Source organism: Epinephelus lanceolatus, chromosome 1, assembly GCF_041903045.1.
Source record: "Epinephelus lanceolatus isolate andai-2023 chromosome 1, ASM4190304v1, whole genome shotgun sequence".
Taxonomy (NCBI): domain Eukaryota; kingdom Metazoa; phylum Chordata; class Actinopteri; order Perciformes; family Serranidae; genus Epinephelus; species Epinephelus lanceolatus.
Window position 1 is genome coordinate 1,424,539 of NC_135734.1, and position 72,089 is coordinate 1,496,627.

At 41.8% G+C, this 72,089-nt stretch overlaps 1 protein-coding gene, 1 long non-coding RNA gene and 1 pseudogene across 2 annotated transcripts; all 3 read right to left on the reverse strand.

Moving 5' to 3' along the window:
• Window positions 1-5,312: 5,312 nt before the first annotated feature.
• LOC144464524 (uncharacterized) lies at window positions 5,313-6,674 on the reverse strand. Its single transcript, XM_078172030.1, has 3 exons — window positions 6,465-6,674; window positions 6,099-6,366; window positions 5,313-5,966 (listed from the first exon to the last, which is right to left on the reverse strand). Exons 1-3 carry the CDS (start codon window positions 6,644-6,646, stop codon window positions 5,313-5,315), a joined length of 1,104 nt encoding a protein of 367 aa, XP_078028156.1. The 5' UTR covers window positions 6,647-6,674.
• Window positions 6,675-20,736: 14,062 nt separating this feature from the next.
• Window positions 20,737-22,877, reverse strand: LOC144462467 (uncharacterized). The gene is made up of 2 exons (XR_013490763.1): window positions 21,918-22,877; window positions 20,737-21,830 (listed from the first exon to the last, which is right to left on the reverse strand). It is a non-coding gene; the product is annotated as an uncharacterized LOC144462467 (long non-coding RNA).
• A 1,166-nt stretch (window positions 22,878-24,043) lies between these two features.
• LOC144464644 (G2/M phase-specific E3 ubiquitin-protein ligase-like) lies at window positions 24,044-28,505 on the reverse strand (annotated as a pseudogene).
• Window positions 28,506-72,089: the final 43,584 nt, after the last annotated feature.

The following is a 72,089-nucleotide window of genomic DNA, read 5'->3' on the forward strand; positions in this document are numbered from 1 at the left end:
GCAGTATGCTTAACGCCAACTCCAAAAAGTCAAAGTCCGTGTTCATTTATGGCTCTGGATGAAACTAACCTATAGTGCAGTTCAGTCGGGTTTCGGAGGTTTATCCACAGCGTCCCAGTAAGCCTCCGCTGTGAATCTCCGCGTCTTGTTTCCATGCGTAATGATTAGGGTGGCTGGGTGAATAATTCCATGCTTTACGCCCGCAGTCCTAAGTTTCTCCCGAATCTCACCAAACTTTGCCCCCCGCTTGGCCATATCTGACGTTAGGTCAGGGAAGAATTGAAGCTTCATCTCCCCATGTCTGAGTGTGCACTCCTTTTTAGACAGCACCAATATCTCCTCCTTCGCCATGTAACATTGCATCCTCATAATCATTGTCTTATTCCCGGGGCCTACACGGTGGGCAATTTCAACCACAGGCTCAGTCTTGATCTTGCTTTTAAACAGCTCCTTCATAAGATTGTTCGTGTAGACTGTAGGATTCCCTTTTTCAGCAGCTATCGGCAGGCCATGCACTCTTAAATTAAATTTCCGACTGTGCGCCTCTAGCCTTTCCAATTTATCACGGAGTTCAATGTTCTCTTTATGGAGTTGTTTTAAATCCACATCGCGTTTCTTCTTGTCCTCCTCCAGTGCAGCAACATGCTCTTCCATATTATTCGGTCCATTCTCAACACAATCTAATTTCCGACCACATTCTTCCATTTGTGCTTTGAGAGAGTTCAATTGTGGTTGAAGTGTGGTCAGTGCTACTGCAATTTCTTCTTTCATAATCGAGCGGATCAACTCCGACAGTTCTTGCTTGTCGATTCCAGCCATATCCTCTATAGGCATTACCTGCTCAGGTAGGTTTATAGTCGCTGTATTCGACCGCGTTGCTTGTTTGTTCTGTCAGCGTTTGTTCTGTCGGCATCCACCTTCAGCTCAGACATTCATTTCTCCTGGACAGACATTTATTTTGTTAGCTAGAACTTTACATTTACTGACTTAGGACTAACTGTCATTGACTGTGTTTTCAATTCATTTCTATTTTAGCCACTTTCAAACTTTTCACGGAGCTTGGCATTCACGCTGTCTCTCACTCCTCACGCATGCTGATGACGACAATGACAATGTTCTGTTGCCCCGTGTCCCTCCATTGCAGCTTGTTCTGTGGCTGCCGGCTCACTCAATACTGGACCATTTTCAAAAATTGTTGTTCATATGAGGTCCAGGTTAAAAATGCTTAAGTTAATCCTTTATTGAATCATGATTATGTTGTCTCAGATTCAGGTCATTCATCTTTGGAGGGAGTGTGTCTTGAAAGCCCTCATCATCTTCCTGGAAGAAAAATCTAATCAAGGAATGTGGGGCAGCCAGCTCAGCGACTAGGGTGTCCATGCCATGTAGGCTGAGTCCCCTGCAGTGGCCCTGGTTTGATTCCAACCTGTGGCCTTTTGCTGTGCATCATCCTCATTCTGTCTCCCCCTTTCCTGTGTGTGTGTGTGTGTGTGTGCCCGCGCGTGCATCCACGTGCCATGAGGTGGTTTCCCCAGTGACCTTTTTTTTTTATTCTCCCGTTCCTGCTCGGCTCATGTTTGAGGATTTTAAGTGCATCATTATGCTCTCTCGCAGCAGCAGGTGTATTATGTGAATGGAGTCTTTCAACCTGACTAGTGTGAGAGGGAGAGGAAGTGTTTTAATCCTTTAATCTAGCAAAAGTAATTAATACCACCCTGTAAAAATACTCTGTTACAAGTCAAATACCTACATTTAAAATGTTACTTCAAGTATGTGGGTACAATCAGCAAAATGTACTTAAAATATTACAAAACAGAGGTTTTAGTCATTGGTCCTGAAGGCCAAAACTACAAGATTTTAAACCTCCACAATGTGTAAAGAAGTTGGGCGTCATTTTCGACTCTGAGCTTAATTTTATTCCACACATCAAAACTGTAACAAAGATAGATGTTTATCATCTTAAGAATATAGTCAGAGTCCGCCCGTTTCTCTCTCAGGCTAACACAGAGGTGCTGATGCATGCTTTTATCTCTTGTCGTTTAGATTACTGTAATGCCCTGCTCTCTGGTCTTCCCAAAAAGACCATCTCTAACCTGCAGTTACTCCAAAACTCAGCCACGAGTGCTGACGAGGACCAGAGGGTGGGAGCACATTACACCAGTTTTAAAATCGCTACATTGGCTCCCCGTGTGTTTCAAGATTGATTTTAAGTTTTTTTTATTAGTTTTTTAAATGTCTTAACGGTCTTGGGCCATCTTATTTATCTGACCTGCTTTTATCATATCAACCCTCATGGATCCTGAGGTCCTCCGGCACAGGCCTTTTAATTGTTCCAAAAGTCAGAACAAAAACCCACGGGGAGGCTGCATTCAGCCATTATGGCCCACACTTATGGAATAGCCTGCCGGAGAGCATCAGGACTGCAGAAACTGTTGATGTTTTTAAAAGGAGGCTCAAGACTCACCTTTTTAGTTTGGCTTTTAACTGATTTCTTTTACTCTTTTAATTCTCCTATTATATGTTATTTTTAATTTCTAATGCTTTTAAATTATTTATTTTTAAATCTTTATGCATTTTATTATTAAGTTTCTAAATCTTTATGCATTTTATTATTATTAAGTTTCTAAATCTCCATTTATTTATTATTATTATTATAATTTATTTTATCTTGTCATATTGCCTTTTAGTATTTTACTCTTTTAGTTTTTAGCTCCAGCGTTTCCTCTTGGGGGGCCTCCACACTGAGAGGCGTGTCCGGTCTGCCCGCAGGGACGTCGTCTTGGAGATCCCTCAGGTCCAGAGGACTGGGAGGCTCTACACCATGTGTGGAGTCTACCCCGGTCTGTCTGGATGGGGGTGGTCTCTGTGGCAGCTCTTGCTGTGGCCGTAGGCTGTGGCGCCTCTCGGTGTGGATGGCTCCCCATAGGTGGTTCTTTCCCCACCTGGTTCCTCAGTGCCCATCCATGTTATTGACTATAATGACTGTGTGTGTGTGTGTGTGTGTGTGTGTGTGTGTGTGTGTGTTTATATGTGGGGGTGGGAGGGGCGGGTTTTCAATATATATGTAGCATTTTTGTTTGTTTTATTCTGTGAAGCACTTTGTGCTGCATTTTTAATGTATGAAAAGTGCTATACAAATTTTGTTTGATTGATTGAAGTAAAAGTACTGTAAAAAGTGTTGTAGTCTACGACTATATATGATCTCATTAGATGATTCTGACTCATCCATTAATGTAGTAGCAGGATTTTACTGTTATAGTTGGTTGTGGTGGAGCTCATTTTGAACTGTTAATTAATGATTCATTTCATTGGGTATATCTGCTGATTATTTTCTCCATTAATTGATGGATTGTTTGGTTTGTCAACATTCTGGAAATAGAGAGCGATAGCAAAACACTTACCCGGAGCCCAAAGTGACACCCTCATAATATTTGTTTTGTCCAGCCAACAGTTCAAACCTCAACATAATAATGAATTATGAAACAATAATAAGCAAAAGCAGCAAAAAAAAGACTAATAATAAAAATCTCCACATTTGTGAAGCTGGAACCATGAAATGTTTTTTACGGTGGCCCTGAAGTGCAAATCACAACAACAAATCAGAAAACACAACAACAAATCAAAAAACACAACAGCAAATTACTAAACACAACAACAAAACAGAAAACACAACAACAAATTACTTAACACAACAACAAAACAGAAAACACAACGACAAATTACTAAACACAACAACAAAACAGAAAACACAACAAATCAAAAAACACAACAACAAAACAGAAAACACAACAACAAAACACAAAACACAACAACAAATTATTAAACACAACAACAAAACAGAAAACACAACAAATCAAAAAACACAACAACAAAACAGAAAACACAACAACAAATTATTAAACACAACAACAAATCAAAAAACACAACAACAAAACACAACAACAAATTATTAAACACAACAACAAAACAGAAAACACAACAACAAATCAAAAAACACAACAACAAAACAGAAAACACAACAACAAAACAGAAACGACAATGACATTAACCAAACCGGAAAAGGTAGGTACCCTCGGGTGACATGAATCACTGATTGGACTGATCCGTCCCTTGAACCGGAAGGACATGGTTTACATGTTTTCAAAATATGAGCGCCGCCAGTGACAACGTACGTGCTGCTATTAAAGGATATTTTGATGCAGGACATGGATATGATGTGATACTGGATATGCTGTCGACAATTCACAACATAAATATGAGTCAGGATGTATAGATGGCTTCTCAAGAAAAATAATGTGGCTTGTTTGTGGACCAACAAACAATAATCCATCTGTCATCGCTCACAATTATATTAACTGTGCCAAGAATGTTGGTGTGGTTCCAATGAGATTAAGAACTGACCTCGGAACAGAAAATGGGAATATGGCAGCAATACAATGTACCCTCCGCCATGTGACTACTATGCCGGCTCGTCTAGCCACAGTTATGGCTCATCAACAGGGAATCAGCACATCAAGTCATGGTGGTCTTTTTTCAGAAGAGGGAGGTTGGTACATCTGTTTGGATTAAAAGTACAGTGGAACCTGTATAGTGATCACCTCTGTCTCTGTTAAACTGATCAGTGCTGATTATTACAGTTTTTTTCAGTCGCTAACAAGTGCTTACCCAAACTTCAGATACTTTTTCTAAACTCTTAACACAGACTCACACCTACAAAACACAATTGGCCAAATGGATAATTTTCTTCTCAAAAACACATTTTGTCAAATATATGCTAACTCTTCATTTCAAAATAGAACACATCTTTCTCTGCACACACTAACTTTACCAAAACACTGGAAATCTGACTCAAAATGAAATTATTCTGTCAAAGAATAACACTTGTTTTCACTTCACAAGGTACATGCAGTCAATCAAAGTACACCAGGTTTCAAAATACTGGCTATTGTTGACATTACAAAAACTGCATAGACTTTTATGTTTCAGTTTTACAGGTATTTGCATGCAAAACATGCAATCCACCGTTTTTACACTAAATTTCTTGGTTGGGAACTGTATGTCCACATGTAATGTTCACATTCAAAAGCATTCCAGTAAAAAGCAAATCAGTTTTTTTTTTCCTTTACTGTTTACTACAGGAGGTACAGTAGAAATACTGTTTACAATATGATAGAACAGAAAAAGTTTTACTGTATTGCTTACAGTGAACAAAATATCCATGAAACACACAAGAGCATTCTGAACAAAAAAACAACAGCAAAAATCCCAGATAAAAAGGGGGGAACTTAAAAAAAAGCACAAAATTACTGTATCTAATCTCTGCGATCTTCAGGGTTAGGCCACATGTTTTCATCAACATCGCATCTGATATTATCCAAGGCGATGCACCTGGGATAAAACCGCTTGGTATGTCGGATCCACCCTTGGCAATCATCAACTGTGATGTCCCTGCAGCCAGCATCCATGGCTTCAAGGAGGGACATCTGGTCATGTGGCTGATGGTCATAAACCTTCCACCTCCATGCAGAAAAGAACTCCTCTATGGGGTTGAGGAAAGGTGAATAGGGTGGAAGGAAGAGATGTACCAGTCTTGGGTGGACTTCAAACCATGTTGTTATTGTTTGCGAATGATGGAAAGCCACATTGTCCCAGGTGATCACAAAGGTCCTCATGTTTTCACCCTCCTGATCCTGCTCTGGAACCAGGCGCTGGTGGAGATCATTGAGAAAGGCAAGGAGGCGCTCGGTATTGTAGGGTCCAACCTGACATCTGTGAAAGAGTAATCCTGCATTTGCAATTGCTGCACACATGGTAATGTTTGCCCCTCTCTGTCCTGGCACATCAACTGTGGCCCTTTTTCCAATTACATTTCGTCCACGTCGACGCCTTTTGGCCAGATTGAATCCTGCCTCATCTATGTATATGAATTCATGAGGGGCCTGGTTGGCCTCCAATTCCATAACTCTCTGAAACAAAGTTCATGTAAATCTCATTACTGTATACCATACTGTACTGTAACCTATTACTGTGTAGGTTACCCACTTGCAAAGTGCAAAGCTTATAGAACTGGACATTGAATTGAATATACAGTACTATACCTGGATATATTGTCGTCGTAGCTCCTTGACTCTCTCACTGTTCCTCTCAAAGGGAACAGTGTAGAGATGCTTCATCCACACTCTGTGTTTAATGGTTGTGAGGCTGATGCTATCGATATAGTCAAATATCTCATGGTCCTCCACAATTCTAGTTTGAATTTCATGCAGTTTTATTGCATTATTTGCAACAACCATTTCTACAATGGCAAGCTCTTGATCATTATTGAGGAGCTTTCCTCTTCCCCCAGAGGGAGGAAGACGTTGCATTCTTTAGAGGGACAAAAAAATCAACATATGCATTACTGTATGGTCTTATTGACATGTCAAGTGAGAATAGAAACAATCCATGTAAAATGCAATACCTACCTGTTGGTTTGTTGAAAGATGCGTATAATGGAGGCAACCATTGACTGCCTCAAATTGGGCTGCACTCTTTCACCAGCCTCTGTTAGTGAAAGACCGTGGTTGATTACATGGTCAATGATAGTGGCACGAATTTCATCACTGACTACTGTTCTTGCAGCTCTTGGAATGCCACCAGCACGCATTCTTACACCTCTACCTTGTCCTCTCCTTGGGCCTGCTCTTCTCCCTGGCCCTGCTCCTCTCACTGCACCTCTCACTGCACCTGCTCCTCTCACTGCTCCTGCACCTCTCACTGCATCTCTCACTGGGCCTGCTCTTCTCCCTGGGCCCCTTGCTCTTACTCTTCCTCGTCCAGACATTACTGTGTTTGTCTTTTTCTGTTTCTGTTTCCAAAAACATCACTCCTCAAAGTCCTCCTTTTAACCCCTGCCACTGAGTCTAAGCCAGACTGGAATCAGCTGTGGTTGGCCCAATTTACCCAACATAAATCAGCTGTGTGTCAATTATTCAATTGTTTGTTTATTATCAGCTGAGATATATTGTTTTTGAACTGATATCATTGCAGAAGCAGAGGTTTTTATACTGTATCTAAGGTTTGGAATATTGTTTTTGCTATTGTGGGATGTTGTGTGTTAACATTCGTAAATAATACAAAAACAATCCATAATTTTGTTGGGAGGTATAGCTTGTCTGTTTAGAAAATGTAAGCATTGTGGAAATGTGTTCACTGACTGCATATTGTGTGAAAACGACATGAAATGTGTGAATGGTATGGCCACAAAAGACCGATGCTGTGCTAACTGTGTTTAGAGTTTTGAAAATGTGACAACTGGTTGGACAAACGCTTGTTAGCGACTGAAAAAAACTGTAAAATCCCCTTCCTTGTTTGTCATTGTGATTATTATTAGTGTTCTTCAACTGTTTAACTCTAAAGCGGACCACTTCAGCACTAAGTGATAATAATGAACATAGGAATCCATAGGAATTATTCTTTCCCAAAGTTATTGAATCACATCAGCAGTTGATTACTATTGTGATAATCATATGGTTTACATTCTGATTTCTCTGTGATGCTTTTGTTAAGATGTATCCACCAGTGCATTCTAAACGTGACTTGTGGTTATTAATTTTTTCCTCTTGTGTGAAATAAGCCACTTTGCATCTAATGTATCCCCAGGTCTCAGTTGCGTGAGACCTGGGGATACATTGTTGCCCCCCCCCCCCCCCCCCCCTCACACACGCCCCTCCCCCAATCCCCTCCCCCACAAACGTCATATGAAATCCTGCTCTCATTGGTTAAACATAGCGCCTCCTTCTGGGGGTGGTTCCGAATGAAACCGTAGCTATTGGCTAATCAAAAGCCCCTCCTTGCGTAATAATCCCCTCCCTCAGCCACCCCCCCCCCCAGACATGTCTGGGCAAAACATGTGAAGAAAGTACAGTAGCCAATCATACGGCAAGGCTAGACCAACATCCAATCAGGGTTTAGTGATGTGTGTCGTGCTTGCTTAATGTTTTACCCAAATGTATAAAAATCTCTGTGAAACAAGCAGAGGACATTTTCTTTAAAAAAAGGCTAGGTTGCGTGAAACACAGCGGACCCTTTTCTACTGCTTTACTGCGGACAATGGCTTCAATTAACGGTAAGCGTGCCTAAACTATATTGGATAACATTGCTCTCTAGATACTTAATTTTTCTCAGAAAAAACATTCTAAAAACTACAACTACAAAAAAAAAAAAAAAAGTGTTTTCTTATTAGGCGCAGTTGCTAACGATTCCGGAGTTGAAAACTGTGCCCCTGCACCCCGCCGCACCGGCCGTAAGTTAAAATAACATTTCGTTGTGTGTGTGTGTGTGTGTGTGTGTGTGTGTGATCGTGTGTGTGTGTGTGTTTACTTATTTTCATTATTACTGATATTAAATTCTAAACATAATGAATGTATTTTCGTTTTAAATCTTGACCTAATGAATGTATTTTATTATTATTATTTTAAAGAGTGTGTTACTAGGCTAAATAATGGTATTACTTTCCAGCTGCAACACAAAGACGCTCACTTTCGTTGAAAAGGCGCAGAACAGACCCTCCAGCCTCTGCTGCTAGAGATTTTATACCGTAAGACTGTTTTCTTTATATATTTTATTTATCATTAATGGGGGAATGCTTGCGGCATCATTGTAAACATCTGTTTTACCTCCTCTTTCTCCACAGTGCACAGCGCAGGCCGCTGAGACCCCTCCATCAGTTCTCTAGCGGGTTTAACACGTAAGACATAATGTTTTAATGCTACTTTATATGAATATTATGCTAATATGTGTCGGATACAGAATACTGCTAACATATCGTTTTTTTTGTTTTTCCATAACAGTGCCTGGGCGATTCACCAGGACTACCCATCTGAAAATTTCCAGAGGGTTACACCGTCAGGACAAGGATTTCTCACGTAAGACACGTCGTTATATATAATAATAATAATAATAATAATAATAATAATAATAGCAGCCTAATAATGATAATAATAATATTAATAATAATGATAACGTTAATGTTGTAATTTTTTTATTTTATTTTTTTTAATAAACAGTACTCAACCGCCTGAGCTGACGGCCACGCAAGAAACAAACACTGCGGTAGCTGCGTTACTGGTTGCCCAGGGATTATCTGCGGGTGGAGCGTGGAGCGCACAAGGATCAGGCGGTGTAGAACCGGCTCCAGCGAGTGTTGAGGAGTGCTTCAACGACACATTCGAGGAGGTCGGGGAGTCTGTGAACTCGTTTCCTAACGGCCGAGAGGAAGTCGGCGGAACAGCGGGCGCCCAGCAGCGTGAGAGGGCATCGATCAGTGAGGAACACGGACCATCTCCTCCTCCTCCTCCTCCGCACCGGCGGCTATTTCACGAGGGAATATCTGTAGAGGCTTTGTGGAGTCAGCAGGAGTCGCTCTTCCCACCACTGGACACCAGCCTACAGCATCAGCACGAAGTAAGCAAAGATCTGTTTTCTACAAGTACACCTGTGAAGGCTGGAGTTGCTGATACTGGTGCTGCTTCTGCTCCCGCAGCGGGGAGAGGTGTGTGTGTGGGGAATCTCCCCACAATCCCTACATTATTAAGAGGTGATGACTATATTCCAGATTTTGATGACCTGTTAGACAGTACTGGTGATTACAGACACAGTAACTTACCCAATTTACTGACATTATCACCTATACCCGCTTCATTTCCTCTCCCTCCCAGCTGTTTTTGCTGACGTTGTTGTTGAAAATGGTGAAGAGGAGAGCATAGTATTTGTTGACGTATATCCAGGCCAGGCCTCCACCCCGCCTCCAACTACCCCTCCTCAGCCTATCCCTCTTCCCAGGCCTCCCCCATCAGCTGTTGGTGTTGTTGTTGATGCTGTTGATGAGAGCGTGGTATTTGTTGACGCATATCCAGGCCAAGCCTCCACCCCGCCTCCAACTACCCCTCCTCAGCCTATCCCTCTCCCCCTGCCTCCTCCAGTAGGTGTGGTTGTTGATGCCGGTGTTGAGAGTGTCGTAAACCATACGCCCCCGCCCTCCAGCCCTCCTCAGCCTCCTGTTCCTCTCCCCCTGTCTCCTTCAGTAGGGGTGGTTGTTGATGCCGGTGTTGAGAGTGTCGTAAACCATACGTCCCCGCCGTCCACCCCGCCTCCACCTACCCCTCCTCAGCCTATTACCGACCCTGTCTCACCCTCTGATTCTCCCATACCAGAGGCTGCTCTAGCAAGAGAGAACGTTTTGCTCAAAATCAGGTGCAGGCAGCAGGCTAGGTTAATCAAGCGCGAACAGCGGCAGAAAAGAATTGCCGAGACGCGATACCTCCTCCTGGCAAGCGAGCGGCGAAACCTGATTAGGAACAGTAAAACTAACAAGCGACGCTACAGAGCCCTTAATACACAGGTACAGTTGATTAAACAGAGCGTCGGTACCTTAATTGAACTACAGCACACAACCACAACATCAATAAATAATCTAGTAGACGCATTGTGTAGAAAAACAGGAACACACTGTAAGTAGACGTAGATAATGGCACCACCAAGGAAACTGTTAAAAACGAATGAGCACTCAGGTCGGGATGGTCGTTATGACACCGATGACGAAAGCACACATTTTACTGATAATGTCGATTCGTCCCAGTGCACTACAGAGGGGAGGGGTGCTTTGACAGGTACAGTTAGGGAACGTTTTAACACACCCTCTGGACCAGATGTATTGGCTAGCCACAGCAGTGTTATGCGCTGGTCCAGATACATTTTAAAAAGAATGCGGGGGATAGAATTTTATCCTCATCATCATCGCCATCACCACCACACTCATGTGGTTCAGGTTCTGGTGTTGCTGCTACTCCCGCTACATCTAATGCTGCTGTTATTGTAGAATTCGGTGTTAATAATAATAACAACAGTGACAATGATAATAACAGTGATGATAATATAGCCTCACCATGCCGCTGCTGTCAGTTCTGGGACTGTGAGTGTCTCCGGTGTGAATGTGTGCGTGATAGTGGGGTCTCTGCTGAACATGCTGCTGTCGGTTCTGGGGCTGTGAGTGTCTCTGGTGTGAATGTGTGTGATCGTGGGGTCTCTGGTGTGAATGTGTGTGATCGTGGGGTCTCTGCTGAACATGTTGCTGTCGGTTCTGTGAGTAACTCTATGGTCTGTCAACACGGTGCAGGAAATCCGGTAGAAGGAACACCCGCTGTGCCGTCTACCAGTACAGGCGGTGCACAGTTGTGTGTCCGTGACATACCTAGATTCAACGCTGCCGAATTTCGCCAGAGGGTCGATTTCAGAGACGTTAGTCTTGATAATATCACCCAGGCAATTGACAGTGTTAGAGAGAGGTTGTCAGGCGTGATTGGTGCAGCCTTAGAGGACTCTCCTGCAGGTAGTGTATTAAATGTGGTTTTGAGAGGACCATCTCTAGCCAGCGATGTGCAAGCTGTTTTAAGCTCTGACAACGCATATAACGCTGACGAGTTTTTGGAGGTGATCTCTCAAGTTGTGCAGAGTAATGACACGTCGCTGACAGATGATGATCTGGAGTTTGTTGTGACCGTGGCACGTGGTAGTAGTGGTGCTGGCTCTAGACTGAGGCTAGGAAGCGTCCCTTATGATAAAATTTTATCTAAGAAGGGAAGGCACCTGTATAACCCTGAAAACGATGGGTCTCAGAACAGTCTTTGTTTCTCTCTTTGCCTCGCCCATTTTGTTAATGAAAGCTTGTCTGCCGCTGATAAAATGCAGTATGCTAAACAACTGCATAGCGCTGTAGGATTTGATGAAACCCACAAGGTGTCGCTCTCTGATATCACAAAATTTGAAAATCACTTAAACCTAAAAATCGTAGTATTCCACCATGGTTCAGGGCGTAAACACCTACAGTGTTACAAAACCCATGACGCAGTACACGCCAGCACTGTGTGGATGTACCTGCACAATGACCATTATTACCTGATTGTAAATAAATCCGGTTTCTTTGGCGGTACCTATGTGTGTGACTACTGTTACGGTTCATACACAGAACCGTTTAAGCACGTTTGTAAATACCTCTGCAATGTTTGTTATACACCGTGTCACATGCACACAGGGGCCACTGTAAAATGTACAGAGTGTAAACGAATCTGCAAGTCCAGACACTGCTATCATCAGCATAAACACCCTCACTCTAAACACGACGCAGCGCCGTGTGACAAAGTGAAATATTGTGAAGAGTGCGGTAAAACCTACAAGGCGGCAAGAACGCAGCATAAATGCACACCACCAAAGTGTACACACTGCGGTGAGGCCCTAAATGAGAGCGATGCGGTACACCAGTGTTTTATCCAGCTGCTGAAAAAACAAACCCCACACACAAAATACATATTTTTTTATTTTGAGACGCGTTATCACGAGGGCAAGCACGAAGCAAACTTTGTGTGCGCTATGGACACAGAGGGAAACAAATTTTGTTTCAACACCCTGAAATGCGTTGACACGTTTGTTAAACGGTACCGGCAGCCAAAATATAAGGGGTACACATTTATTGCACACAACGCCTCTGGGTTTGATAATTACATACTGCTGGAATATTTTGTGCAACAGGGGATCCCTCCCACAGTAACCATGCGTGGCAGTAGGGTCATCCTGATGTATGACAAGGCATTCCAGCAACGCTGGATCGATTCTTTCAGCTTTCTACCCATGCGTTTATCCAGGACACCGGCTGCCATGGGTTTTGAGGACATGGAGAAGGGGTATTTTCCGCACAAGTTCAACACCGAGGCCAACGAGTACTATGTGGGCAAATACCCCGACCCCTCTTATTACGGGTACAACACCATGTCTGACAGCGACAAGCATAGGTTCATGATGTGGTATGACACCGTCCGTGAGAAAACCTTTGATTTCCAGACAGAAATTCGCCTGTCTAATTTATCGTGAGACATTTATCAGGTGCACAGACCTCGACCCGTTCGCGTTTACGACACTGGCGTCGAGTTGCATGGGCGTTTTCAAAACGCGTTTTCTACCCAAAGACACCCTCGCCCTCACGTATGAAGGCGCATACACACGGCAGAATAAAACCTATTCTGAGGTGTCTATGCAGTGGCTGGAATACGTGGCCAAGGTAGAAGGCTCCGAGATTAGACACGCTTTGAACCGCGGTGAGCAACGGTTTGGGCAGTTTTTTGTGGACGGGTATAACACGGCCACAAACACCTGCTACGAGTTTGCGGGATGCTTTTTTCACGGATGTGTCAAGTGTTGCGTCCAGACCGAAGTGAATCCTGTCACCAAAAAACCCTATGGCAGTCTGTACCACTCATTCTGTGAAAAAATATCAGCGTTGAAAAGCGTGCATGGTCTGCGTGTGGTGGTGATGTGGGAATGTGAGTGGGAGGCGCTAAAACGTTCAGACCCATCTGTTCAGGCGCACCTCAACACTTACAGGCCCAAAGAACGCCTCGACCCACGACAAGCCCTTTTTGGAGGGCGTACAAACGCCATCAAAATGTACCACAAGGCTGATAACGCAGATGAGAAAATCAGATACTACGATTTCACAAGCCTGTATCCTACTGTACAGTCAAAAAAACAATACCCAGTTGGACACCCTCAAATTATCCACCAAGATTTTGGTCCGGTAGAAAATTATTTCGGGTTTGTAAAGTGTACCGTGCTTCCTCCCAGAGGTCTGTACCACCCCGTACTGCCCTACAGGTGTCACAAAAGGCTCATGTTTCCGTTGTGTGGCAGGTGTGCTGAGGAGTTAAACCAGACCAGTGTCTGTGCGCATACTGACGCCGAGCGACAGCTGTCAGGTGTGTGGGTCTCATTTGAACTTCAGAAAGCTGTCGAGAAGGGGTACCAGATTGTCTGCATTGATGAAGTGTGGCATTTCCCAAACAAGACAGACACATTGTTCAAGGAATATGTCAAGACGTTTTTGAAGTGTAAGCAGGAGGCGTCAGGCTACCCCGGGCATGTCACTACTCCTGCAGAAAAAGCCCAGTACATACGCGACTACCATGAAAAGGAGGGGATTTTACTTGATGCTGACAAAATCTGTGTCAACAAGGCGGTCAGGAATTGTAACAAGCTTCTCCTGAACTCATTGTGGGGCAGATTCAGCATGCGGAGTAACATGCCCTCCTGCGAGTTAATTACAGAACCGGAGAGATTCACACAGCTCATGTTCAGCGACCATTATGACGTGCGTCAGTTTGGGTTTATATCCGATGACGTGGCCATTGTCCAGTGGTGTCACGCAGATGGTAAGGCGTCCAGAGTGAATGATGTGAATGTGTTCATAGGGGCTATGACCACCGCCTATGCTAGGCTGATGCTGTATGACTTGTTGGACAGGCTACAGGAGCGTGTGCTGTACTGTGACACGGACAGCGTCATTTTCACGTCCAGCCCAGGTGATTGGGTTCCCCCTCTAGGCTCATACTTGGGTGACTTAACTGACGAGATCAATGACGGTGATGTGTGTGGGCTCCCAGAGGAAGATTATATCACAGAGTTTGTGTCTGGGGGTCCAAAGTGTTACGCCTACTGCACAAAACTTGGTAAAACGCAGGTCAAGTGCAAGGGTGTCACACTTAACGCCAAAAATGCAGCAGTGCTCACCCACGAGTCGCTTAAGGGGTTGGTCCAGTCCTTTGTGACCAATCAGAACACTCAGATGCATGTGATCACAGAGGCGGAAACCATCAGACGTGATAAAAAGAAGTTTCATCTTAAAAATGACATAGTACACAAAAAAGTCAAGGTGGTATATAACAAGCGCAGAGTCCTGTCAGACTACAGCACGCTGCCTTATGGCTACTAACATCTCTTTTGACTCAAGACTGCAGCATCCGTTTAGTTTGGTGGTGAGTGGTCCCTCAAATTGTGGAAAGACGTATTTTGTCAAGGGTCTTATTGAAAATGCATCTACAGTTATTTCACATAACATTGATAATTTGGTCTACGTATACTCATGCTGGCAGCCTTTATACGACCAACTCCTTAAATTAAGAGACATCAACTTTGTTAAAGGGTTACCCGATTCCCTGTGTGACGATGAGTTATTACCCCCGGACAAGACTAATCTACTCGTCATAGACGATTTAATGAATGACGCCAGTAACAATATAGAAGTTCAGAATGTATTCACCAAATATGTCCACCATAGAAATCTCAGCTGTATATATCTGGTTCAAAATTTGTTTATACAAGGCAAGGCTAGCAGAACCATTAGTTTAAACACAAACTACCTTGTCTTGTTCAAAAACCCTAGGGATAAATATCAGGTTACACTTCTGGGCAAACAGATGTTTCCTGGAAACACTAAATATTTTTTAGAGGCGTTTAATGACGCCACTAGTTCTGCATACGGGTATCTCCTCATAGATTATAAAGCTGCCACTCCAGACCACTTGAGGCTCAGAACCGCTTTGTTATCAAATCAGCACGTTGTTTATATGCCTAAAAAACAAAGGGCTAAATAATGTCGTCACGCGTGCAGAGGAATCTAGCCATGTTGGAGTTGTTATATAAAGCAACGCCGGGTATGAGAAGGGTCATTGTGTGTGGCGCTAGCGCAGACTTTATCGATGCACTCTGTGAAATAGCTTTAAATGTGTTGAGAGGTAACATCCCTTTGACAGAAAAACAGTACGCTCAGTTAAAAAAGAAGAGAGGCATCATCAGACTGGTTGCGGACAAAAATGTTAAACATTTAAAGAAGAAAAAGACGATTAACCAGAGCGGCGGGTTTTTACTACCACTACTTGGAGCAGCTATACCATTTATTACAAGCCTGATAAGCAGAGGTTAAGAAAGAAGAATATGGAGCATGCGCAGAAGATGTTTTTGGTTCCTCAGCATCAGCTTGACATGTTAAAACAGCAACAACAGCAGCAGCAGCAGCAGCAGCAGGACCAAAACACTGCAAGCATAAGACAGGTAGTACAAAACGATCTTGACCGAGCCATGTCTGACATTTTGAAACTACCGGACACAGACGTATATGAAAAGGCCAAAAAATACTCTCAAGTACTGCAGCGTTATTTGGCATTGGTGAGACAGGGTGAGCGTGAAAAAACTGTACTGACCCTGTCAATGCCTGATACCGAAATTAGACCCGAGGACCGCAGACCTGACGATGATGATGATGATGGGCATAAAAAGGACACGGTTTTAGAGGGTGTGTTAAAACACATTCCCAAAAGAAGTCAGAGAAATGCTGAATACATTCTAGATGCAATTACCCGCTCAAAGCATGTTTTATCCTGGACAGACAACGCTGAAATTGTTGTTAACGGTCGTCCCCTCCACGGTACTCATTTGTATGACCTGGTGAAAAGTGTCACTGCATCACACAACATTTCAGACATTTCTAGACCACTGGGGTGGGACGTGTTCCTAAAAACCCTAGCCATTTAAACATACCTTTAATGGCCATCCCTAACAAACAGGTGCGTGGCGATATAGCTGAGTATAAAAGAATCGGAGACGCCCCTAGTTTTTCAGCCCATAAAAGCAAGGGGAAAAAACGGTCGGTAATAGACTCACTGGGGTACTTTAGCACCCCACTAAGGACACCTGCTTCAACACGTTCACTACCTCACAGACTAAACACTTCACAGTGGGAGGATTTTTAATAATAAAAGGATGTGTGTAATTTTGTTACAGTTGTTCTGATTTCTTTATCTTTTTTTAATATTTACTTTTGAATGCCGTTTGAATGTATTTTTATTTTTCATTATTACTATTATTAAATTCTTAACCAATTTAATGTATTTTTGTTTTTAACTCTTGCCCAATTGAATGTATTTTTTATTTTTCATTATTACTATTATTAAATTCTTGAATGTATTTTCATTTTAAATTCTTGACCACTTGAATGTATTTTTTCATTTTAAATTCTTGACCAATTTAATGTATTTTTGTTTTAACTTTTGACCACTTGAATGTATTTTTTATTTTTTACATTATTACTATTATTAAATTCTTGACCAAATGAATGTATTCTACAAATGTGTTAAATAAATGGAATGTCTGAACTGCGGATCATGCTTTCTCTCTCTTTTATTTATTAGAATTATTCACAGTCACACTGCATGTTGCTGCACTGTACACATGTGAAATTATATCCACGGCATACAGAGGGCTGTATTTTGTTTACAAACTTGCACACCATAGCATCATTGCGTGCCAGATTAGCACTATACATGTTTAATATTCTTGTAAAAGGAATTCCTCTTTGTATATGACACAGAAAAAAGACACAATGCTGTCCACAGGTTGTAGAGTAGTTGTTCTGAACCTGCCTCTGGGAATAATACACGCCTGCACAGTTTTCAACGAGGTATCTGTATATCTCCGATGGAAATTTGTCGCTGTTGGGAGGGTTTCCAAAACTGTCGAAAAAATATCCATGCTTCTGTTTCGTAATATAAATAGCGAGCCAGTGTTCACCGGGCATGTTAGAGGGATGTGTATTCACAACCAGCATGGCTGGGAACGCTGTGCCTTTATGGTTTGACAGCTGGTCGCATGCCAGGACTCCTAAAAAATTTGTCCCGTTAATGATTCTTTTATTGAGGATGCCGGTCAGCTCTATAGTGTTCATGGCTGATACCGCTTCTTCTTCTTTTTAGTAATAATCCAAAAGTACTTGTCTCTTGTTTGATATTTCGATAACAGAATCGTAAACAGCATAACACACGAGGTTAACGGTGCGCTGTAGAGGTACTCTGAAACGGACTTCCAACCTCACATTACCACTTTTAATCAGTGATACGTTCCCTGCACGACCGTCGTCCGGTTCCAGATTGAAGCAGAATAACGTGTAACCATTCCCGAAATCATTACGTGATATGGCCAGAGACCTGTCTTTTAAATGACGTCCTGTAGTTTGTACCAGCTGGAAATACTCTCTCACATACTGGCCTCTCTGAAATAGTGGCTGAAAGGGCTTTGCAGGGTGAGACTGCCTGTCTGAGTACAGGCTAATAAACTCTGTATCGTAATGCTGAAAACAGAAGGGGTTCCGGTTATAGCTCCCCGAATATGCCTCATGGTCAACAAAGCCTATGATGACGAATTTGGGGATTTGTCCCATGTAAAGATTTTCCTGGTTGCACACTCTTGTTCCTGCAGGTATGGAAAATGTTTTCAGAGCCACTCTGTCAATAGCGTATTTAGCGTTAGTGTGCTGCAGTGCCCTGCTATGCGCCAATCTAACGGCAGGTGCCACGGCCACCTTTTTCACAAATAAGCTAGCCGATACGATCTTCACGGCGTATTGACATAACATGGCCGGTGCTGTTGTTTTCTCTTCTCAGACTAGAATATGTCTTTACGCAGAATCACCGAGCGTCTTTTGGAAGTTGCGCTTCTCTTGGCGGCCGACTTCTTTCTGATGCGTCGTGTCACTTTGACGGTCGTTTTACGCTTTTTGGACCTGCCGGAGCTGCGACCCCTCGACGAGGGGGGTCTTTTGGACAATCTTTTTCTGATCACCATCAACCCGTTTCCTTCCTGTCGTCTCGATACAGCGCTTCTGGCAATGTTGGACGCCATATCCCCTACAATGTTTACAGCTGCGTTTTTTAAATGTGGCTTGGCGATGCTGAATCCTTTTTTAAATAACGGTACAGCCATTCTAAGCAAGCCTCGAAATATGCCGCCTAAACCGTTACCGTATTGTGTACTTGAACCTATAAATCCGGGTAATTCGCCACCCGCTTGGTTCATGTAATATGTCATATATCGGGCATCGTCACGCGCATATGGTGTGTAGGCCATTTTCTCAGGTCTAGAAATACTGCTTCACAGGTCTAAAGTGTAGTTTAACAATCACTTTTCCGTACGTGAATGGTATATACTGGTTTTGATCGTTTTTTAACGATATCTCGATATCGTCAATGACAGATTTGGAGAGCGATGTATAGTGTGGCTTGTCATATGTCAGAGTGGGCATACGACCTACCTCCGGCGTTATATTTATACATCGGAGGAGCGGCGCGTGGCTGTCTCCCACTAGCTGATAATCAACGATATCGCTGTAAACGTATATATTATAAACTCCCCCAAAAATATCTGCGGGGTGAGGACTGGCGTAGATTTTCTTAAAAATAGGGGTCACCGGTATCTCAAACGGCTCACCGGGCTTAAAACCCAATATTTCGGCCAGTTTCCCGCGGAACGTCACCTTATATCCTTCTCCTCCCGAAAAATAAACATGATTTGTAATGTTGTTATATTGAAGACCTAAGCGCGATGTTATCGGGTTGCCGATGCATTTAGCATTAAATTCTTTTAGTATTCTGGGAATGGAGTCGTAAAACCCGGCAAACAGTGTTATAGTGGCTGTCTGGTTGGTTTTACTGTCGTATATTAACACGTCCGCGTCAGAAGCAGGGAACGTTGACCACACCCTAGGGTACTGAAGTTCAATAACCCCCACCTCGTACGGTTCGCTCAGAACGATCGGTTTTGCTAATTTTGTTCGGTAGCGCCATATCTTGTTATTAGGATACACGTGTAGCGATGCATTACTCGGTAACGTGACATAAAATCCGTTCTTGTTCTCCATCTTCTTGATGTTGTTGGGACGTGCGACAATTCCAAAGTGGCTGTGTAAACAGATAACGCCCCGTGATATATATATATATATATTACACGTCAACGATGTCCTTTTCAGAGACCCACGAGTTAAATTTCTCAGGCCACCCCAACCATTTTACAAGCGCCATCTTTTTCCGGCCTATAGTTTTTCTGGATATTATTTTCTCTATTTTAAACACCTTGTTTTTGTCAATGATTACCGGCTGTAGCTCAGGCTCGTAAAATGCGCCTTTTACCTCATCACCCGAGCAATCTGATATTCTATACACAGGCTGGTCACGGGCTATGCGCCTAGTTATTGTAAAAAACTCGTCTGTATATGTTTGTTCATAACCTTTTCTAAACACCCCTCGGAGTTTTGATATTCTCACAGTGTCCCCTACATTATATTTGAACGATACGATCCTCGGCGGTTTCTTCTTCTCCTTGTACAGCGTGTTAAAGACAAGCTTCTCGTTGTCTTTGTTTACATCGGATGGGGCCATCTTTATCGATCTGTGGCGAGACTTGTTGTAAGCGTTGACGAGGTCCTGGACGACATCAACATATCTACGCGAATTAACAGACGTTAGATATCTCCACATGCGGGTCTTAAATGTTCTGTTGAAACGTTCAACCGTGCTAGCCTTAGTCTCGTTTGAGGTAGAGAAATGTTTAATTTTATACACCTCCATTAGGTGTTGAAACTGTTTGTTATAAAACTCTGTCCCCTGATCGGTTTGGAGTTTTACAGGTATGCGGCCTTCGTTCAAAATGTCTTCAAACGCCTTTGCAACAGATGTACCGGTCTTGTTTTTAAGACACCTAACCCATGCATATTTAGAAAATACATCGATACATGTCAGCAGGTAGCGCACATTGTCATTTTCTGCTGAATATTCACTCATGTCCACCAGATCGGCCTGGAACTGTTTGTCAATAACCAACACCCTATTTCTAGGGAAGTGTACAGCTGCTCTAGCGTGGAGGGTATACACATCTTGCCCCTGCAAGTAACGCTTTACTTCAGGCATCCCCGGAGCCTCCCCAGTGCATTTTCTAACAGCGTCGCAAAGTTTTTGTACACCTCCAAGACCCCCTGGGTGTGCGGGGTCGTGGTAAATCTTGTCTAGCGTGCGCTCCATATTCAGTCAACAACACAAGTGGCCAAAATGAGGTCGACACACCGTCTTTTATTTATTTATTTATGGTTTTTCAACATGTTTAGGTATTTTACACACACCGTCACATCTCTGTCTATCATGTGTCGCACTAGGTGCTGAACTGCATCACAAACATCTAATGGCACACCATTTTTAATCATCAAAACACACGCATCACAAAGAAATGCACAAAGACAAATAACGTGGCCTGTTGCAAACGCCTCAGACTCATTACAGTTTGTGAAATATGCTGTTACCACATCTTTAACCGCTGATGAACTGTGTGCTGCCGCACACACGGTATCATTCCAATTTATAACATTTGTCCTTATATCGTTTAAATGGTTGTTGAATGTAACACAGTCGCGTGGGACACAGTCACCGGTAATTACCCCGTACAGAAGTGATGTCAGTCTGTTCATGGCATGGCGTCTTTTCCACGACAAAAGATACGTGGCTATTGTGATCCCAAACAACAACATCATTTTTTCTGTGGTAAATATTACAAATCTGTCGATATGCAGCAGCAGCAGCACTTGGTCCACACGGTGAAGGCGTTGCGTAAAGCGGTCTCGTGCTTGTGGTCCTCCATCGTCTCCATTTCCTCGTTGGCAGATATTCCGTCACATCCGGGTCTGAGATAGTGTCTCAGAGTCTCGGCCGCTCCTAAAAGCCTGTCTTGTGAGAAAGCCCCCGGTGATATCTGCGCAAACAGGTAATGTAGAGCTTTTCCTAGAGACTGCTTGAATACAGAGTCCAGAATCTGGTCAAAATACATACATCTGATCTGATCAAATTCAAACAAGCAAGAGTGATGACGCTGACTTGGGTGGCTGATTTTACACCCGCTGCAGAGAGCTTTTGTTTTTTCCCACCCTGCGTGATACTGGCAGCGTGATAGAAAGTCTTTGATCGTGTCCACGTCGTCTTTTGTCAGGGACAGTGTCGAGACATGTCCCTTCTCCTCCTTCTTCTTCTCCTTCTTCTTCACATACAGCGCCTCATGCGACTTCATATGAGGTGTGCAGGGTTCCACACCACCGCAATCGTTTTCCCAACACCCTCTAGTATCATCGTCGTCACAGGTGTTGATAAGGACACTACCTGTAAAAAAAAAAAAAAAAAACATTAAAATCTTATACACCGTTTATCATAATTTAAAATGACAAAAAATACAAAAGTTATGCTAACCTAGGCTTTATCAGTAGTCGACGTGTCTGATGATTTTCGGGCGGCACAGGGAAGGAAGGTGACTACCCCGCGCATTAGCCTGTGCATCATCGAAAAGAAGACGTTTTCTAACACTCTGATAAGAAGAGAGGATCCTGTCTCTTCTGATGCCCTTGTCAGCTTCGTCAAACAATTTCTGCAGAGATCTCCAGTCGCACCACTGAATAAAGAAAACAGTTTTAAACCACTCGTCACGCTCTTGAAGTGTAAGAGGGTAGGGTTGTTGTCCCCATGCGTCGCGGCCTCTGCTCGCGATCACAGATTCTCGATCTTTGCACACACTGAGAAAAATAAAGTCCTCCCGCCGTTTGTTAAAACGATCCGTCTTGACGCGGTACATCTCGGGGCCCGTTTTGCTGACCCACTGCGAGACATAAATACTCTCTGGGAAACCGGGTTGGTCTAGGTCAGGGCAGACCTCTGACCAAAACAATTTCCAATCTCTATGCATCAAACTGACCGTCCATGTTTCAACGCCTGGAACCACACTGCGACCGGTGGCCGCACTGAGTGTAACGACAGAGTCCTGATATTTAACATTGTAAACATACCCATTAACCCCCTCCAGCTCTAGCTCAAATTCACGATTCTCCGGAGTAACGAGACCACTTCCTACACGTCTCCTTTTCTTGTAAGGGGCCCGAGCATCCACAACCGTCGCCGGGTCATTAGACATACCTGGGCGGTCGCTTGACCCGATGCCACTGTTGCTGGTGCAGGAAGACATGGTTGCAGAAACGTCTTGCAGAATACAGGCGATCGTTGAAGAAAAAAAAAAAATCAGAGTTCCTCCCGCCGTAGCTTCGCCGTCCGAGAAGTTGAGGATGTCCTGCTGAGAAAATCCCTTGTATATATATGCACACCACATACATCCGGCCGCAAGGAGGGGCTTTTTGATTAGCCAATAGCTACGGTTTCATTCGGAACCACCCCCAGAAGGAGGCGCTATGTTTAACCAATGAGAGCAGGATTTCATATGACGTTTGTGGGGGAGGGGATTGGGGGAGGGGCGTGTGGGGGAGGGGATTGGGGGAGGGGCGTGTGTGGGGGGGGGGGGCAACGCACGCACGTTTCGCGTGCACGCGCAAAGCTGGTCCCTATATACTACTGACTTGCTTGGAGACCTGAGAGACTCTGGACTCTTCAATGGCAGCCATGAACACCAGTGCTTTCTGAGATTTAGCTTCAGTAATGTTCTGCAGCAAGACCTGGATGAATGTATGGACCTATGGAACAAGCACCAGATTCGACCAAGCAGACTTGCATCATGTCCAGGAGGGATTCCGAATGAACTGTCTTGCCTCACAGGTAGTAATTATCATACATTACAAAAAATGCAAGGTGTTATGGTATAGCCTAAACTGGGATATATTTGAACAATTGTACATGTTGGTATAATCCATTCTTGAATTAGAAGCTATCTGTCTCTATCATTGTTTATAAATTTCTGTATATCAACAAGCAAACAAATCTAACAATGACCATTTCAAACCTTGTCCTTTATATCATTGTATCATCTAATTTTGCAGATTTGGTTCAAGGGACTGTGGATTGGCTGTTGAAGACGGGGAACTGGATGTGTTTTCTGAGGCAAGACAAGTGATTGATTTTTGTGGTGATCCAGACATTGAGGAATACCTACAACAGGCTGTGCAACAAAACGGATTACAACAGCCACAAGACTGGAAGACAGCCTCAGAACTGTACATCACTCTGAAGGAAATGGCTGGGCTATAGACATGGACTATTGGAACCCGTTTTTACCTTTCTTATGTATCCCACATAAACATGGACTTAAGACAATATTTTCCCGATGATTGGTGGACTATACATGCCTGAGTTTTGGAAAACACTTCCCATTCACAAATGTGATCTGACATTTACAAATTGCTTCAAGGGATAAATTACAGGATATGATCCCAAGAGTCTCAAATGTGGTTCTTTTAAATTTTCAGGTTTGGCATCTTGAACTCTGGGACTGAAGTGGAGACATATTAAACTTAAATTTTATTCATTTTCTGATTCAGTGTTTATGTAAACATCAATTACTTGCAAAAAATATTTGTTCTGATTTTACGTTGGTTTTTTTTTAAAATATATATTAAGCTGTAAAAAACAGGAAACAGCAAAATAATAAATGAAAATCAGGGCAAAAAAAAATAAATAAAAGAGAGCCTAAATCAGGCCACAGCTCTTATTACATTTATGGGTAAGATCTGTAAGTAGCTAACTGCACAGATTTAAATGTATACAAGCCCTCACACAGGTGAACAGAATCACTTTTATGCATGTTCCTTTGACATCTAAAAACATCCAAATCCTGGAGCATTCTGGATCCCAAACTCCATGTTTGTCTTAAAGACACTGTAGGAATCCAAGAGCAGTAGCTTCAGTGTGTTTGCACATGTGCTTGCCATTGGAAAAGGTGAATCAGTTAAAAACTCAATGCTTTGAGGGGGTGCTATTCCTGCTGGTGGAAGTGCTGCTAAACCAGTGGCAAACATCAGCACATCCTCGAGGGACACAGCCGTCACTTTTTCTAAAAAGAGAAAGTCAACATTGTAGTGCATTGTTTGACTCTGCATTATCTAAAAACATAAAGTGAATCATTAGTCTTATAATTCATTAAATAAACTAAGATTACTAAGAAACTACACTACACAATTTATATATATCTAACAAAACAGCCTTGACAAACCTTCACAATTGAGAAGAAAATCAGCCCAAAATCCAATTATTTTGACCTCCTTCTGCCGCCTGTTGCTTCCTCTTGGGCTGAGGTCTGGACTGAACATGCTTTCCATTTCTGCAGCAGTCAGGGCCTTGGAAGAATGGTATAGGACAGGAGCCAGCACACCAGAATGCTGCTGCAGTGCAGTCAAAAACTGCAGACTTGCCAGTCCATCTTTGAATCTATCAAGGACAATTATTGTGTAAGACATAGGTGTGGTTTATCAGGTCTGACAGAAAAAAAACTACCAAACATATAGCAACAATGTATGCAAATATACTTACAGACCAGATTTTTAATTTAATATATTTTGACATAAATTCTGATTGTATAATCTCATGCCATAGGTAGATTGTTTATATAGGAGCATACAGAAAACATTTCATAGTGCACAGAAATTAATATTGATGTCAAAAAAGGAGAGATCATCATGATTTGGACTTCTCCCCTAAAAATCTTGCTTTCACACTGCAAGAAACAGAAGTGTGCTAAACAAAGCACAATAATTTCTTTTAGCACTAAGTACACCAAGGAAAAATAGACAGACAAGCCGGATGGTATTTGAGGGTCAAATGGAGCATAACCTGAGCTGCTAATTACTGAACCCTTATGAGAAAATGAGTTTTTGGTTTCAAACAGCTGATTAGTGTCAGTAGTACCAGCTGGTTACTCTGGGTAATTGTGTATAATTAATAGAAATAAACCAATGGAGCTCAGATATGGTTTGCCATGTCAAAAGGTACATAAGACAGAACTTTCAATTGAATCCAGTGGACATGCGTATGTAAAAGTTAAATATTTGTCTTTAACAAAGTTTACTCAGTGTCAGACTGTACTTCATGATTTACATACTTATATTTACTTTGTGGATCATAAAAGTGATGGAACCTAAAATTAGGCTAGTATTGTTCAATACATTAAAATTTTTTGTCCAGCATTTCCCTGAAGGGGACAAAAAGAGGAGATAGCAACTGAAGATTGCACTTTTACAGTCTGATCCAGTAAGGATGCTCCTCAATCCTGCTATTTCAGAAATACCTGATGGCACTGTCTCACAATGTGTCAGTGGCTGCAGTGATATGCAAATGGCAATACTGACTGAATGTTGGATTAGTGAAAAACTAAACTATTACATTTTTTGATGATTGTTGGCAAAAAAGTTTTAAATAATATCATTTTAAAACTTTAAAAATAATATTACCGTTGAATGGCAATGTGGTTGCAGTCTATAATGTACCATCTGAGGTACTCCTCCATGAGTGTATGCTTCTCACAAGCTTTGACACGTCGGAAGCATCCAGCTGTTTGGAACATTGGGCTGTTTTGCAAAATTAGATTTTGCAAAGACTCCTCCGATTCTGCTTCCTGGACCTGTTTAAAAGACATTTATTGTAAGACCAACCCAAAAATATCCATGCTTGACTACTCTTCTCCTTCATTAATACAAATCTAGGATAAAAAAAAAAGGATAAAATGACTTTTACTTCTCGTTGAAATAATTGGAAATCTGTCCCTTTAAATAAATAAAACTTATCATATCTTGAGTGTCGTCTTACTCTCAATTACTGAAATAATTTTTAGGTGTCCTCTTAGTAAATTCATTCCTTGAGTCAAGATAATTTTCTACCTGACGTAGAGCTTTCCCTATCTCCTCATCTGTTACATCTTCTACAGTGGCGCTGAAACTTGGCTTCCCTATTATGTGGTTGACGAGGTCCTTTGAGAGGAAATGTGGTGCTGGTCCCCCGTGTATGATAGACACAGCAATCATCTTGCCTGCAAGAAAGTACTCATCTTCCCTGACAGCTGTTACAGAGAGTACAGAATTATTATGGATAATTACCATCTACATCAGTGGAAGATAAAAAAAAATTAAATTATTTAAAACTTCAAATTTTAAAATGACGTCAAAAAACCCACCTGTGGAATTGTACACAAGATATCGTCTTTCTGAAGGTCCATCGAAGATGGGGCGATTTCTCAGGTGATTGATTAGAAGTGTGAGGAATTCTCGCCTCGGCCCACCTGTGTCCAACCCTTCTTCAAAGGACCCTGCATCGTCGATAAACTTAACGAAGATGTCGCTCTTTTCGGAGTATGAGCTGCGTCAAAATCCTCTGACAGCTCCATCCCATGCGTCAGATCTCGATATATTGAACCTGCTGACTTTCTTGTGGTCAATTGCAAGTGCCAAATATACAATTATTTCAGGTGCCTGCACACTTGTGGGTCTAGAGAAAAGTGAGAAACCTACTTTAGACTTTAAAAATATACTCAAAGCATAGTACCTACTTTACTAAACAAAAATCTTTCATTCCATATTCATAAACTATATCCTGACACTTCATTGAAACGAGAGACACTGATGAGTCAGCCTCTAAAACAATGAGCAACTTTTTATTCTTATTAGCTTAATTCCAATGGACTCTCTTCAAACACACATCTCAACAACTGGACCTGATCCAAGCAGTTAAAGACAGAGAAAGTCAGATTGGTGTTCATTTTAGTGACTTCTCACTTTTGTATAATTTAATTTTGGACAGAATAGAGAGCTGGTTAATTTTCTACTTATGTCTATATGCCTCACTCCGATTCTTCTGAGGGCTTGTCATTTGTTTCCTCAGGAATGAGAACTTCATCCTCATCATCATCAATGACGATAGGTGCAAAGAGATTGGTGTACTTTCTGCAAAATGAAGACATTATGTGCACACAATATAAATATAAACACAGATAAATGCATAAACATGCAGTAGATTAGCACATATTTGCCCAATCAAATGGTTGACCCACTGTTCCAGCTTAAACTCAGCAACATCTAATCTTTGTCAGGAGAGAAATGTGTTTACCCCTCAGTAATGTTGCGTTTCTGATATTTTGTCCACCGCTCTATATATAATTACACATAAGACAAAACACACCTGTAACAGGAGCTCTTGACATCAAGACATCTGGAGGTACCTGGATAAATATGATCCTCATCCAAGTGTATAGTCTGAAAATTAAGAAATGTAGAAATAGGTTAAATATTCAATCAAATGACAACATAATTATGTAACTAACTCTATGGATTACTTAAAAGGGATAGTTAAACATTTTGGCAAATTTTCCTATTGCAATAATCCCTATAGTCATATGATGTCATACACTAACTGTACAAGTTTCCTGTACAATTTACTCTACTGTGGGGGAAAAATCTTTAGGCTGCATTGTCCAAGCCCTATATTGTTTTTTTAAAGGACTGAGAGACGCAACCATGGTGGAGGAAGGGGCCAAATGTTCACCGGGGTACAGGAAGCTGCCATTGTAAACTTGGTTTTGGAAAATAATGAAATCAGATTATGAGAAATTCAAAGCCACATCATCCAAGACAACACCATATTCAACAACATTCAACGAGTCAGTCTGTCCACATTGGCTCGCATTCTCAAGCGAAACCAAATCAGAATGAAACAACTTTATGAGGTGCCTTTTCAGAGAAACTCTCAAAGAAACAAAGAGCTCAGACAAGCATATGTGGATGTAAGTACAATATTGACTGCAGTACACTACACGCAACATGTTTCCCAGTGTACTGGATAACACCATATTGACTGATTTTTGTTCTTTGTTTTCAGGGAGTACTGGAAATGGATGCTCATGCAATCCCACATGAGTTCATCTTCACAGATGAGGCTGGGTTCAACCTAGCAAGGACCAGAAGAAGGGGAAGAAACGTCATTGGCCACAGAGCCATTATAGATGTTCCTGGCCAACGTGGTGGGAACATCACAATGTGCGCTGCCATCTCCAATACGCATGGTGTCCTCCACCGTCATGCCATCCTTGGACCATACAACACAGCCCATATTCTCACATTTCTGGACAGACTCCACAACATTCTCATACCACCAGAGTGTATGAATGATGCAGACCATCAAAGAAACCGGTACGTTGTAGTATGGGACAACGTGAGCTTTCATCGTGCAGCCCCAGTCCAAAATTGGTTTGCTGACCAACCCACCGTTTCTCGTGCAATACCTCCCACCATACTCACCATTTCTGAACCCCATAGAAGAGTTCTTTTCGGCATGGCGGTGGAAGGTATACGACCAGCAGCCCTTTGTGCACATGCCTCTTGTGCAGGCTATGGAAGAGGCATGTGATGAAATTGATGTGGGTGCGATTCAGGGATGGATAAGGCACTCAAGGCGCTTCTTCCCTCGATGTCTGGCAAGGGAAGATATTGCCTGTGATGTGGACGAGGCATTGTGGCCAGACCCAGCTGTGCGGCAAGATGCTGCCTAATTATTTTTCTTGCCTCTTTTTTTTTCTATATATTTTTTCTGCAATTTTCTTTTCCAGTTTACTGTTTTTTGTGAGCATATTTTTGTTCACTCCAATGTAAATATCTGCTGTGCATATGTTGCACTGACTTGTTTGGTGAAAAATAAAAAAAGTAAATGTTTCAACAGCATGTGTGTGTATCTGCAAATATTTCTGTGCATGTGAACAATCTGAAGAATGTTCTACAATTTGAACTATTTTAGTATTATGGCAAAGCATACCAAAGATGAGAGTGCTTTTCATTATGCCCAACAGTGTGTAGTTGGTTAGACAAAAATCTGGTAATATGAATGACGTGTGTGCCATTTGGTGCAAAAGTTTGATTTTGATAATGCCATATGTAGTTTTGGTTGCAGTGCTTCATTTTGCAGGATATATGAGGTATTTTGCAGCGTAGGTGTGTGGTTTTGTGAATTGTGTTAAGTATTTTGATAAAACCAGCCTAGTTTGCAAAATTGTGTTTTAGCAATTGGAAAAAACTGTAACCATCCCTCGCTGTATCACTGACCACCGTTAGTCTGCTCTTACAGAATTTATAAATTAGCCCATCTGCCTCAAGGACTTTTACCAGTGGTGGATGCCTGAGGCCAGCTAAAGACTGCAGCGTTCTGACTCTGTCTGTAGGCCGCCAACACATTTCAGCAGGTAAACTCGTTTGAAAGCCATGAAGTAGCCAACACCACTGGAGCTAAAAATGAGAGTGGATCTCTCTGGTAAAGTCCTTTAAAGATGATGCTGCAAGTATGCAAAATATACTCTTCTGCTGTGATCAGAGTTGATGTTGAATATCATAGCAATCCTTAATTTGAACTCTATCCACCTTATTCCTAGCCCCCATGACCCTTGAGCGAATTATGTGCGCAACTTCTGGGGTGAAACTGAAACCGGCGATTTCCAATGCTAACAGTTTGTTTACAGTAGCCTACTCTATTCTTCTTTCCAAGAGCAACTGGGAAATAAAACGCACCACCTGTTATAGATCAAACGGGATTATGTGATCATACCTCTGCCATCTCTGACAGTCATCTCAGAGCATTATTTTTTTTCCTTTTCAACCAAGCATGCTATCAATTAGCTTGCCTTGCTCCGTTAAAATATTGTTAACTTTAACATGGCCCAAGCTAGCTTAAGGTAAACATCTGCTCCTCCTAAAGATGATTTCTGATTTCTGATGACTTATGAAGACATACTAACACATTCGGCAAACATTTAACATAATTCAGTATTTACTGTAGCTGTAGACTTCAGTAATAGTAATATAAAGTGGTAGTAAAAGAAATAACTTTTGGCATTCATTTTTAATATGATATAAAGGAAGTACGGTAAATCAGTAACACATTCTCAGCCCTAATGACTAAATACATATTTCAAGGTATGTTGACACAACATACCTTGTTTATTTTCTAATGTAGGTTGAGAATGAAGTCAGACGGGGAAAGACAGGGATATCATGTACTGATGTTGAGTGACGGACCAGTCAAGCTGTCATTCTGTTCTGCAAATTCTGATTTAACACTTTTTCGTTATGTCTCGTGAAACTCTTGTGGTTTTATTTCTCATATCAATGGTACCTTTGGCAACAGGAACAATCCCTTTTTGTTACAGGTTCAACACACAGTTGGACCATTTGTGTAAAATGTAGTTTAGACTGGTTGTTAGTCATTACAGACACAGACAGTGCAACAGGTACCAGAGCGCCGCAAAGACATTTTAGAAAATGCTAAGTTAACAGTAGTTAAATATTTGTTTAAAAATAAATCAGTATTTGCTAAACTGTGAAGGCAAATTACTTTCAAAAAGAACCAGCGTTGGCGGTTAGCCACCAAGAGTAGCCACTGGTGCTAACCACAGACAGTCTATGGGACTAACTAGCTTAATGCTACTTCTGTCTCACAGGAAGTTGCGCACATAATCATTTCTACAGTAGTGCCCTCAGGAATAAGGTGGATAGACTTTAGATTAACCTTGTAGCGTTTGTTCATTCTCTGGTAGAATGTAGGCCTACCAGCCTACTAGCTACATTTGTTTTGTAAAAACGAGGGCATGATTGATAATAACTTAATGTTAGCTGCTCAGGGTCTGTTGTGCTCTGTTTCATCAATGTCTGTGTGTAAACAGTGTTAATGTTGGTCAGAGACTATTACTGCCCTTGCTTGATGTGTTGGTTAACTTAGATGTGTAGTTTGTAGCGGGGTTAAAGAACTGCCGTGCCCAACACTAGCAGGGAGGCCGTCAGCTCATTCCTCAACTGGCTGTTACTGGTCTGTTGCCAGATGCATCAATGGCTGTAGACTGGTATGAGGCAGAGAGAGAATTTGCTCAGCAGTGCCCAGACGTGAGCATACTGCTGGATACAGTCAATTCTTAGAGCAGTGTTCACACTATAGCTATAGCACAGTAGTAAATCATTCTTTAGACCAAACAGCCTACATTAAGAAATTTCTGATGTAAGACGCTAACAGCAGAGTTGGAACAGAAGGACATGCAGGTTTGACTGTGAGCTGAGAGTAAATGATGAAGGTATAGTGTACAGGTGGTGCTGTGACTGGCTGGTAACTGAAGCCTGATCCACTGAATCGTGTCCGATAAGAACAACCCAAAGTGTCTTTATTTTTCGTTTATTTTTCATTTATATTTCTGCCTCACTATCAACACATGCTCATTCTTCCATACAAGTAGGCCTACGTGTAGTTCTAAAATGAAAAGTAAATACATGCTATCTATAACTAGGTTGTAAATAAACCATAACCATCAAATATCAATTTAAATGAATAGTATTAAATACATCTGCATCAATAATGTGGAAAATAAGCCAACAGTTCACAAAGACACAAACCAGGCATACATTTAAGTACTCATACTGCCATCTACTGGTGGAGAGTCAGCTTAACTTACTTCCACTCTGTTTCGCTCAGGCAACAGCGCATCTTGCATTACGGTGGAAACCCAGTTAGATACCACTGCTGACAATAACAACTCTGCACACACAGTAATTGCTGGTAATTCAAAAGCAAAGAAAGAAAAATTACCAAGTGCTCACAGGTGAGAGGTAGTGGACTCCAGATGAGTGCCAGGTGCTCTTGAAGTTGAAAATAGTCACTTGTAGAAAAAAAGCACAAAGCTTGCTTCAGGCACACTGACAGAGCCAAGGATATTATAAAATGCCTTTATTGATTAGGGCATGTCAATATAAAATAACTACGAAACGCCGACCGTGACCATGCAGGGTCCTTTTTGGTTTAAAACGAAAAAACAAAGCCATTTTTCTGTTTTTGTTGTCAGAATCAAAAAATGAAAAATGACAAAACTAAATTCAAATAACAGCCCAATTTTGTTTTTTTTTTGCAGATTCATTTTTTCATTTATTGTTTTGGACAAAAAGTAGAATGGCGGTGACATCAGAGGCGGAAGTAACTTCAAAATGAAAGACAGGAAGACAAGATTGCCTATAAAACTTATAAATATCATATAAAACTTTCCCTTGTATCTTTTATTTCCACTTACACCTGATGTTTTGCGTATTTTGAAAAGCTGCCTGCCATTGCTGTGAGGAACTTTTTATTCATAAAAATAGAAATAAAATGTTATGATAGCAAATTTTATGGCTACAGTAAAACTTGTTCAACCATAACGTTGCTGTTCAGAGACTAATAAGGGAAACCATCATGCATATTGTTCCCACGACGGACGCATTGGGATTCCTTGAAAGGTTGTGTTTTAATGTTCATTCGCCTAATTGTCTGCAATAAAGTAATCGAGGATATAATAAATTATTGTGCGTGCTGCGTTGTTTTCTCCATAAAGCATCATTGTGTCAGTGAAGTGTCAAGCTGATGTTTGTCCTTTGTACCAGCAGATGGCAGAAGGCCAATGGATTTATTTGCAGTCGTTGAAAGCCTGGTTTTCTCTTAGTTTCTGTTGGATTATACAGACCTGCAGTTCTTCAGGTTATTGATACGGACAGTTGAAATTATATACAGCATATGTTTACTTGTGGGCGGCACGGTGGTGTGGTGGTTACCACTGTCAACTCACAGCAAGAGGGTTGCCGGTTCAATCCCGTGTGCGGGAGCCCTTCTGTGCGGAGTTTGCATGTTCTCCCCGTGTCAGCGGGTTCTCTCCGGGCACTCCGGCTTCCTCCCAGCACCCCCGCGACCCTCAAAAGGATGAAGCGGTTAGAAGATGAATATATTTACTTGTATTCTTTTATATTGTTGTATCACATAGCATTGTTGGCAGAGATGTGCAGCATTTTAATTACATGTATTTAAAATGTTTTATCACCTAATATGACAATAGAAATGTCATACAAAAATACATCCTGTGCCTTTTTTCAAAGTCTGATTAATCGAATAAAATAATCAATGATTAATCTATTATTTTTAAAAAAATATATAAGTTAGTGGCGGCCCTAACTGTATGCAACACATCTGATTCATGTTATTTTAACCTGTTAGTGTTTCCTACAATGTCCCTCACAAATAAACTAATAAATACATGAATACAAACGCCTTAGCTACTATTGAACATTTGAATGTGATGAGGAACCTTTAATGATCATATGAAGGCAAGTGAAGGAGCTGCTATGTTACGTTCTATAACCTTTACAATTTTAATTTAAACTTTTTTATGTCAACCTCCCAATGAGGTGCAGTTTCCTCATCGCTGCCCTGTGCATTGAGGCCCTCCAGACTGGACCGCTGTGGACGGAGTGTAGGGTGGTCCTTCTTACTGCTGGGCCTGACCTGTACTGGGATAACATAGTCTTGCAACAGTGAGCTTCAACAAATATCCGCTTCATGAAAATTGGGATCAAAAAGTACAACTATGTTATCATTTATTACCTGGATGTGATTGCAAGTCCATAAAACCAAGCAACTGTATTGATGTCTGTGTTGTATTTGTTTAAATAGCCCTATAGAATGATGCTAGCAGCATTGTCACCCTTATGTTCCTCATTTTGTTTATACTTTGAATATAACTAATCTAATGATCCAAACTGAATAATACTGAAGTGGCACAGTAATGACAGATTCAAGATCAATCAATCAATCAATTCAATCAATCAATTTTATTTATAAAGCCCAATATCACAAATCACAATTTGCCTCACAGGCTTTACAGCATACAACATCCCTTTGTCCTTTGGACCCTCACAGTGAAGGGTACCAGTAGTGTGTACCAGTAAAAGTTACTAGTATTAAAGCCAGGCTTGTATTGACCACAACATGCATAAAGTGGGGACCACAAGCAGTTTGATAACAAATCTTTAAAGAGTAACTAAACCCTAAAACCATTTTTTTTCAGCTGATAATCATTGTTTCTGGTCTTATAGTAGTGTTACTGACTGATCCTGCTCAAAATCTTGACAGTTTAGTGCAAACTGTTGAAAATCTATTTTATTTTAAAAATGTGGTATGGAGTGCCCTCTACAGCTTGAAACCTGGTTACTACATCTGAATTTACATTACATTACATTGGAAGCGAATGACTCTTTTCGGGGCGAATGATGTCACTAACCGTCCACGCTAAAGCCCGCCCTCCTCCCTTTACTCCTCTTCCCCTTACTATAAAAACATTCTATCTGCAGTTATCAAACTGATAGCAAGTAGGTTGGATCTGAGCAGAGAGAGTAGTAGAGCAGAGTGAATAGCTAGTAATTTGTCGAATTGTATTGTTAGCATAGTGTATTTTAGTGTATGTTTACAGTTAGTAGTGTGTTTATAGTATTTAGGTTAGTTGGTCAAGGAGAGGCGCTGAGGCTCGGGAGTATATGTGCGGAGCGGTGAGGGAGGGATGTGGAGGGCCGCTGCACAGTGAGAGAGAGCCGAGCCTCGGGGGTATATGTGCGGGGCCGCGAGGGAGGGGTGGATGGATGCGGTGGGCTGCTGCGCGATGAGCCCAGGCTCCCAGAGAGGGAGAAATAGAACCAAGTAGGATAAAATAAGTCGAAGTGTGGAGAAGGGGACCGGCTGAGCTCCGGCCGCCTTCCCTTCTGCCCATGTGACACAGTTAGGGGGCGTTTTCCAAGCTACCATCGGCACAATGAAAAGCCCTCTCTCCTCTCCCCGCAGTGAGGGACAATCTTCACTCTGCCCCTTTCCTCAGCCGCTTGCCTGTCCTCGCCTGCATTTCAGTTTCATCAGAATCATTAAGAAGTTTTAATTTTGATTTCCCTAAACAGTTTGTAAACAATTTTCATTCATGCTTCGTCTTTGGTTTGCAGTCCGTCAACCACCAGTAAAACAAGGAAGAAGCAGCCACTGAAAAACAACTCACCTCATTTAGACAATGCAAACTTTTTTGAACCCACCTCTTAAAAGAATCAGAACAGGAATCGTTAAAATCCAGACGATGCCCAATCCTAGTGCTTTTTACTTTTTTTTTTTTTTTTTTTAATAATCGATTATTCATCCTACTATTGTCATAGTAGGTGATAAAACATTTTAAATACATGTAATTAAAATGCTGCCCATCTCTGCCAACAATGCATAGGCCTACGTGATACAACAATATAAAAGAATACAAGTAAATATATGCTCAATAACGTGAAGAATTGCAGGTCTGTATAATCCAACAGAAACTTAAGAGAAAACCAGGCATTCAATCACAGCAAATAAATCCATAGGCCTACTGCCATCTGCTGGTACAAAGGACAAACATCAGCTTGACACTTGACTGACGCAACGATGCGTTATGGAGAAAACAACGCAGCACGCACAATAATTTATTATATCCTCGATTACTTTATTGCAAACAATTCGGCGAATGAATATTAAAACACAACCTTTGAGGGAATCCCTATACGTCCGTCATGGGAACAATATGCATGACGATTTCCCTTATTAGTCTCTGAACAGCAACGTTATGGTTGAACAACAAGTTTTACTGTAGCCATAAAATTTGCTATCATAACATTTTATTTCTATTTTTATGAAAAAAAGTTCCTCACAGCAATGGCAGGCAGCTTTTCAAAATGCGTAAAACATCAGGTGTAAGAGGAAATAAAAGATACATGGGAAAGTTTTATATGATATTTATAAGTTTTATAGGCAAGCTTATCTTCCTGTCTTTTATTTTGAAGTTACTTCCGCCTCTGATGTTACCGCCATTCTACTTTTTGTCCAAAACAATAAATGAAAAAATGAATCTGCAAAAAACCAAAATCGGGCTGTTATTTGAATTTGGTTTTGTCGTTTTTCGTTTTTTGATTCTGACAACAAAAACGGAAAAACAGGTCTGTTTTTTCATTTTAAACCAAAAAGGAAAAAATGGGAAAACCATGGTATTTACATTTTTTCGTTTTTAGTTTTAAACAAAAAAACGAACTGCCTGAAGGTACCCTGACCCAGGAAGCAGAAGTGAAGTGTAAAAACGTCAAAATAAAATCCAAGAGGATAGAATGGCCATTTTATTAAAAATGTAACACCCAACGTTATGTAAGCACAGGATCTAATAAAATAGATAGGCCTACATATGCTATGCATATGAAATATATTTCATACAAAAAATGTGTGATATATATTATTTAGTTGTGTAGTGTGAATTAATAGCCTAAATAATTACATATGTGGAAATAGCCTGTGTCATCCTTCCCTAACAGTCACAGAAGTGACAAGCAGAAGTTCCCATGTGTTACCAAACTGTTGTTAACCATTTCACATACAGATGTTACTCATTTCAATGCCAGGGCCATAGTGAAGGGGGTGAAATAATTGATCCAGGAGTAGCTGCAGTGCGCAACAACAACCAGCAGGTGGCACATGTGAGCAGTTGAGATGCAGCGTCCAACTGAAACTGTTTGAGAATTAGCAGTACTGTTATATTTTATGCCGGACCTGTACAGTATACTAACTCGTTACACAGTCTTAATTTCATAAAGGACATTTATATTATGATATTTAAACCAACCATCCGTGTTATGAAACATGGAAATAAACTTTTAGCTTCTGAAATATTTTATTTCGATAGCTCTGATAGAGCTCAGGATTTATCAGGAGGACGCTGCTTTACTCAAACAAATTTCACTGTATGGACCTGAACTGTGTGTGACCTTTTGGATGTGTAGAAGAACACAGAACATTAATTAACATTAGATCCTGACACATTGGATCCCGATAATTAATGAAGTCAGGCTGCTGCGTCTATTTGACTTCTTTTTTTGAACAGAGTAGATGTCATTTCCTGTGTTCTGGTTTCTGGGGGCTCCAAGTTAATGCAGCCTCTCTCATAACTGTTATCTTTGATATATCAGGCACTCCATAATTCAAAACATTAAATTCCAAACCAGGTAAAAAAAATATAATTTCACAACTTTCCCAGGAATTTCATTACACTGGGAAACCTTAAATAAGCAATCAGTTACTAAACACAATGCCAATGCTCAGGTGGTTCAGGTAGTGTCTCTGTTTGCCTCAAAATTTCAGTTCCCAATTCTAGTTTCACACAGGTCATTAAAGAATACCACACAATTTATGACTTGTGTATTTAATGCATATTTTGCTTTCATTAAAACAGGTGCAGAAAACAGGTGCAGAACACAGGACAGGTGTGTAAAATTTAAAATTTTGCCAAAGCCCAATGATCCTTTGACTGCCTCCACTAGCAGGTCTGTTAGTGCATCTTCGCTCAAAACACCCCTGGGAAGATATGGTCAGTGAGCATGTAGATGCATACGGGAACCACCTGCTGTTTGCTTCTTGGTCATAAAACATGACCTCCATGTGTTGAGAGAACCCCAGAGAAGGAACGGCATCGGACCCGGTCCAAAATATGAGGATGTCCTCAAATGTCAAGGGACCACTTCTTTCCGAGAAGAGAGACAGACATTTTTTCTTTAATACTGTTAAAGTAGCATACTAGTGCATGGATGTATATCTCAATGAAGTACTTCCTTGCAAAGTCAAAATTACAGGGTAAGACAACACGCACCTTCCAGAGGCAGTCCTGGCTAGTTTTACGCCCTGGGCGAACCATCCCTCGGCACCCCCCCACCGCTCCCCACCCCCCACGGTACGATACCAGTGAAAGTACCACGGTTCTGAATAGTATCACGATACCACGGCAAAAATGAGGCAGATGTGCCTTTTGTCATTTATTTAAGCAATATCACACGAGAGGTGTACTGTGATAATTCAGCCTGCGGCCTCGTGCCTACGACCGAATCACAGCTGTTACAATATCACAGTACAAGATCACGAGCTCGAGTGTGATATTGCTTTTATACAACAGTCCAACAGTTAAATAAGCAAGGCTGATTAAGAAATGTTGAAAAATGAGGACAAAATAGATAATTTAAGCATTTTATTTGTCTTCCGCCAACAAAAATAGTTCCCTCAGGACTCCGCTGTCACCATTGCTATGTAACGCAGACATGGTGCGCCAGGCACTTACTCTTTATACACATTTATCTGCAAGTTTCTGGTGACTGCATGGTGGACTGTCGCTTCACAGGCACAGCTGACTCTGCCTTCTCATCTGACAGTATGTTGCTTTTCTCCAAGTCATTGAGCTCTGCTGATGAAACACTGACAAACCTGGATGTGTGCTCAGATGGATTCAGCTTCTCCTCTCCCTCATCTTCCTCTGATGACCATTCATAGTTAAATTCAAAACTTATTTTAGGAAATAAATCCATATTTTTGGCTGTTTGACAGTGGATGAATTAATTAGCCTACAGCGCAACTGCTGACCTAACTGACACTAACCGTCAGTTTTGATTTGATTGTTGATTGCAATCAGCTGTGAGGCGGAGTAATACATACACAGTGAAATAACCGTGATGTTGTACTCCAATATCATCACGGTTTTACTGTCTCTCGACCAATCAGATTGCAGGGCCGGAACTAACTGTTGTATAAAAAAAGATAAATCACTTTTCTATAATACGTCACTGATATTTCAATGGAATAAATTACTTGACTTATTCATACTTCAAAAACAGCATCAATAAGTGATTAACATACGGGGGATCAAAATAAAATAAAGAAATAAAATAAAAATCAACCAGCCACCCTCCTCCCCTGTCAAGTAAAGAACAGTCCCTCCATAAGTAAAGAACAGTCCCTAAAGTGTGGTGAGGTTTGTGGGCCATTATCTGCCACAAAGAGAGAAATGTGAACGGCTCGTTTCTCCTCTGACACGCCACATACCTGTGTGCCGCCACGGCTCAGTTGTCCAGGTACTACTGGGCAGTCATGACACCAACGAAAGAGGAAATTACTGGACCTGGAGTCGGACTTCTCTGTCGCCGGGAAGCCGCTATCTTGTGCCGCAGAGCACTATGAGCCTCCGCCGTATTCCTGTCTGTTACCCCCGTTCAACCCACAACCACCAGGATTCGCCTTTCCTTTCTGCTGCTGGTTGAAACATGATAATAGGGGCGCCCCAGCGCCCACTCCACTTGACATGGAAATGAGCGGTAGTCTAGAAAACTGGCAAGTTTTTTTTGTTGTTGTTGTTGTTGTTGTTGTTTTTGGAGGGCGCTTGTGCGCCTTCATATAGATTGCCCTGGGCGGTCGCCCACATTGCCCATAGCAAAAACCGTCCCTGGTGGTGCCACACACCTTACAAGACAACATGCCACAAATTAATTTTAAAACTAGGCTACATTCATAATTATGACTTTTTATCTCACAATTTTGATTAGGGCTTCCATAGATAAAGATGGTTACGGTAAAAATATCAGGGCAGGGCAAATGCACTACACTCACATGGAATGATCGCTTTATGAGGTCCACGTCCAGTGATGCCCAGGCTGCTCGGACCCAGCTCACGATGTTGCGTTTGTCAGCTGCTCTCATGTTCCCTCCTTTTGTGAAGGTCTTGTTGCCCTCCTCTGCCAACCAGGCGTCATATGCCTCGCGGCGTATTCCCCCAACATTTGTTCAAAATATTTCAAAACTTCTAGCTTTAAATTAGCACTGAATTTGCGTTTTGTTGCCATCTTATTTGTTTACAATCAGCTGAGAGTGCGCAACTGCGCATGTGCCTGGATGAGGGTTTATGTGTGTGTGGAGGTGCGTCTCTGTGTCTGTGTATGTGTGTGTAATCCGGGTCTAGCACTCTATAAATGCCAAAATATCAAATAAACACCTCGGGTTTATAAAAGAGGCCGGCGTTTGTTTATTAAAAATTTTTTTAGACCTGGTTACTAAAAGAGGCCGGCTGCTAATAGGGGCCCGGTTTTAAATTGAGGAAATACGGTATGTTGATGGTGGGACGGGACAAGAGTACGCCTCAAAATAATCACCGGAACACAGGGAGAACATGCTGACTCCACACTCATAAATCACCACAACTCCTGAGGGAACAACAACATAAAATGTTCCCTAGCAGTTTGTTTATTCCCAACAATGAGAAGTAATGCCAGTCACTTCACTATATGCTCTGGGCAAGCACTTATCCATAACATAACCACAACAACAATTGCATTTTAGCATTATTTACCATGCTTGGGTTGTACAAAGAGAGATTGCTGAGCAAAATACAAAACGATCACTTACCACGTCTGCTCGTTTTGTGATGTCGACAGATGGTATGGCAGTATCTTTCAAGAAAAGCGTTTGAACTATTCCTGAGCTTCTGCGCTCCATCCTTTCACTGTAGTCCTCCGGTGAAAAAAGGTTGGAGCAAACAAACATTTTCTGGACCGTTTTCACAGGCGTGTTGGGATCGATGTCCAGCACAAATAGCCATTGTTTCATCCTGTCTGTTTTTTTGGTTGGTACTACGTGAAACGTCACTCTGCTCCATGTCTTCGACTTGTTACCGCAACCTTTTACAATACCTAAGTAAACCATGATTTACAACAACACAGCTGACAATACCGCAAATGCAAGGCTGCAAGCAATAACTACGTCACTGTCTCAGGTACGCACTGTGTCACTCCGCCCAGTGGTTTACTCAAGAAAGTAGTTCTGAGTATTTGCTTCATGTGTCGTAATGTTACTTAATTATACATTATTATTTCATAGCATGGGGAATGCGCAAGCCATGTGTTTTCCGCTAGAGCGTTTTGGAGTCATTTGATGGTGTATTTGATTAGTTTTGAGGGAGAGAGGGGGCTGTACCGTTCACCTCCATTTCAGCGGGCAGCTCTGTCCCTCCCAACAGCAGGCACTGACAATTAAAGGTAATGTACCTACTCATATGACTATAGGGATTACGGCAATAGGCGAATTTACCAAAATGTCAAACTATCCCTTTATATGGAACATCACTTTCGTTTCATATTAGCCTTTGAGAAAGTCATTAAATGTTGTTCAATGTTTTTAATAATTGGGTGAAAATGAAATTTAAAAACAGACCCATGATTGCTCCTCACTTTGGTTTTATTCATATTCCACATATTAAACAAAGTACAAGTTTACTCAGTCGCTATTTCAGCTTGAGTAGCTTTTACCATCAACAGATGCTTATTACCACACATCTAGTAGTGTGGTAATAAGTAGTGTTGAGTAGATGAACATGTGGAAAAAGCACAGGTGGTGGTCACCTCCACCTCCACCTCCACCACGTCTAACAAAAGGCAGAGAAACTGGTCCTGAGTCAGGTCGCTGAATGACCAGAGCCTCAGGTCATCACTCACCCCTAGGTCCCCAGGGCCTACATTAGAGGCTATTAATGTTACCCTTAATGTTGCAACAAATTAGAAACACAGACATGGAAAGGGAGTTGTTGACAAAACTAAAAAAATAAATGACTACTGATTGTTGTTTTTGTATCTGTAGAGTTCGTTAAATTACAAGGTGTGGAAATCACAAAATCGACGCCAAAATGAAAAGTTTGAATCAAAATAGCCAACTTCCTGTTTGGAGTAGAGCATTGATGGCTTCGGTCGGTGCTCGGGCCCTAATAATAATAATAATGAACAGCGCGATTACAATAGGGTCCTCACGGATGACTTCGTCATCGCTCGGGCCCTAATAATTAAAGCTGCAAGCAGCGATGAACGGGCCCTCGCACCTTCATGCAACTTGGGGGGGCTGGCAGGACGCCTTCACAATTTCCTGTTTCATGGCGAGACATCAAAAGTAAACCCTCTGCAGCGCGCGTAGACACTAATGACATGTCACGTTTGTGTACATCAAATATAGACCACAGTACTGAAATATCAGGTTAATCCAAAGATAAGTGTCTGGTAAGAAGTACTTCCTTTCACCACTAGTTGGCGCTATGACAATCACGGAATATTATCATATAAATGTGTTCAGGGTGGGACAAATATGAATCATGTTAAGTTTGGTGGACAATGGACCATTTACTCCAAATTTATAGCAATTTCCTGTTTCATGGCGAGACATCAAAAGTAAACCCTCTGCAGCGCGCGTAGACACTAATGATATGTCACGTTTGTGTACATCAACTATAGACCACAGCATTGAAATTTCAGGTTAATCCAAAGGTAAGTGTATGATAAGAAGTACTTCCTTTTGACTCTGGGTGGTGCTATGACTATCACGAAATATGGTAATGTAAATGTGTTCAGGGCAGGACCAATATCAATCATGTAAAGTTTAGTAGATATCGGACCATTTACGCCAAAGTTAGAGCACTTTCGTTTTTCATGGCGAGACCTCAAAATTCAACACTCGGGTACGCCATTCAACATTGGGCAGATCCTGTAATAACGTTTGGTCACAAAGTAGTCAAGCTCACATAAACCAAGTTTGGAGCAAATCTCATTAAATCTGTAGAACAAGTTTGTCAATTTACAAGCCCTGGAAATGGGCAAAAATGCACAAAAGTGGCACAAGTAAATTCAAAATGGCGGACTTTCTGTTGGGTTTGGAGCATGGCTCCAATAGGCTTTTTTGTATGTGATAGAGTGTTACAGATGCCTACCAAGTTTCATACATGCAGGTCAAACCAGGTTTGGCCTTGCTGCATCAAAGCACAAAAATCACATCAGACAACAGGAGTTGCGACCTGTGATGTGTATGCCACGTTTGGTGAGTTTTCAAGCATCCCTGACAGCAGTGAGAAATACAACAGAGGCCTGATGGGAATAGGGTTAAAGGGAGGTTCCCACAACAAGTGTTCTTGCTAGCCTTAAGAGATGTTGTTGTTGGGATGTCAAACTACCTGAGCACCATATATTTTGACTTTTGTGTTATGGGAACTGTAAAGATAGCAGGGTGAGAGAACATTGAGGCACTCACTGGTTATGTAACTATAAAGATAGAAGGGTGGGAGGACATCGTCCCTCACTCACTGACTGACTGTTCATGCAGTTGTATCTGGGTGTGTGAGTCCATTCATGAATGCTTAATAAAACTCAAGAAAGACAGACGATGTGTGAAGACTTTTTCTTTGAACTGTTCATTTACTGTAATTTTGCCACCACAAGATCCAATGAAACTGGAGCGTGGTCTGATATAAGGATATTATGGTAAGTACAAGCAGTAACAGTTGATAGCAACCCTGCATCTCTCAAAAAATAATCTATCCGGGAGTAGCTTTTATGTACAGTGGAGAAAAATGAAAAGTCTCTTCCAGTTGGATGGAGTAACCTCCAGATGTCCACTAGGTTATAGAATTGAACAAGAGTATTTAATGCGGTGCTGCTCTTTGATGCCTTTAATTGGCTTGGTAATTTATCTAGTCACATTCACATTGGAGCACGGTGTATTTGGGATTATATTAAACAGTTTTTTAAAGAAAACAGGGTCGTCAAAATTCAGACCATATATGTTTACCAGTGTCACTAGTTTCAAATTAAGGGTACCACATACCACTAAGTATCTGCCATTTTGATCAGAGAAGGTTTGTGTATGAACGAATGGGACATTTTTCCAAATATGTATGGCTACCCCCCTCTCCTTAGTACTAAAGTTAGATTGAAATATTTGTGAAGCCCATGCAGGTTGAAGTTGTTTTACTGCTGTTTTTTTAATTTGGGTCTCTTGGATGAAATAAATGTCTCCACATAATGACTTTAGGTGTGTAAACACCTTTCCCCTTTTAACCAGACTATTCATTCTTCTCACATTCCAACTAATTAGTCTAATTTCTCCATTGCTGTGCAATCCTGCCTTAACCACCATCTTTAAACCCTGTTGGCTCAAGTAAATGTGTATCCGTGACTGAGCAATGTGAACTGGAAACAAGAACATGTACTGAGACCCACCCACAGAACGAACAGATAAAGCCATCTCCCCTCCCCACAGCTATACTGTCTGCCCAAACCCCCCACTTAACGTTAGCTACAATAAACATTGTATAAGGTTACGTTCTCTCTCCAAACAGGAGAACCACCACAACTATACGATACAATTGTGCATTAAGGAAAACAAAAAAGTAAATAAAAATGTCCTCACCATTAAGTTAAGATGTTAAGTCCCATTTGCATAGAGCTATATAGAAAATATGCATTCATATCAAATAGCTCGAAAAGGTTCCACTCTTCATGTCCAACTACAGCAAGCGTCAGACCGGCTCTGATGAAAGTTTATTTCAGGCAACTGTAACATCCACTCATCTTGTCCAGTGACAGGCAGTTTCAGACTGACTTTAATTAAAGTTCACAGGATGTTATGCTCAACATGTCCATTAACAGTCAGTTTGTCGAATCCAGCAAAAAGCTACAGACTGGCTGACGGAAGCTAGTGCTAACAATATAACCAGGCAGTTAAAATGTCAGCTTACTGCATTGTTATTAGCCTGCAGTTACCAGTTAGTCACCTTCTGCTTCAGGAACCGTTCTGCTTCAGCCGGTGTGTCAAAAGTATCGGTGCTGTTGTCGACAGTGACGATGAACCTGGCTGGATGCCGAAATCCATATCTGATGTTCTTTTCTTTGCATTTCTCCCTCAGCTCATCAAACTGATGGCGCTTTTGTAAAGTTGCCGAAGTCAGGTCCGGAAAGATGAACAGCGTAGCACCGTTGTAGGTTAGGGGGGAATTCTGCCTCGCCAGTCGCATAACGAGCTCGTTCACCTTGTAGTCGTGCAGCCTTGCTACAATAGGTCTTGACTTTTTCTCCTGGGCAGGTTTCAGAGTTCTGTGGGCCCTATCCACCTTTATTGTTTTATTAAAGTGCTCCCTTCCTAGTAGCTCGGGTAGAAGCTTGGCCACAAAGTCTGTAGGTTTACCTTCCTCAGCTTTCTCCTTAATGCCCACGATTCAGATATTTTGTCGCCGACTGCAAGCCTCCAAATCGTCCAATTTCGCCCGTTGTTCTGCAGCCTCAGATGCTAGATTTACGTACCGTCTTTCTAGCTCATCAATCTGTTTCTCGTGCAAGTGTGTGGCCTCCTCTGTTGACGTTAAACAGACATTTATCTCGTCAAATGCCGATTTCAGACCAGAAAGGGTCTTGTTGACCCCATCAAATCTTTTTGTCCACTGTGGATTTCAATGCAGTGATAGCTGCTAGGATATCCATCATTGTAGCCAAGGTTGCGTTAGCATTAGCATCTTCCCCGCTTACAGCATTAGCTGAGGCTACTCCAGTAAGTTCGTCGTCTGCAGAGTCTTTTTCAAGCTTTTTTCCTCTGCCTGGTTTCGCCATCTTGCTCGGGAATGCGTCTAGCCTTACTCATGAGGGTTTCCAGAAAAGGTGAATGTTTTAAAATGGTTTTAAAATCAGAAGTGTGACGGAGCTCCCAAACACACATCTACTACATGCCATTGCAACCCGGAAGTCTCGAGAGCCACATATTTTGAGAGATAAATGCAGGTCTTACCTCCATCCCAGGTCTGACTGCTGCCGTGCTGTCGTCTAAGTGAGCTAGCGTTAGTTAAGCTGCTTAGATCGGGCTTCACACACATAAATGTTGAAACTTTTGTCAGTATGGGCATGCTGCACATCGTAGCTCTGTTAGTTACTGACACCACCCAGCTGGCAGTGTAACTTACTGTAAGCCGAGTTGCTAAAGCATTTTAAAATAACAACTTTGGTTAACCAGTTAGCCGAGGCTTACAGCTAAGCACTGGGTGTACAGCCTAATGTTAGCCCCTTCAGCCATCTACTCCACACTTCAACACTCGGTAGCAGCTTCCTAGTTTGTTTTTATACAACAAATTCACAACTCATAAAGCATACTTACAGGCTGTGATGCCAAATCTCCAGATTTGCTGAATGAAGTGGGAACTGCCTAGTCTTTCAGAACCGCTGTGAAAATCCAACTGTAAACTGTTGTCAGTTTGTGAAGCAGTCCTCAGGAAAATGGAGGGAACACAATATTGGGTTGTATTGCTGAGGAATAGTATCGAAAAATATATTCCAACCACTTATTCTTTTCTTCTTCTTTTGACAGTCCAAACAAGGGTAATTTGTGGTCACACTGACAAAGGCAGCGTCTCCTAGACATGGCATCACCTCAACAGCCTCTGCTCCGGCGCTGCTCGGATCAGGTTTGTTGGGCCTGCAGGCGGGCAATGTGTGCATAGCTAATGTGTTACATTGTGAGGCAACAAAGTCATGGAAGTAAAGGCAGGAATGCAAACGAGTGGAAGAGTTCTATGACTTCAGCCAAAGCCTGTACAGAGGCAATTCCTCTTGTTTACCCTCAGTGGGTTAAAAATGACAATGCCAGGAAGGCATGAAAACAGCAGCTGTTGATGGAAAGACCAGAGACACTATTTTCTGACCTGTACAAGAATGGAGATGTCAGCAACCTGATCTTCCCCACTGACCAGCCAATGGCATGGCATCAGTACCTACTACCTCTCTGTAAAGAAAGAGGGCATTTGTAATGGCTTGAAGCTCAATACCAAAGAGGCAGAAGACCCAGAAACTGTCATGATGACAGTCAACATGTATAAGAATTGAACTGTCTTAATGCAGTTTGAGCTGGACTTTCTCCTTGTAAAGGAAAGGCCCGACAGGAGAAGTCTTCCCCCACCGACAACACCCACACACTGAGCTGTCCCATCTTTGACCAGCCCCTGGAAGAGTACAAGCACCCCAGACCAGACCCACAACCCCCAGCTGAACTGCATCATCACTGAGATGAAGGTGAAATTCACAGAGCTGGAGAGACAGCTTGTGCAGTTAGGGAGCTGAACAGCAAACAGCTGATCAGGACTACTGCGGCTACTGGTGCTTCGCCCTCGGGCTCAGGTGGCTCCACGTCTGGAGTAGCTGGTCCTACACCTGCGGCTGATGGCGTCCCTGCGGCTTCCCGCTCCAACGGCCCCGCGGTCCCCGGTGCCTCGGCAGCTGCTGGTGCGCCGTCTCCCCGCTCCAGCTGCCCTGCCTCTGGGATCATTGCGGCTGGCTCCACACTGACAGCTGCCAGTGTCCCCGCTGCTCGCCGCCTGCCCATGGGTGACGTGGAGCCCTCCTCCCCACCAGCACCCGCCGGTGCCCAGAGTGGCTCTGCTGCGGTCCCGGATCGCCAGCTCTCCTTCAGGACAACTACCTCTGCTTCATGTTGCAAATTCCTGAAGGAAGCCATCCTCAGACGCTCCGGAGGCCTCCTCCACCCCACGCTGCCGGCAGACTCTTCTCCTCCTGGGGCCGAAACGGCTGATCCACCGCAACACCTGTCCGGCCGCGCACGGTCACCGATCCCATGGCCAGCGCACAGCCCAGACGCTGGTTCGCCACCATCCAACCTGGCAAAAACCCTTACTCGACCGCTCTTCCCTCCAACCACCCTGATCATCGGAGACTCCATCACAAGGAATATCCGCTTCTTCAGTGCCACCACCTGTTGTTTCCCCGGAGCCACAGTCCCGGGAATCCTGGGAAAACTCCCTGGGCTGCTGCAGTCACTCCCATCCTCCATTACCCGCATCGTGGTGCACATAGGGACCAATGACCTGGCTCAGGGTGCCTCTGAGCTGACCAAAAGTGCTTTCACCTCCCTCCTGGACCTCCTACACACTTGTGGAAAGTCCGTTTTTATCTCCGGTCACATTCCCACACTTGGTCACTTGGACGCGTGCTTCTCCAGACTGCTCCTGCTGAATACCTGGCTCATGCCTGCCTGCTACGCTCGAGGCTTCAAGTACGTGGACAATTTTAATCTTTTCTGGAACTGTCCCTCTTTCTTCAAATACGATGGCATTCTCCTTACCACCCTGGGAAGCCGCATGCTGGCAGTCAATATTTAGCATGCTGTACATCATGTGCCACATGCATGACTATTTACATCACACGCCCCCTCCACTGACACTCTTCCTCTCCCCGTGCAAACAGCACAGCCCCACTCACCAGCGCCCCCGTCCGACCATATCTATCATTAACCTTCCCACCTGAGACATTCCCTCCATCCATTCCTTCCATCATAAAGCTCAGACCACCCCGCCCTTACTGCACTAAGACTGTGAAAAACAAAAACTCATGCCCCATCTTCTGCATTCCTGCCACCCCCTGTGCTGCTCAAACCCAACAACATCTGAAACTGGCTCTACTCAACACCCGCTCACTGACCAACAAAAGTGCCATCCTACATGAATTCATCACTGACAACAAACTGGACTTCCTCTGCCTCACCGAAACCTGGATTACTTCTCCTTAAACCAGACCACACCCACTGACTACACCTACACCGACAAACCCCGCCCAAACGGACGGGTGGTGGCATTGCTGCCATGTACAGGAAACACTTACTCCCCCTTGGTCCCCCCCCTTCTATCATTCGTCGTCATGGTCTCCATTTCCACTGCTACGCTGACAACATCCAAATCTGCATCTCCACAAAATCCATCACCCCGGCCACACGCCCAACTGTCTGACTGAACTCCAATCATGGCTGCAAACCAACCTCCTCAAACTGAACTGTGACAAATCTGAAATAATACTCATTGGCCCAAAATCCCTCTCTACATCAACACAAAACTTCACCCTCAGCATCGACAACACCACCCTCTCTCCCTCCCCATTCATCTGCAACCTTGGTATCATCTTCGACAATAACCTCTCATTTGAACATCACATCAACCGCCTCACCCAAACTGCCTTCTTTCACCTCAGAAATATTGCCCGTCTCCGTCCATTACTCTCCTTCTCTGCCGCTGAAACTCTCATCCATGCTTTCATCACCTCAAGACTCGACTACTGCAACATCATCCTCTACAGCTCATCATCCAAAGTCCTCAACAAACTCCAGTACATCCAGAACTCTGCTGCCCGCCTCCTCACCCACACCCGCTCCCGTGAACATATAACCCTTGTCCTGCAAAACCTACACTGGCTCCCTGTCCTGTACAGAATCAACTTCAAGATCCTCCTCCTCACCCTACCTCACGGACATGCTCCACCACCACACTCCCTCCCGCAACCTTCGATCATCCGACAAAAACCTCCTCTCGCCTCCACACAGGACCAAGCACTGAACCTGGGGCAACAGAGCCTTCTCAATAGCCGCCCCCTCCCTCTGGAACACCCTCCCTATACACATCCGTGACTGTTCAAATCCATCCACCTTCAAATCACTCCTTAAAACCCACCTTTTCAAATCCGCTTTTAACCTTTAAACATTAGCTTTTCGTTCTCTGTTTCTCATGTACCCCCCTTTTTTTCTTTTTTTCTATGTTTTGCTCTATGCTTTTGCACCTTGTTGTTGTTTATCGTCTTTGTCTTCTGTTTATCTCTTCGAACTTATATGTACAGTACAGGCCAAAAGTTTGGACACACCTTCTCATTCAATGCGTTTTCTTTATTTTCATTACTATTTACATTGTAGATTCTCACTGAAGGCATCAAAACTATGAATGAACACATGTGGAGTTATGTACTTAACAAAAAAAGGTGAAATAACTGAAAACATGTTTTATATTCTAGTTTCTTCAAAATAGCCACCCTTTGCTCTGATTACTGCTTTGCACACTCTTGGCATTCTCTCGATGAGCTTCAAGAGGTAGTCACCTGAAATGGTTTTCCAACAGTCTTGAAAGAGTTCCCAGAGGTGTTTAGCACTTGTTGTCCCCTTTGCCTTCACTCTGCGGTCCAGCTCACCCCAAACCATCTCGATTGGGTTCAGGTCCGGTGACTGTGGAGGCCAGGTCATCTGCCGCAGCACTCCATCACTCTCCTTCTTGGTCAAATAGCCTGGAGGTGTGTTTGGGGTCATTGTCCTGTTGAAAAATAAATGATCGTCCAACTAAACGCAAACCGGATGGGATGGCATGTCGCTGCAGGATGCTGTGGTAGCCATGCTGGTTCAGTGTGCCTTCAATTTTGAATAAATCCCCAACAGTGTCACCAGCAAAACACCCCCACACCATCACACCTCCTCCTCCATGCTTCACAGTGGGAACCAGGCATGTGGAATCCATCCGTTCACCTTTTCTGCGTCTCACAAAGACACGGCGGTTGGAACCAAAGATCTCAAATTTGGACTCATCAGACCAAAGCACAGATTTCCACTGGTCTAATGTCCATTCCTTGTGTTTCTTGGCCCAAACAAATCTCTTCTGCTTGTTGCCTCTCCTTAGCAGTGGTTTCCTAGCAGCTATTTGACCATGAAGGCCTGATTGGCACAGTCTCCTCTTAACAGTTGTTCTAGAGATGGGTCTGCTGCTAGAACTCTGTGTGGCATTCATCTGGTCTCTGATCTGAGCTGCTGTTAACTTGCGGTTTCTGAGGCTGGTGACTCGGATGAACTTATCCTCAGAAGCAGAGGTGACTCTTGGTCTTCCTTTCCTGGGTCGGTCCTCATGTGTGCCAGTTTCGTTGTAGCGCTTGATGGTTTTTGCGACTCCACTTGGGGACATATTTAAAGTTTTTGCAATTTTCCGGACTGACTGACCTTCATTTCTTAAAGTAATGATGGCCACTCGTTTTTCTTTAGTTAGCTGATTGGTTCTTGCCATAATATGAATTTTAACAGTTGTCCAATAGGGCTGTCGGCTGTGTATTAACCTGACTTCTGCACAAAACAACTGATGGTCCCAACCCCATTGATAAAGCAAGAAATTCCACTAATTAACCCTGATAAGGCACACCTGTGAAGTGGAAACCATTTCAGGTGACTACCTCTTGAAGCTCATGGAGAGAATGCCAAAAGTGTGCAAAGCAGTAATCAGAGCAAAGGGTGGCTATTTTGAAGAAACTAGAATATAAAACATGTTTTCAGTTATTTCACCTTTTTTTGTTAAGTACATAACTCCACATGTGTTCATTCATAGTTTTGATGCCTTCAGTGAGAATCTACAATGTAAATAGTCATGAAAATAAAGAAAACGCATTGAATGAGAAGGTGTGTCCAAACTTTTGGCCTGTACTGTATGTACTTCTTTTCTTTGTTTAAATGTAAAGCGTCTTTGAGAGCTGCAAAAGTAAAATGTATTATTATTATTCATTATTATTAAGATGAGATGAGACCATCAGACCATCACCTTGACAACTCCTTATGGGTTGTCTTCCTCATCTTCCCCACCACCACACCCCACAAAGACCCCACCAGGGCAGCTACATTATAACTCCCATCAAGCAAGACCAGAACCACTTCTGCCGACAAGAGCCCCACCCCAGCCACAGCAACAGAGGTCACACCCTGACCCACAGGGTTACGCTCAGGCAGTGAGAAGAGCAGCAAGCCTGCCCCCCACCAGCACCCCTGTACCTTAACCACACAACAAACTGAGAGACATCCAGCAGATGCTTAGCCTGCTCTGCTGTCACCTGGGGTCCATTTCAGAAAGCAGGTTCAGTGAAAACTCTGAGTCTGTTAACCCTGAAATGAGGGAAACTCTGGGTTTTCCGTTTCAGAAAGGGAGGTAACTTAAACCAGAGAAAGCGGAGTAACTCCAGCCCATTTCAGAAAGAGAGGTAACTGAAGCTCGGTGTCAGTTACTACGGCAACTGACTCTGTGAACCTAACCTGGTCAGGAGCAGGTTTTTTTCAATGACCCTCGAGTTTCTAGTTGTCTCCTCCCTCTTACGCCACACACGCAGTGTGATTCATTCATTCATTCTTTTAGTGTCGCGTGGGTTTCGGCGAGTTTGATCATCTGTCCTCAAGTTAAAATTGGATCCTAAAGTGTGTTCTACTTCTAAATCTACTTTTTTCTACCATGGCATGTCTGTTCTTGGAGGACCCTGTGGACGAAGAGGCAGTGTTACTGAGGAGGGAGTTACGCATTTGTCGGGAGATTATTCACAGGCCAAGAATTGACATATTATCATTTCCAGAACATTTTCTTTTTGAACGGTACCGTTTCACATCACAGTCCATCATTTATATCCACACCCTCATCCGTCGTGACATGACCAACGTCACCAACCGTGGAAGTGCACTTTCATCTACCCAGATTTGTTGTGTTGCTCTTCGTTTTTTTGCAAACGGGAGTTTTCTGTATAATATCGGAGATGCAGAAAATATCAATAAAGCCACTGTCTGCAGAGCCGTGAGAAAAGTGTCCCTAGCTCTGAAACGTCTATTAAACTCTTTTGTTGTGTTCCCTGGACATAAACCTGTGAGGGTCATCAAGGACGAGTTCCACAGGATTGCAGGTGAATGATGTAGAAATCAGTTAAAATTTATGATTATAAATCATCTTCAGTTAATGATATGGTGCTGCAACCTCAGACTGGGATTAGTAATTTTAATTTCTTTTAGGATTTCCCGGTGTGATAGGGTGCATTGATGGAACCCACATTCCCATCATTGCTCCTTCACAAAATGAAGGAGACTATGTGAATAGGAAGTCCATTCACAGCATTAATGTCCAGGTAGATTGACTGTCTCAAAATGTCAGACTGCATCACACTGCAAAAACTCAAAATCATACCAAGAATATTTGTCTTATTTCTAGTCAAAACAAATCACACCTAAAAGTAACTTGTTTTTAGACAATTTTCACTTGTTTTAAGCACATTTTCACTTGAAAAATAATTAGAAAAATCTTTCAGTGAGCAAGTTTGTTATTTCTACTTATTTCAATTGAAAATGTGCTTGAAACAAGTTACTTTTTAGGTGATGTGTCTTAAGTGTAAACACATTTGATTTGCTTAGAAATGAGAAATGTAGACTAACAACTAACATCTGTTATTCTCTGCACTGTCAAGATCATATGTGATGCAGCCCACATTATCACTAATGTGGAGGCCAAGTGGCCTGGGTCGGTACATGACTTACGGATGTATCGTGAGTCTAATATCAGCAACATACTGGAACATGGTAAGGAGCCTAAAGTTTTGCACAATCACTTGTATGAATCCCCCCACAGGCACAATGAACACAAGCAGTTTTCTAGGAACTGGTTTAATGAAGCCATCCAATCTCCATTACACCATGAAAACTGTACACAAATAACACAATTGACACAATTAGATATAATAAAATAAAGTAAATTAGACCAGATAAAACGTAGGCTACACACATGTAGCTAGCAATACAATTTGACCAAATAATAAGAAACAAAAGGTACCTTGTTGGCTGCATGCAATAAAAGAGGGAATTGTCCATGAAGCAGGAGGTGATTGTCCTTAATGTCGTTTGTTGTCTCTTGTCTTGTCCGACAACTAACTTAAAAACCTTGTAAATAGCCAAATAACCGCAAGGTTATCTGACAGTCCATCAATCATCTCTTCATGTCAGGAAAGAAGAAAGCGGAAGTACGTAACAGGAAAGGAAAGTGAAAGTACGTCTCCAAACAATGCGAGACCAGGCTTGTAGACCATGTACATAGGAATAATCAAATTAATCAAATCATGTGTCACTCAATAAAACTACTATGAAAATACAATCATGTCTCCAATTATTAATATGAAATGTAAACATATAAATATGTAAATGTAAATAACTATGAATTAACTGTTTATATGAACCAATCATGGAATCAATTATGCATTAATGAAATATATCAATGAACTGTATGCACCATCATGGATACATTTACAACTTGTCTCCCTCCTTTAATGCACTCAAACATATCCACTATACATTACAGGAGCATTTGATGGCTGTCTGCTGGGTGACAGGGGTTACCCATGTCAGGTAACTCTGATGACCCCTTACCCTGACCCTGACCCAGGCCCTCAACAGAACTTCAACCTGGCCCATTGCAGAATGAGAGCCAGGGTGGAGATGACCATAGGCCTGCTGAAAGCCCGTTTCCAGTGCCTATGTCACCTCAGGGTAACACCTGAGAGGGCCTGTGACATTATTGTGGCATGTGTTATTCTCCATAATATTGCCACAATTAGAGGAGAGCAACACCCTGACCTACAAATGGAAGAGCATGATGATGACCCCATCCACCCTGCAGACATCCAGGATGGAAGAGCAGTCAGAGACATCATATGCCACAATCACTTCACTGTTTAAAATCACAATCACCACCACCCAGAGCAGTCAAATAAACAGAAAGACAAAAAATTATTTTTTTTTATTTGGTCTTCTTTATTTCCTACAAATAAAAAAAAGCAACAATTAGTTTCTTACTTTTTTTTTTTTTTTACATCATTACAATCATTAACACAATTCACCTGTGACCATGCACCCACCTCTAACTTGTGTTTCAATAACTCAATTTCCAGATCCGTTTTAGTTATCTGGTGGTCCAGCAGCACCATTTCCTTCTCTGTTTTCTGCACTGTTTTGAGTAAATGCACTCTGTAGATGCCTTTCAGTGGTAGCTGGGAATACATAAGGATGACATTATACAGTTGCACATGAATTCCACTGAATTAACCTCTGGCATTTACTGGATATCTTACTGTGTTAATCTGTGCTGTGGAGGTTGAGGGACCCTCCTCCTGCTGCCCAGCCATATTCTGTTAAAAAGGATAGGAATCTGTTAATACTTCAGTGTAGGCTAAATGTCACCATAATCCACACAAGAATGTAAAGACGTGAATGGGGAGGAAACTATCAGTACCAACATCAAGATTTTACCTCTGTAGGCCTCTCAGGCTCCCTCTCAGACACTGCAGAGACGGCAGCAGACATTGTGGTCCCATCATCTTCATCATCCTGTGAAGATGAGTGTTGTGTTTCAGTAGGCTATACTTTAAATATGGCATAATCTCTGGAGTATTGGCTACTTACAGTTGAAGTGGCACAAGGATCCATTAGACCGAGTACACCTTCAGAATCTGTTGGGACAAAAGAAAAACCCATGAAAGGGAAATGAACATTGAACTATAGGCCCAAAAGAAGTTGGAGGCCTAGGCCTATTACATCTTATCAAGGCTGGTGGCTCCTGTGTGACTGTGTCCAAAGATGAGGTCCCTCCAGGGATTCCCTCTGCGACTGACCTCCCAATAGTCTGACTCAAGGCCAGCTCCTCTGCTTCTGTAAGACGTGGTGGTGGTCCTCTGCCAGTTTTGCAGGCGTCTGCCCTCATTCTGTTGGCTGAGTAGAAGTCAGATGTTGTTTTTACTAGGCCTAATTTAACAGGATACAGGTGAGGACATTTATGTGTGTGAAAACAGCATTATGTTGGGGATAATGCACACTGAAACAGCTGCTGAATGATATTTACTGGTAAACATGATTAAAAAGAGGCACCTGCACTATTATGCTGAAGTCTTTGAACGATGTTTTTATATTTCATCTTGAGCTGCTTCCACATTCTTTTTATGCCGGTGGGATTGCATCTAAATGAACTAAATTTTAGCTTTAACACCATTTCACCTGTTTGCATCTGTAGCCTAATATAATTGTGATTGCATAAATGTATAAAATAAATTTAAACTTATGCATTGACTCAAGCAGTAATTTTCTCCCACACCGACTCCCGTTCCTTCGCTGCTGCAGCCGTGTTATTCTTCTTCCTGAAAACAGCTTCAAATTCGCTGTATGAGTGCATTAAAATATCCAACTCCAGACAAGTAAAAAATGCAGACCTTTTCTTGTCACTTGTTGCCATGGTGAATCGTGGTATCGGGGCTCCATTGATCACGGCTTTTTAAAGTCGTGGTGCACGAGCTTAACTCAGAGTGAACAAACTCTGTGTTGATTGAACCGATTAAAATCACCTGTTCTGAAACCCGTAACCCAGAGTTTCCCATCTCAGAGTTACTCAACTCAGAGGTCAGGGTTAGGCTCAGAGTTTGTTGAACCTCCTTTCTGAAACGGACCCCTAATAGGTCAGGCAATGCACTACACAACTCATAGGTTCTCTTTGTTTTGCTTTCATACAGTAAATATGTTGCGTTGTCAAAAAATAAAATAAAGTAAATCATCTCATATTAATGTATTGGAATCTCATATATTTAATTAGCTTCTTTGACAATAAGATATTTTTGAGTTAATCTGATATTAATACTGAATGTACCTTTTAGAGCTCCATACTTAATGACATCAACATCATTTGTTATTTTACGTTGGAATGTTCAGGGTCTGAGGTCTTCTGCTTTTGCCCTTAAAAGCAGGACCGCAGACTTCACCAAAGAGTTAGGAGATGCAGATGTGTTTGTTTCACAAGAGAGTAAAGGAGACAGTTTCACTGGTTGTCCCTTAGGCTACAATGAGATAGTGTTCCCATTCACCAAAACTTTGACAAAACTGTCAACAAAATTGGGAACAAACTACTGCAGCTATGTCGAACATTGGGCCTGTACATTGTTGACCGTCGGCTTCGAGGGGACTCCTTTGGTCACGATACACACAGCTCTCCTCTTGGCACAGTAGATTATGGCATAACAGACCTAGACCCTTCTGTCTGAGAGCATTCACAGTCAGCCCACTAACACACTTATCCAAACATAGTAAAATTACATACTACATCAGGAAGACAACAGACCTTCAAGCAGCAGAACCCAGAAAACTTAACTATACAAAACAACCCTATAGATGTGTTGGGATTCACAGGACCACAGATGTTTTGTCATTTGGTAAAATCTACACTGGACATTTAAAGGCTTTTTCCTCTGCATGCTCTTTGTCTTTCAAACAAAGAGAGCTATGTGACACCCATCACCTCAGGAGGTCTCACCTCACACCTCAGTGAGACACAAGTTGCACAACTTGATTGGACAGGACTTTTACAGTGACATGTGACTCTGTGATGTCACAGGCCTCTAGAAGATTTGCTCTCTCCAAGGCTTCCCTCTCTCTTGCTCCAACCGTGGAGCAGTGCACACCTTTTTCCGGCTGGGCCTGGAACAGCAGAGGCCCAGACCCTTGCTCCATAACCCCAAACCACTAAAGGGAGGGCAATTGATCAAAGACTCTCTTGCAAACACAAGGTTTACAACTAGCTTTCCAGCAACAAGGAACTAAGTGAGTTAGCACCCAGCGTCTAACTCTGCAAGGACCCCGAGCGACTGGCTTCCTCGGATCAGAACCTTTGGCAAGGCAAGGCAAGGCAATTTTATTTATATAGCACCATTCATACACAAGGCAATTCAATGTGCTTTACAAGAGAAATACATTAAAATAAAACATTAAAGGAACAATAGATCATTAAAAACAAAAGCTAAAAGCAAGACAATAAATAGTTAAAAACAGTGCAGAAAATGCATTTAAAAAGCAAACATAAAGCAAAAGCAACAGCAGACAAATATAAAAACAATAGCTACAGATTATCCTAACAATAAATTACATATCTAGTTCACTGGTAAGCTGTAGTAAATAGTAATGTTTTAAGCCCTGATTTAAATGAGTTGACAGTTTCAGCCGACCTCAGACATTCTGGAAGTTTGTTCCACAGGCGGGGAGCATAGAAACTAAAGGCTGCTTCACCTTGTTTGGTTTTGATCCTGGGAACACTGAGTAAACCTGTTCCAGATGATCTGAGGGGTCTGGATGCTTCATAACGTACAAGCATATCAGATATGTATTTAGGCCCAAGACCATTTAATGCTTTATAGACAAGTAACAAGATTTTAAAGTCTATCCTTTGACACACAGGAAGTCAGTGCAGTGACTTAAGCACTGGTGTAATGTGCTCCACTCTCTTGGTGTTGGTGAGGACTCTGGCAGCAGCGTTCTGGACGAGCTGCAGTTGTCTGATTGATTTTTTACTCAGGCCTGTGAAGACACCTTTGGAACAAAGAACACAACAAACACTACAGCTGGAATCACCTTCTCAGCCTTCTTCTGCCGGCTAACAAAGCAGTACACCACCAAGTGACTCTTTCTCCCACCCACTCAAGGATCGGTAACGTAACAACTGGGCATAGCTTATCACAGCTTTATAGGCTAAGCAAGATTGTTTAACTTGTTGTATGTGATTTGATGCGGTTTACTGAGTTATTGTTGTGATACATGAGGTGCATGGAGTGCTGCTGGGTGTAGAAAAAGTGTGCTTCTGGTGCTCTTCGGTGTGGGGATCAAAAAAGTGATAGGAGGAAAATTCAAAAAACCGAGGCACTCAGGGAGTAGAAAAATAGAAAGCCTTTATTAAGTTATGGCTTTGTTCTGATTAAAAATGTCGACATGTTTCGGCTGTGTGGGCCTTCATCAAGACAAATAAAGAGACTCTCCTTCAGACAACCTCTTAACACTAGTAAACAGTCACATGATCAGCGTGGCCAGGTGGAATCTCTTCACCTGATTGGGGTGAGCAAACAGATCAATTAGGAGCAACAGAGAGAACACATATCATACCATCAAAACATCACAAGCAGGAGAGAAATATACAATAATAACAAAAATAACAACAATAATACAAAATACCAAAGATTCTCAAAGATGGAAACATCTCTAAAGTTCTATTTTTTTAAGTTTTTCAATTTTTTAAGTGTTTCAGTTTTAAAGTAATATCTTCAAAGTGTATAAGGCATAAAAACACTGCCAGGCAGAAGAAAAAATAAAAAATAAAAAATAAATAAATAAATAAAGTAAATAATTCATTGTTTTAATTTATATAAGTAAAATTTTTAAGATAGAAGATCTAACAATTATTTCTCAAGACTATGACTATGTTCTCAAAAACATCTTCGAACCTTTTCTAAATGACCTTAGAATGCAAATGATTTATTTAGTTGGAAAAAAAAAAGGAATAAAGAAAAAAGACAACCCTCAAAAAATATATAATACCAAAAACAAAGAAAACAATATGCCTTATAATACAGGGAGCCCAAACACTTTACAAAAAGGGAGAAAAGTCCAGTTCTCCATTTAAACCTGGATATTGGGTCGCTTTCAATGTATATATCCAAAAAGAAAGTTATTGTTGTGATAGTTTGCAGTAAGGTCACTGATTAGTTGGCTTCGCCAAAGCTAAGTGTTTAGTTTGCTAATACTGTTCACCAACAGATTCTTGCACACAACTAAACAATCTCTGCACTAATACAGACCATTTGCAACACAAATCACATTCACATAGACTCATTAACAAATAGGCTTCCAACAGAGCTACACCCAAACAGGCATCTCAAAGTTCCCGCTTCTTTTCCTTTGTCTTTGTCCTGACCACACGGTCAGACAAACACCTCCCCCTACCTGAAGCCAGCCTTGATTCGGCCATTTTAGTAGTTCTCTGTTGTCAGCCATTTTGTTTTGTAGGCCAAACGGCTCTTTGATCACCACACCCGCCTTTGTCTTTTTTTCTCTTCTTTCTCTTCTTTCTCTCTCTCTCTCTCTCTCTCTCTCTCTCACACACTCACACACACACACACACACACACACACACACATATACACACCAAGCTTGTATATAGTTAGTCTGAATTTGTTTGTTATGGTTTGCTTTGCTAGTTTGTGAATAAATATAATTATTTGTAATCATACCTGCTGTCTGTTTAATGTTGCATAAGAGTGAATGAATAGTCAACCTCTGCTGCGTCAAGAACTCCGAAATCCTTCAGGCGTTACTGTTAATTTTGGTTGTTGTCATTAATTTAATTATTAATCAAACTCCAAATTAATAGTTTAGCCTATTTTATGAGACTGATATCTTTAACTGGCTATCATTTTTCCCTTTACGGGAATGGTGCCCCACGAGGTGATTTAATGTTAATTAAGTCACATTATTTAACATAATTATTAATTATTATTAATAATTATTAATTATTTCTGATAGCCAATTAAATCCCTACATATTTGGTGCCTCCGTGTGAAGCCCGAATTTATGTTCCCAACATTTTGGTGCCTCCATGTGAAGCCCGAATTTATGTTCCCAACAGATGGACAAACAGCGACTACCAGAAAGCAGTCAGACATTAGATAATTCAATCACAATTAGACCTTTTTTTTCAGCCTCATACCACCACAGTAACAGTGGCCTGGATCAGGCTGTACAGGACATTTAGTATATATTTGACAAGGTATCAGATTTATCCAATCTGTAAAAGTCTCAGCATCACAGGTGAAAAAGTCAACCAATGAAAAGTGGTTTGACTCAGACTGCAGATATCTGAGAAAAATACTCAGAAGCTTATCAAATCAAAAACACAGACAACCTGACAATCATGAGCTTCGCCTCCAGTATTGGGAAACACTAAAATTATACTGAGGAACACTCACATCTGCAAAGTAACAATATACACAGTACCAACTTGATTTAATTGTAGAATCCATCGACTCAAATATTTTTAAAATTAATATAAAATTACAAATTCTCCAATCAGTCGTTGAAGACAATCAAAATCCTTCAGACTATCAACTCACTAAGGAGGCGCTACAGATCATATCTACACTCGATACTCTCTACACCCTCATTAACAAACATGTCAACAAAAAAACAAAATCTTCTCATTTCGAAAAAAGCATTTGACTCAGTTTTGCACAACAGACGATCCCTGAAATTAAGTGAAAAGGGTGTAGGGGGGAAACCTATGATATAATTAAAACCCACATATACTTTTAATAAATAAGCTGTGAAAATTGGCAATATGGAAACAGATTTCTTTCCCCCAAAGTAGAGGGATAAAAAAGGGCTACAGTCTTAGCTCCACCCTGTAACATTTATATTGCCATTTTTATTGTCTGACACAAAAATTTAAAGCCTACTTTTTGCAGATGATCTAATATTGTTAGCTCCATCCAAGTAAGCATTACAACAGCAACTGGATCATCTGCAAAGCTTCTGTCAGACCTGGGCCCTGACGGTTAATCTGGAAAAAATAGAATTTTGGTCTTCCAGAAACGACCCAGTATAAGGGTAGACTGTATCGGCGCTTCATCTTACCTTACTTTTAGTCTAGTGGCACTGATCGGGTGTGGTTTGTGTGTGCAGTGGTGATGTCTCTCTGTGTGTGGGTGGAGGAACTTTACTTGCTGTGAGCCAATGGCTGTGGAGCAGTTACTGATTGAGGACAGGTGTGATTCAGATGCTTCACTCCAAGGGGTATTTAAGCTGCAGGCTGCAAACACTGCTCTCTCTCTCTGATTCTCTGTGTACTTCTAATCCGCAGGTATGTGCATGTTTAAGTGAAAGGGCTTTTACCATTGTGTTACATGTGAAATTAACTAGGTGAATGCTCTCTCTCATTCTCTGTGTGCTTCTAATCTGCAGGCCAAGGTCCCTTCGACAGCCTTAAGGCCAAGTTGCACCTCCAGAAAGGCCTAAGAGTGATGCCAGCCTAGTGTATGGCAGCAGTCTGAAGTCAGCCATCAAGTGACATGTGACAATGAAGGACAGCTATAGAAGCAACCAACGTGCGGCAAAGTGGACCTTGGCCTGCTCTCCTCCTCCCCCTCTGTGAGTAAAGAACTGACCATTCCCCCCTCCCCAGCATTAGATAAACTCTGATTTTAATATGTGTGTAAATAATATAATTGTGTTTAAACCCTTTTTAGCTTTGTGTTGTCTTTTGTCCTTACATTACTGGGTGTCAAATCGTGAATCTGCAGACCCACTGCAAGTATGGTAGTAGGGGTTTTATACCAGTGCACATACAGTACAGGCCAAAAGTTTGGACACACCTTCTCATTCAATGCGTTTTCTTTATTTTCATGACTATTTACATTGTAGATTCTCACTGAAGGCATCAAAACTATGAATGAACACATGTGGAGTTATGTACTTAACAAAAAAAGGTGAAATAACTGAAAACATGTTTTATATTCTAGTTTCTTCAAAATAGCCACCCTTTGCTCTGATTACTGCTTTGCACACTCTTGGCATTCTCTCGATGAGCGTCAAGAGGTAGTCACCAGCCACCAGTTCCCGGAGGTGTTTAGCACTTGTTGGCCCCTTTGCCTTCACTCTGCGGTCCAGCTCACCCCAAACCATCTCGATTGGGTTCAGGTCCGGTGACTGTGGAGGCCAGGTCATCTGCCGCAGCACTCCATCACTCTCCTTCTTGGTCAAATAGCCCTTACACAGCCTGGAGGTGTGTTTGGGGTCATTGTCCTGTTGAAAAATAAATGATCGTCCAACTAAACGCAAACCGGATGGGATGGCATGTCGCTGCAGGATGCTGTGGTAGCCATGCTGGTTCAGTGTGCCTTCAATTTTGAATAAATCCCCAACAGTGTCACCAGCAAAACACCCCCACACCATCACACCTCCTCCTCCATGCTTCACAGTGGGAACCAGGCATGTGGAATCCATCCGTTCACCTTTTCTGCGTCTCACAAAGACACGGCGGTTGGAACCAAAGATCTCAAATTTGGACTCATCAGACCAAAGCACAGATTTCCACTGGTCTAATGTCCATTCCTTGTGTTTCTTGGCCCAAACAAATCTCTTCTGCTTGTTGCCTCTCCTTAGCAGTGGTTTCCTAGCAGCTATTTGACCATGAAGGCCTGATTGGCGCAGTCTCCTCTTAACAGTTGTTCTAGAGATGGGTCTGCTGCTAGAACTCTGTGTGGCATTCATCTGGTCTCTGATCTGAGCTGCTGTTAACTTGCGATTTCTGAGGCTGGTGACTCGGATGAACTTATCCTCAGAAGCAGAGGTGACTCTTGGTCTTCCTTTCCTGGGTCGGTCCTCATGTGTGCCAGTTTCGTTGTAGCGCTTGATGGTTTTTGCGACTCCACTTGGGGACATATTTAAAGTTTTTGCAATTTTCCGGACTGACTGACCTTCATTTCTTAAAGTAATGATGGCCACTCGTTTTTCTTTAGTTAGCTGATTGGTTCTTGCCATAATATGAATTTTAACAGTTGTCCAATAGGGCTGTCGGCTGTGTATTAACCTGACTTCTGCACAACACAACTGATGGTCCCAACCCCATTGATAAAGCAAGAAATTCCACTAATTAACCCTGATAAGGCACACCTGTGAAGTGGAAACCATTTCAGGTGACTACCTCTTGAAGCTCATGGAGAGAATGCCAAAAGTGTGCAAAGCAGTAATCAGAGCAAAGGGTGGCTATTTTGAAGAAACTAGAATATAAAACATGTTTTCAGTTATTTCACCTTTTTTTGTTAAGTACATAACTCCACATGTGTTCATTCATAGTTTTGATGCCTTCAGTGAGAATCTACAATGTAAATAGTCATGAAAATAAAGAAAACGCATTGAATGAGAAGGTGTGTCCAAACTTTTGGCCTGTACTGTATGTACTTCTTTTCTTTGTTTAAATGTAAAGCGTCTTTGAGAGCTGCAAAAGTAAAATGTATTATTATTATTCATTATTATTAAGATGAGATGAGACCATCAGACCATCACCTTGACAACTCCTTATGGGTTGTCTTCCTCATCTTCCCCACCACCACACCCCACAAAGACCCCACCAGGGCAGCTACATTATAACTCCCATCAAGCAAGACCAGAACCACTTCTGCCGACAAGAGCCCCACCCCAGCCACAGCAACAGAGGTCACACCCTGACCCACAGGGTTACGCTCAGGCAGTGAGAAGAGCAGCAAGCCTGCCCCCCACCAGCACCCCTGTACCTTAACCACACAACAAACTGAGAGACATCCAGCAGATGCTTAGCCTGCTCTGCTGTCACCTGGGGTCCATTTCAGAAAGCAGGTTCAGTGAAAACTCTGAGTCTGTTAACCCTGAAATGAGGGAAACTCTGGGTTTTCCGTTTCAGAAAGGGAGGTAACTTAAACCAGAGAAAGCGGAGTAACTCCAGCCCATTTCAGAAAGAGAGGTAACTGAAGCTCGGTGTCAGTTACTACGGCAACTGACTCTGTGAACCTAACCTGGTCAGGAGCAGGTTTTCTTCAATGACCCTCGAGTTTCTAGTTGTCTCCTCCCTCTTACGCCACACACGCAGTGTGATTCATTCATTCATTCTTTTAGTGTCGCGTGGGTTTCGGCGAGTTTGATCATCTGTCCTCAAGTTAAAATTGGATCCTAAAGTGTGTTCTACTTCTAAATCTACTTTTTTCTACCATGGCATGTCTGTTCTTGGAGGACCCTGTGGACGAAGAGGCAGTGTTACTGAGGAGGGAGTTACGCATTTGTCGGGAGATTATTCACAGGCCAAGAACTGACATATTATCATTTCCAGAACATTTTCTTTTTGAACGGTACCGTTTCACATCACAGTCCATCATTTATATCCACACCCTCATCCGTCGTGACATGACCAACGTCACCAACCGTGGAAGTGCACTTTCATCTACCCAGATTTGTTGTGTTGCTCTTCGTTTTTTTGCAAACGGGAGTTTTCTGTATAATATCGGAGATGCAGAAAATATCAATAAAGCCACTGTCTGCAGAGCCGTGAGAAAAGTGTCCCTAGCTCTGAAACGTCTATTAAACTCTTTTGTTGTGTTCCCTGGACATAAACCTGTGAGGGTCATCAAGGACGAGTTCCACAGGATTGCAGGTGAATGATGTAGAAATCAGTTAAAATTTATGATTATAAATCATCTTCAGTTAATGATATGGTGCTGCAACCTCAGACTGGGATTAGTAATTTTAATTTCTTTTAGGATTTCCCGGTGTGATAGGGTGCATTGATGGAACCCACATTCCCATCATTGCTCCTTCACAAAATGAAGGAGACTATGTGAATAGGAAGTCCATTCACAGCATTAATGTCCAGGTAGATTGACTGTCTCAAAATGTCAGACTGCATCACACTGCAAAAACTCAAAATCATACCAAGAATATTTGTCTTATTTCTAGTCAAAACAAATCACACCTAAAAGTAACTTGTTTTTAGACAATTTTCACTTGTTTTAAGCACATTTTCACTTGAAAAATAATTAGAAAAATCTTTCAGTGAGCAAGTTTGTTATTTCTACTTATTTCAATTGAAAATGTGCTTGAAACAAGTTACTTTTTAGGTGATGTGTCTTAAGTGTAAACACATTTGATTTGCTTAGAAATGAGAAATGTAGACTAACAACTAACATCTGTTATTCTCTGCACTGTCAAGATCATATGTGATGCAGCCCACATTATCACTAATGTGGAGGCCAAGTGGCCTCGGTCGGTACATGACTTACGGATGTATCGTGAGTCTAATATCAGCAACATACTGGAACATGGTAAGGAGCCTAAAGTTTTGCACAATCACTTGTATGAATCCCCCCACAGGCACAATGAACACAAGCAGTTTTCTAGGAACTGGTTTAATGAAGCCATCCAATCTCCATTACACCATGAAAACTGTACACAAATAACACAATTGACACAATTAGATATAATAAAATAAAGTAAATTAGACCAGATAAAACGTAGGCTACACACATGTAGCTAGCAATACAATTTGACCAAATAATAAGAAACAAAAGGTACCTTGTTGGCTGCATGCAATAAAAGAGGGAATTGTCCATGAAGCAGGAGGTGATTGTCCTTAATGTCGTTTGTTGTCTCTTGTCTTGTCCGACAACTAACTTAAAAACCTTGTAAATAGCCAAATAACCGCAAGGTTATCTGACAGTCCATCAATCATCTCTTCATGTCAGGAAAGAAGAAAGCGGAAGTACGTAACAGGAAAGGAAAGTGAAAGTACGTCTCCAAACAATGCGAGACCAGGCTTGTAGACCATGTACATAGGAATAATCAAATTAATCAAATCATGTGTCACTCAATAAAACTACTATGAAAATACAATCATGTCTCCAATTATTAATATGAAATGTAAACATATAAATATGTAAATGTAAATAACTATGAATTAACTGTTTATATGAACCAATCATGGAATCAATTATGCATTAATGAAATATATCAATGAACTGTATGCACCATCATGGATACATTTACAACTTGTCTCCCTCCTTTAATGCACTCAAACATATCCACTATACATTACAGGAGCATTTGATGGCTGTCTGCTGGGTGACAGGGGTTACCCATGTCAGGTAACTCTGATGACCCCTTACCCTGACCCTGACCCAGGCCCTCAACAGAACTTCAACCTGGCCCATTGCAGAATGAGAGCCAGGGTGGAGATGACCATAGGCCTGCTGAAAGCCCGTTTCCAGTGCCTATGTCACCTCAGGGTAACACCTGAGAGGGCCTGTGACATTATTGTGGCATGTGTTATTCTCCATAATATTGCCACAATTAGAGGAGAGCAACACCCTGACCTACAAATGGAAGAGCATGATGATGACCCCATCCACCCTGCAGACATCCAGGATGGAAGAGCAGTCAGAGACATCATATGCCACAATCACTTCACTGTTTAAAATCACAATCACCACCACCCAGAGCAGTCAAATAAACAGAAAGACAAAAAATTATTTTTTTTTATTTGGTCTTCTTTATTTCCTACAAATAAAAAAAAGCAACAATTAGTTTCTTACTTTTTTTTTTTTTTACATCATTACAATCATTAACACAATTCACCTGTGACCATGCACCCACCTCTAACTTGTGTTTCAATAACTCAATTTCCAGATCCGTTTTAGTTATCTGGTGGTCCAGCAGCACCATTTCCTTCTCTGTTTTCTGCACTGTTTTGAGTAAATGCACTCTGTAGATGCCTTTCAGTGGTAGCTGGGAATACATAAGGATGACATTATACAGTTGCACATGAATTCCACTGAATTAACCTCTGGCATTTACTGGATATCTTACTGTGTTAATCTGTGCTGTGGAGGTTGAGGGACCCTCCTCCTGCTGCCCAGCCATATTCTGTTAAAAAGGATAGGAATCTGTTAATACTTCAGTGTAGGCTAAATGTCACCATAATCCACACAAGAATGTAAAGACGTGATGGGGAGGAAACTATCAGTACCAACATCAAGATTTTACCTCTGTAGGCCTCTCAGGCTCCCTCTCAGACACTGCAGAGACGGCAGCAGACATTGTGGTCCCATCATCTTCATCATCCTGTGAAGATGAGTGTTGTGTTTCAGTAGGCTATACTTTAAATATGGCATAATCTCTGGAGTATTGGCTACTTACAGTTGAAGTGGCACAAGGATCCATTAGACCGAGTACACCTTCAGAATCTGTTGGGACAAAAGAAAAACCCATGAAAGGGAAATGAACATTGAACTATAGGCCCAAAAGAAGTTGGAGGCCTAGGCCTATTACATCTTATCAAGGCTGGTGGCTCCTGTGTGACTGTGTCCAAAGATGAGGTCCCTCCAGGGATTCCCTCTGCGACTGACCTCCCAATAGTCTGACTCAAGGCCAGCTCCTCTGCTTCTGTAAGACGTGGTGGTGGTCCTCTGCCAGTTTTGCAGGCGTCTGCCCTCATTCTGTTGGCTGAGTAGAAGTCAGATGTTGTTTTTACTAGGCCTAATTTAACAGGATACAGGTGAGGACATTTATGTGTGTGAAAACAGCATTATGTTGGGGATAATGCACACTGAAACAGCTGCTGAATGATATTTACTGGTAAACATGATTAAAAAGAGGCACCTGCACTATTATGCTGAAGTCTTTGAACGATGTTTTTATATTTCATCTTGAGCTGCTTCCACATTCTTTTTATGCCGGTGGGATTGCATCTAAATGAACTAAATTTTAGCTTTAACACCATTTCACCTGTTTGCATCTGTAGCCTAATATAATTGTGATTGCATAAATGTATAAAATAAATTTAAACTTATGCATTGACTCAAGCAGTAATTTTCTCCCACACCGACTCCCGTTCCTTCGCTGCTGCAGCCGTGTTATTCTTCTTCCTGAAAACAGCTTCAAATTCGCTGTATGAGTGCATTAAAATATCCAACTCCAGACAAGTAAAAAATGCAGACCTTTTCTTGTCACTTGTTGCCATGGTGAATCGTGGTATCGGGGCTCCATTGATCACGGCTTTTTAAAGTCGTGGTGCACGAGCTTAACTCAGAGTGAACAAACTCTGTGTTGATTGAACCGATTAAAATCACCTGTTCTGAAACCCGTAACCCAGAGTTTCCCATCTCAGAGTTACTCAACTCAGAGGTCAGGGTTAGGCTCAGAGTTTGTTGAACCTCCTTTCTGAAACGGACCCCTAATAGGTCAGGCAATGCACTACACAACTCATAGGTTCTCTTTGTTTTGCTTTCATACAGTAAATATGTTGCGTTGTCAAAAAATAAAATAAAGTAAATCATCTCATATTAATGTATTGGAATCTCATATATTTAATTAGCTTCTTTGACAATAAGATATTTTTGAGTTAATCTGATATTAATACTGAATGTACCTTTTAGAGCTCCATACTTAATGACATCAACATCATTTGTTATTTTACGTTGGAATGTTCAGGGTCTGAGGTCTTCTGCTTTTGCCCTTAAAAGCAGGACCGCAGACTTCACCAAAGAGTTAGGAGATGCAGATGTGTTTGTTTCACAAGAGAGTAAAGGAGACAGTTTCACTGGTTGTCCCTTAGGCTACAATGAGATAGTGTTCCCATTCACCAAAACTTTGACAAAACTGTCAACAAAATTGGGAACAAACTACTGCAGCTATGTCGAACATTGGGCCTGTACATTGTTGACCGTCGGCTTCGAGGGGACTCCTTTGGTCACGATACACACAGCTCTCCTCTTGGCACAGTAGATTATGGCATAACAGACCTAGACCCTTCTGTCTGAGAGCATTCACAGTCAGCCCACTAACACACTTATCCAAACATAGTAAAATTACATACTACATCAGGAAGACAACAGACCTTCAAGCAGCAGAACCCAGAAAACTTAACTATACAAAACAACCCTATAGATGTGTTGGGATTCACAGGACCACAGATGTTTTGTCATTTGGTAAAATCTACACTGGACATTTAAAGGCTTTTTCCTCTGCATGCTCTTTGTCTTTCAAACAAAGAGAGCTATGTGACACCCATCACCTCAGGAGGTCTCACCTCACACCTCAGTGAGACACAAGTTGCACAACTTGATTGGACAGGACTTTTACAGTGACATGTGACTCTGTGATGTCACAGGCCTCTAGAAGATTTGCTCTCTCCAAGGCTTCCCTCTCTCTTGCTCCAACCGTGGAGCAGTGCACACCTTTTTCCGGCTGGGCCTGGAACAGCAGAGGCCCAGACCCTTGCTCCATAACCCCAAACCACTAAAGGGAGGGCAATTGATCAAAGACTCTCTTGCAAACACAAGGTTTACAACTAGCTTTCCAGCAACAAGGAACTAAGTGAGTTAGCACCCAGCGTCTAACTCTGCAAGGACCCCGAGCGACTGGCTTCCTCGGATCAGAACCTTTGGCAAGGCAAGGCAAGGCAATTTTATTTATATAGCACCATTCATACACAAGGCAATTCAATGTGCTTTACAAGAGAAATACATTAAAATAAAACATTAAAGGAACAATAGATCATTAAAAACAAAAGCTAAAAGCAAGACAATAAATAGTTAAAAACAGTGCAGAAAATGCATTTAAAAAGCAAACATAAAGCAAAAGCAACAGCAGACAAATATAAAAACAATAGCTACAGATTATCCTAACAATAAATTACATATCTAGTTCACTGGTAAGCTGTAGTAAATAGTAATGTTTTAAGCCCTGATTTAAATGAGTTGACAGTTTCAGCCGACCTCAGACATTCTGGAAGTTTGTTCCACAGGCGGGGAGCATAGAAACTAAAGGCTGCTTCACCTTGTTTGGTTTTGATCCTGGGAACACTGAGTAAACCTGTTCCAGATGATCTGAGGGGTCTGGATGCTTCATAACGTACAAGCATATCAGATATGTATTTAGGCCCAAGACCATTTAATGCTTTATAGACAAGTAACAAGATTTTAAAGTCTATCCTTTGACACACAGGAAGTCAGTGCAGTGACTTAAGCACTGGTGTAATGTGCTCCACTCTCTTGGTGTTGGTGAGGACTCTGGCAGCAGCGTTCTGGACGAGCTGCAGTTGTCTGATTGATTTTTTACTCAGGCCTGTGAAGACACCTTTGGAACAAAGAACACAACAAACACTACAGCTGGAATCACCTTCTCAGCCTTCTTCTGCCGGCTAACAAAGCAGTACACCACCAAGTGACTCTTTCTCCCACCCACTCAAGGATCGGTAACGTAACAACTGGGCATAGCTTATCACAGCTTTATAGGCTAAGCAAGATTGTTTAACTTGTTGTATGTGATTTGATGCGGTTTACTGAGTTATTGTTGTGATACATGAGGTGCATGGAGTGCTGCTGGGTGTAGAAAAAGTGTGCTTCTGGTGCTCTTCGGTGTGGGGATCAAAAAAGTGATAGGAGGAAAATTCAAAAAACCGAGGCACTCAGGGAGTAGAAAAATAGAAAGCCTTTATTAAGTTATGGCTTTGTTCTGATTAAAAATGTCGACATGTTTCGGCTGTGTGGGCCTTCATCAAGACAAATAAAGAGACTCTCCTTCAGACAACCTCTTAACACTAGTAAACAGTCACATGATCAGCGTGGCCAGGTGGAATCTCTTCACCTGATTGGGGTGAGCAAACAGATCAATTAGGAGCAACAGAGAGAACACATATCATACCATCAAAACATCACAAGCAGGAGAGAAATATACAATAATAACAAAAATAACAACAATAATACAAAATACCAAAGATTCTCAAAGATGGAAACATCTCTAAAGTTCTATTTTTTTAAGTTTTTCAATTTTTTAAGTGTTTCAGTTTTAAAGTAATATCTTCAAAGTGTATAAGGCATAAAAACACTGCCAGGCAGAAGAAAAAATAAAAAATAAAAAATAAATAAATAAATAAAGTAAATAATTCATTGTTTTAATTTATATAAGTAAAATTTTTAAGATAGAAGATCTAACAATTATTTCTCAAGACTATGACTATGTTCTCAAAAACATCTTCGAACCTTTTCTAAATGACCTTAGAATGCAAATGATTTATTTAGTTGGAAAAAAAAAAGGAATAAAGAAAAAAGACAACCCTCAAAAAATATATAATACCAAAAACAAAGAAAACAATATGCCTTATAATACAGGGAGCCCAAACACTTTACAAAAAGGGAGAAAAGTCCAGTTCTCCATTTAAACCTGGATATTGGGTCGCTTTCAATGTATATATCCAAAAAGAAAGTTATTGTTGTGATAGTTTGCAGTAAGGTCACTGATTAGTTGGCTTCGCCAAAGCTAAGTGTTTAGTTTGCTAATACTGTTCACCAACAGATTCTTGCACACAACTAAACAATCTCTGCACTAATACAGACCATTTGCAACACAAATCACATTCACATAGACTCATTAACAAATAGGCTTCCAACAGAGCTACACCCAAACAGGCATCTCAAAGTTCCCGCTTCTTTTCCTTTGTCTTTGTCCTGACCACACGGTCAGACAAACACCTCCCCCTACCTGAAGCCAGCCTTGATTCGGCCATTTTAGTAGTTCTCTGTTGTCAGCCATTTTGTTTTGTAGGCCAAACGGCTCTTTGATCACCACACCCGCCTTTGTCTTTTTTTCTCTTCTTTCTCTTCTTTCTCTCTCTCTCTCTCTCTCTCTCTCTCTCACACACTCACACACACACACACACACACACACACACACATATACACACCAAGCTTGTATATAGTTAGTCTGAATTTGTTTGTTATGGTTTGCTTTGCTAGTTTGTGAATAAATATAATTATTTGTAATCATACCTGCTGTCTGTTTAATGTTGCATAAGAGTGAATGAATAGTCAACCTCTGCTGCGTCAAGAACTCCGAAATCCTTCAGGCGTTACTGTTAATTTTGGTTGTTGTCATTAATTTAATTATTAATCAAACTCCAAATTAATAGTTTAGCCTATTTTATGAGACTGATATCTTTAACTGGCTATCATTTTTCCCTTTACGGGAATGGTGCCCCACGAGGTGATTTAATGTTAATTAAGTCACATTATTTAACATAATTATTAATTATTATTAATAATTATTAATTATTTCTGATAGCCAATTAAATCCCTACATATTTGGTGCCTCCGTGTGAAGCCCGAATTTATGTTCCCAACATTTTGGTGCCTCCATGTGAAGCCCGAATTT

Excerpts from the sequence above, each read along its gene's own strand:
- LOC144464524 (XM_078172030.1), bottom strand. The coding sequence starts at position 6,646 with ATGCGTGCTGGTGGCATTCCAAGAGCTGCAAGAACAGTAGTCAGTGAT. Across the intron at positions 6,367-6,464 it reads ATCTTTCAACAAACCAACAG|AATGCAACGTCTTCCTCCCT; the intron begins GTAGGTATTGCA and ends GTCCCTCTAAAG. Across the intron at positions 5,967-6,098 it reads TACGACGACAATATATCCAG|AGAGTTATGGAATTGGAGGC; the intron begins GTATAGTACTGT and ends ACTTTGTTTCAG.